At 36.9% G+C, this 72089-nt stretch overlaps 4 protein-coding genes and 2 long non-coding RNA genes across 6 annotated transcripts; 1 reads left to right on the top strand and 5 right to left on the bottom strand.

The window, feature by feature from the left end:
* Positions 1–7307: 7307 nt before the first annotated feature.
* Positions 7308–9181, bottom strand: LOC110778458 (uncharacterized). The gene is made up of 2 exons (XM_022000597.1): positions 8263–9181; positions 7308–7924 (listed from the first exon to the last, which is right to left on the bottom strand). Exons 1-2 carry the CDS (start codon positions 9179–9181, stop codon positions 7308–7310), a joined length of 1536 nt encoding a protein of 511 aa, XP_021856289.1.
* Positions 9182–9295: 114 nt separating this feature from the next.
* LOC110795581 (protein FAR1-RELATED SEQUENCE 5-like) lies at positions 9296–10975 on the bottom strand. The gene is made up of 3 exons (XM_022000598.2): positions 10919–10975; positions 10794–10820; positions 9296–10195 (listed from the first exon to the last, which is right to left on the bottom strand). Exons 1-3 carry the CDS (start codon positions 10973–10975, stop codon positions 9296–9298), a joined length of 984 nt encoding a protein of 327 aa, XP_021856290.2.
* A 3906-nt stretch (positions 10976–14881) lies between these two features.
* On the bottom strand, positions 14882–16678 carry LOC130469411 (uncharacterized). Its single transcript, XR_008929939.1, has 2 exons — positions 16356–16678; positions 14882–15546 (listed from the first exon to the last, which is right to left on the bottom strand). It is a non-coding gene; the product is annotated as an uncharacterized lncRNA (long non-coding RNA).
* A 24971-nt stretch (positions 16679–41649) lies between these two features.
* On the top strand, positions 41650–44322 carry LOC130469412 (uncharacterized). Its single transcript, XR_008929940.1, has 4 exons — positions 41650–42046; positions 42131–42285; positions 44090–44159; positions 44261–44322. It is a non-coding gene; the product is annotated as an uncharacterized lncRNA (long non-coding RNA).
* Positions 44323–67631: 23309 nt separating this feature from the next.
* LOC110795582 (protein FAR1-RELATED SEQUENCE 5-like) lies at positions 67632–69090 on the bottom strand. Its single transcript, XM_056839666.1, has 3 exons — positions 69022–69090; positions 67837–68415; positions 67632–67730 (listed from the first exon to the last, which is right to left on the bottom strand). The coding sequence occupies exons 1-3, from the start codon at positions 69088–69090 to the stop codon at positions 67632–67634; spliced, it is 747 nt and encodes a 248-aa protein (XP_056695644.1).
* Positions 69091–69126: 36 nt separating this feature from the next.
* Positions 69127–69579, bottom strand: LOC110795583 (protein FAR1-RELATED SEQUENCE 5-like). The gene has a single exon (XM_022000601.1). It carries the CDS (start codon positions 69577–69579, stop codon positions 69127–69129), a length of 453 nt encoding a protein of 150 aa, XP_021856293.1.
* Between the last annotated feature and the right edge of the window lie 2510 nt (positions 69580–72089).

The following is a 72089-nucleotide window of genomic DNA, read 5'->3' on the forward strand; positions in this document are numbered from 1 at the left end:
CGAATCTCCAAAAGGACATTATTTCGAGCAAACAAACATTATGTTCTCAAAAATTCGTGGTAGAAACAATACCCTTGTGTCTCATTTGAATAAATCACAATGAAACATATATCTAGACTTGGGCCTTAGTTTGTTGAATAACAAACACTAAGCTCCCACTGAGTTTAGCAACTCTTTAGATATATATTTTATGAAAAGTTATTCTGAAATTACTTTTCAAAAGCTTTGACGAATTTGGTTTAGTTTGGTGGTAGTTGAGCATTTTGTTTTAGAAATTATAGGAAAAGTCTTTATGATTCATCATTAATCGAATCAAGTACTAATTGACTTCGATTATTCCAACTAAGATATGCCATATCTTATGGACCTAGATTATGAAATTACAACACACAATCATTGATGATCATATTTGGTCTCAAGTAATCATCAACATGATCTAACCTAGATCTTTATGATTTCTTGCCAAGTGGATTTTATACTTCTGAATCTTTGAACTAGCCAAACAGATTCAACTTATATCACATTTGAGTAAATAAACCTATATTCACTCAAATCCATGTGAAATAATAAAGTCATAAAATCTTTCTTTAGCTTTGAACTCTATTGTCTAGGCGTTCTAACAATAGTTCATATCTTTTGTTACTTTCAACAAGTAAGACTAGTTGTCTTAAAATGATCTAGAAATCAATCAACTTTCAAAAGTCCATCAAAATAGAGCTTATGAATGTTAACTTGTTGATATGGTCTAAGCAACAATGCCAAAGATTAGTGGAACTCAAATCAAGGGGTTGATTTCAACCTAGTAAAGTTCTTTAAAGAGTTGTTTGTTTTAATCAAGCATATTGACTCATTCCGTAAATGACCATTTCATTCAAATAAACAAACAAACAAGCATTGTTTTTGTTCTTCTGAATGTGAGTCTTTCTGTGTTTGAAGCAGAAATTTAGGTATGCTGATTATGGAACAAAATAGCCATTAAGTTCCAGCCTTTGAAAGGACTTAAAAAAAAACTAGATGACTCTACAACTAATGTAGCATTGCCATGCTTCATTTCCCACTTGTAGGTCATTAGTGTATCCTAGCTTCCATTGTTTGAGTTATTACCGAAGTAAGAACCTCAAGCGGTATATGATACCAAGGAAGTTTGATTGCTAGGTCACTTCTCTTTAAACATAAATTTATAGGTAGAAACGGAATCGTAAATTCCTTTCATTTGTTCCTCGTTTTCCTATTTCTTGTACCCTTTCTTATAGACTTAAGAATTGAATTCTTTAGTGTTGACTTTTATACTTTGTTAGACATGTCCAATGTCACCAACAAGGTTCTTTACCATTTTAATTTATGTTGAATATTTTGTTTCAACTAGATGATCTTACCAGAAGCTTCTAAAGTTCTCTAAGCATCGATCTATTCGAATGTCTAGGGACTAGACTCATTCGAGAATTAAATGGACAAAGATATTAGGTTGTTAACCATTGGTAAAGCTGAGCGTATTAAACTCAATGCTTTATGATCTCAAAACTACAGTGTATTTTGAATTCACAAGCACCAATTGGTTTGCCATTCGACTTTGATGTTCGAAAACAACCATAAAAGTCGCTATAAGAAACGTACATTTTTAAATTGCTCACTTTCTCTCTTTTCCGTGAATCGTTCTTGGATTCACTACCAATCGAGGAAATTTACTGTTACCTTTCTAAAAGGATTTACCGCAGTGCAAGATTTTTAATTATAAACAATAATTAAAACATACATTGAAGCATGCAAAGTCTAAACATTTATCATGAATAATAACTTGAAATTAAAGCAACCATGCAATTCAAACAAGTTATTAGCATTTTATTCGATTTTATTGTTCCGGCAGGTGTGAATAAAATGATTCCAAGATCCTAAAATCATTGAAGAACTAAGCACAGTTTGTCGACTTAATCCTAAAACATCTTAGGTAAGCAAAAACCTTTTGCTAATAGTCTAGAAACTACTCTTGGTTGATAGGTACGTCTAAGAACTTATTAGGTAAACCTATCGATTTTGCCACGACATAAAAGGACTCCTTACTTATATCGTTGAGTTTCACCAAAACTAACATGTACTCACAATTATTTGTGTACCTTGCCCCTTTAGGACCAATAAGTAACACCTCGCTGAGCGAAAACTATTACTAGATTGATGTAAAGGATATCCAAGCAAGTGTATATTTTGGCATGGCACCTTTTAACTCAATTTTTTAAGTTTGGCACTTAAGGCTCTTACTATGTTGGTTAGATTTTAAGTGAACTAAAATCCTTAATCATGCAACATAATCAAGCCACAATCTTATGCATAATTAAGACATATTTAAAGCAATAAATAACTTAAAGCATGCATAAGATAAATGTGATCTAGTATGGCCCGACTTCATCTTGAAGCTTTGACTTCAAAGTCCGTCTTGAAAATCTCCGTGGGAGGCACCATTTTCTTCAAATAGGATAAGCTATAACTAATTACAACTATTTGATGGTGCGCAGACCATATTTGAATTGAAAAATAACTTTGGTACTTTAGACCAATTACATTCAAATTAATGGTACGCAGACCATATTTTCTATCCTATTTGGGCCATACTAGTCACTTCATAACCTGCAAAACAGTACATATACAATATATACCATTCACCCATTCATTATCATGAATGGCCCACATAGCTGGTTAGTAAAACACATTATGCATCACGTAAACATTTGCAGCAATTAATCAAGGGCACCAATAATCTACCAATTATTCAGTCCTTATTAATTCTAATCAAGTTGTTTTAACCTTAAGGATTTGTAGACCTAATCAAGAGTTTTATGACTAAAAGGGCTCCCACTTAAACCAATAAATTCATATGCTTTACTAATTTTAAACATAAAAATGTATTTCAAGTCTAACCGGAAACATACAAATTTAATTAAAATTTAAAGCTCATATAAATTTATAATTGAATCCAAAAAGTTTAATTTAATTTCAGTCGTATTTAAAATAATTCATGATTTTAATTTTAGTAAAATAATTAGAATAAATAAAATTTATTATAATTACAATATTCAAAATTAAAATCCAAGAAAATAATTTAAATTATTAATTTTAAAATTAATTAAAATTACGTAAACTGAAAAATTTCAAATTAAACATTCAAAACGATCTAATCGCAACGCAAACACCCTACGCATTGCACGCCCATGGGCCGCACGCACACAGCCATCGCTGGCCATGTGCGCGCAGCCCATGCGCTCGTCGCATAGCTGCTGCATCTACCATCGCAAGCCATCGCACGCTGTGGTGCTTGCTGCGCGCGCGCCAGCGCTCGACGCACGCGAGCCATCGCTCGCTGTGCGCGCTCTCCAGCGCACGCTGCGCGCGCTCCATCGCTCGCTGAGCGCGCGAGCCATCGCTCGCTTTGCGCGAGCAATTGCGCGCGTTCAACGCTGGGCGCAGCGCTCGTGGCACGCGAGCTTGCGCTCGCTGCGCGCGCTTGCGCGAGGCAGTGCGCGTTGTGGCGCAGCTCGCTTGCTGCCCACACGCGACTGCCTTGGCTTGCCTTTCGCCCATGCCCATTTGTTCATAGCTCGTGGCCCACGACACAAGGCAGGGCTGCTGCCTTGTGCTCGTGCACCATGCCTTTCTCATTGCATTCGTGCCGCACGGGCGACGAGCTCCCTTGCTCGTCGTCGCATGCCCGCACTATACAACACCCCTTAAGGGTAACACGAAGCGTCCATTGCTTTGTGCGTGCAAGTTATATGAACGAATCGCATGGGCTTTACAATTTTTATGGTGGTTTTTAATCATAGGTTTCTAATTAAATTATAATTAATTATGAAAATCAAATTAATTCTAAATTATTCTAATTTTCAACAAATTAATCATAATTACAAATTAGATTGCATAATTAACAAGGCTAGGCATTCAAACTTGTTAAACATATACAGTAGGTCAATAAAAAATTCAAGATTTATCAACAAGAATCGCAAATATTTAATTTAACATCTTAAATTTACGAAATTTTGCATTCGAAAAACTAAAACCTTCGAAAAGTCATAGTTAGGCTTCGAATTTGAGAATTCTGGGTTCGGCAGAAAAATACTTTTTTGTCAAAATTTTAGAATGCCTTTTACATGCGGAATTGACACAAAAATCACTCGATTTGGATGAGTAACGAAGAAACTGCCGAAAAACTGCGTACGTATAATTAAATAAACGCAATTTGCAATTAATTAACAATTACGAAAATTAATCACCCCTTTTAATTCTTGCAAATTTGTAATATTTAACGATGTTCATGCAATTTAGATTATGAAAATAATAAGGGGCTCGTGATACCACTGTTAGGTTATGATACATATGATATTACATAAATCATGCGGAAACAACCATTAACCCAGGAATACATATTATTTACACATAATCATATAGCATAATTTAGATGCATACTCTTTGTTGCGTGCCTTCCCTAGCTGCGCCCGAACCGAACAAGAACAAGTCTTTAGGACTCCAAGTGTCGTCCCTCCGTAGATAGTCCACAGTACGTCCGGATCCGCCTTAAGATTGACCAACTAGAATCGCCCTTAAGGTACTAGAATTTTCGGCACTTTTGAGCAAGATGTGTGACTGAATTTTTCTCTCAAAAACTCACTTTGAATACTTGAAAACTCGTTATAAATTGTGAACCCAGGCCACATATTTATAGGGGTATGGAAAGAGAATTGGAATCCTATTAGGATACGAATTAATTAAATTAGAATTATAATAAAACTCTTATTTAATTAATTTATCAAATAGAATTAGGAATTTAATCATTAACCGAACTCTGCACGTTTTAGGTTTCGTATGCGAACACAAACACTTACGCGAGCATGACCCGCAAGCGTGCAGGCCATGCCCGCGCACAGCCCACACGGCCGCACGGCCCACGCGAGCTACAAGCCCACGCTAGCTGCAGCAATGCTCGCAGCCCACTGCTTGTAGCTGCGCGCGCTGCGCGCGCTGTGCGCGCTGCCACGGCCTGCTGGGCCTGGCCTTGCGCTGGGCCTGGCGTGGCCTTGGCTGTTCGTGTGGCGCGCTTGGCTTGCTGGGCGATGGCCTGGCTTCGTGATGGGCCCTCGTCCGGCAGGCCTCGTCCGATGCTTATTCGTACGATACGCTTCCGATTATATTCCCGATTCCGGAATATATTTCCGATACGAACAATATTTAATATTTTCGATTCCGGAATTAATTTCCGTTTCGAACAAATATTTAATATTTCCGATTCTGACAATATTTCCGTTTCCGGCAATATTTCCGTTTCCGGCAATATTTCCGATTCCGGCAATATTTCCATTTCCGATAATATTTCCCGATACGTACCATGTTTCCGTTTCCGGCAACATCTACGACTTGGATAATATTTATATTTCCGATACGATCCATATTTCCGTTTCTGGCAATATCATCGTTTCCGGAGTATTCATTTCTTGCCTGTGACGATCTCAGCTCCCACTGAAACCAAGATCCGTCGATTCCGAATATCCATAGATGGAGTATCTAATGCCATTAAATACTTGATCCGTTTACGTACTATTTGTGTGACCCTACGGGTTCAGTCAAGAGTAAGCTGTGGATTAATATCATTAATTCCACTTGAACTGAAGCGGCCTCTAGCTAGGCATTCAGCTCACTTGATCTCACTGAATTATTAACTTGTTAATTAATACTGAACCGCATTTATTAGACTTAACATAGAATGCATACTTGGACCAAGGGCATTATTTCCTTCATGAGCTACTTGGAGTTAGTGTGGAAGATATGAAGTCTCAGTCTCACTGGCGTGGTGGAGGTGTTGCCATTGATTCCATAGTCGATTGTTGTCGTGATAGTCAGCGCTCCGCTGAGACGAGTGTGGTTGGTTGGATGTTGTTGATGCTTGGTACATCATTGTTTGTTGACAAGAGTGGTAGTAGACTGAGACCAGCGAGCATACTTGAGCTTAAGGATGGTGGTGTAGAGAGTATTGCTGAGTATTCGTGGGGTTCCGCGACCCTATGCTATCTTTATCGCCAGCTTGGGGTGGCTAGTCGCGATAGAGCTCAGGGCATCGCCGGATGTTTGACGCTTCTGCAAGCATGGATATATGAGTATTTCCCTAATTTTCGGCCACACACTTCTCGACTTACATGTGAGCCTGGTAGAGCTCGTGCCGTCATGTAGAGCATCAGAAATGAGGGCAAGAGTTTAGTTCGATTACAGTCCTTTCGTAGGTCCATAGATCGGTTGACATCTGCAGAGGTAAATAATGTATTTTCATATGTATTACATTTGCAACTAATTGCAATATAACTTCTGGTTTTGATTTTCAATTAATATTGTAACTATAGGTGACTTGGTTGCCTTACGGTCCTGATCCGGCATCGACTGTTCCGAGGACTACATTTTGTGGTTGGCTTCGATATCGTGATATTATTGAGCCATATACGCCGGACTGTGTTTTACGTCAGTTAGGGTATGTCCAGGTCATTCCATCCCCTATTTTGACACCAGAGTTTGCATATAGGCCGATAGAGAGCCATTTGTATGAGGTTCGCTTTTCCATTGCCTCCGCTGAGTCGGCTTGGCAGATGTTCCCTAGAGGATTCAGGCTATTTTTAGCCGAGTTTCAGATAGTGGAGTTTGATCCATCCACATGTTCCTCTGACTACCTTCCTTGGTTAGTTCGGTATTCGCATCCTCATGTAGCTAACGTGGATCATGCAGGTGCATTTCCGGATCGGACAAATGCACCATATGTGAGTGTCTTTATATTTATTTAAGTATTTGAACACATATATAGGAAAGTTTTTATGTTATTTGATATTGCACTAACATATTATTTGATATTGCAGTGGGTGGAGAGGCTATTTAGGGCTATACAGCCTTTGTTGGATGCTAGAGACATCATGCCGTCTGAGGAGTCTAGAGCAGCTGTGGATGATGTTGAGCAGATCATCTATGATTGGAACATGTTTGCCAAATGATGTATTTCATGTTTAGTTACTTTTTCTTATTTGGACTTTTAGATGTTCGATTATGTTATTTTCATTTGGATTATGTGTAGTTACTTTTTCTTATGTGGACTTTGATTTCATGTTTAGACACTTAGATATTATTCGTTTATGTTTTTTTTTCATTTGGATTTTTATATATTGTGTGTGGGCTTTGATTCATGTTTAGACACTTTGATTTCACTTGGATATTATTCGTAGCAATATACGCAATTAAAAAAAGAAAAAGAGTTGATGATATAACACTCAATAAAAGTACAATGTCTTCAATTACACCAAAGTCTCCAAATGCTGCCATTCTGCTATCCGATGTTGAAATATTTGCTCCCAACCAATGACACTTGGCTCTCGAACCATAAACCACAAGTCGGCTAAAGGAGGAATAGGACAACCAGGTGAAAGATCCAATCGAATGAAATGGTTATACTCTATTAGATGGAGAATAAAAATTTCTCTGCTAGGTTGTGTCACGTTGCACTCAGCATCCCAAGGCAAAACTGTCATACATGGATACAAGGAACCGCCTTGCACTCCTAACAAAATCACCGCACAGTTCCAGAATTGAGCAATAGGGAACAAGTCTTCCATCACTTCCATATAATGATCTGATGTGCAATGCCCTCCGGGCCATTTGATACGTCTCATAGCTTCGTCGACACCACCATGGTGAATATGTTGATACTTCCATCTATTGGCCCCTACCTCATTCGCAATTATCTTCCTCGCCTCCACATATTTATCTTGATCACCTAGGAAAAAATCAGCAAGACAACGAAAACCACAATTTCCATCACCCATTACATCGATCCAATCTTCTACAAAATCCACAATAATTCCCGGGATTCTGTCTAGGTAGCGAAACTCCGATATGTCCCTTTGAGGACCATCTGCAGACACATAAATTAAATAAAATAAAATAAACAAAGAAAAAGTTATAAATAAACATAATAAATAAGAATTAATAAATGTAGTAAATAAAGAATTAATAAACATAATAAATAAACGTAGTAAATAAATAATTAATAAACATAATAAATAAACGTAGTAAATAAAGAATTAATAAACATAGTAAATAAAATAATAATTAAACGTAGTAAATAAAGAATTAATAAACGTAGTAAATAAAATTATAATAAACGTAGTAAATAAAATAATAAATAAACGTAGTAAATAAAATAAACGTAGTAAATAAATTATTAAATAAAGTACTAAATGACAATCATACCACGAGCGCGTCCACGAACACGACCACGACCACGACCACGACCACGACCTCGGCCACGACCTCGGCCATGACCCATGTGTTCCCATGCACTGATATTGCGTCGAGTATTTGGCCTACCTCTTGTTGACATATTAGGTTCGGGTTGAATGTAACCGGCCTTATCTGGGTGTAGATAGTTATGCATCATTCGGGACATGTGGCGTATCACTGCAGGATCGCTAGAAGACACTTCATCGACAAGAGACTGGAAAAACTGAGTATCCTGTGCGCAGGGATTTATGTCGGCCAACTCAATTATGTGATCTCCATCATTGATCTTAAGTGTCCTCCAAAATGAATGAATCTGTTGCCGAGCGAAATATGTGTCTGAGTGAATTGCATCGAAAATTTGGCACGCACAAGGAAGACCATGTGTAGTCCTATACACACATCCACAACGTACATGAACCTCATGACTTAACGCCTTCATCCGTGTTTCCTCCTTCACCAAAAGGTTTAAACAGTAGTGGGACGCATGGCCACTCAAATGCTGGAACGGAAGTCGGGTCCACATCTGACCATGAGTACGCATCGACGCCTCAAGGGTGTTTCTAATCTCTGTGAGTTGTGAGTTGATCGCTGCATTAACCTTCCCCCACACGGTGTCAAAAGACCCATTAGCACATGACAACCAATTCTTCATCATCGAATGTGCACTCTCTACTCTACAATTGTTGATGTTGCCAAAGTGAAGCACATTATTTGTCCATGCTAAGACAAATTTTTCCGCATGGGGTAACCATGTACCATTCAAATACTCAATTACCTTAGGAAAAGCCCGCCAGGAATCCTGCATGTTCAACACAGCTAGATCATACTCAACACTAGTTGGAGCCTCCATTATTCTCTTCCATTTTCCATTCTTGAATCTCTCACCCATGATTTTATTTCCACATATATTCCCCACAGCCGCCTCTACATCCTTATTGATATGCCACGAACAAAGTAAGTGTTTGGAGCGAGGAAAGATTTCGCGAATAGGTCTCATAAGACCTTACTCACGATCTGTCACAATTGCTGTTGGATGTACCTCATTACCAAGCAACAACCTTAGTTTATCTAACACCCACCCGTAGCTTTCAGCAGTCTCGTCCTTCTTGAATGCATATGCAATGAGAAAATTCTTGTTACACGGTGTAACCCCACAAATTTCAAGGAATGGCATCTTGTATATATTCGTCTTGTACGTAGAATCCATGCCAATGACCCATGGATATGTGCGTAACAATTTCACCGATGTAGGGTGTGCCATGAATGCGTGTGTCACGACATGAGCCTCCTCCCTAATGTAGTGCAAGTAATCACTCTCTTTAGCAAGATGAAGAAATTGACTTATACTATCTCTTCCTTCTGCATCATTCCTCCTCATCCGATCTCTAAAATTGTAGATGTGTCTTCTATTGGTGTTCTCCTCAGGGAATTGTTCTTGGACAGCCGCCAATATGACATTTGGCCTTGCTTGAGCGGAAGACATATCACGAACAAGTTGCTTTGCGCCTAGACTAAGGCCGCTCATCTGCCGGTTGCCCTCTCGATATGTAATTAATTCATGGTTGTGAATACCATGTTGTTCAGGACCCAAAACAATATTCCAACCTTCACCATCTTTGCATGGTGCCACCTTAATCAAAAACTTGCAACCACATGCTTGAGTTTTCGTGTTTGGTCGTTCCGCAGTTTCCAAATTTCTTCCTTTGCCTCTATTTCTTTCACCGCGGTTACATCTCAAGTACAATTCTCCTCGTTTCCATGAGGACTTCACAAGCTTAAAATCATTGCTAATAGCAATGTTTCTAGCCCACTCAAAAGCAGCATCATCACTCGAAAATATTTCAGAAGTTACGAATTTTGGATTATAATTAATACCATCGCTTCCAAAATCTAGCAACGGAATCTGCCCATTTAAAAAAAAAAATTATTTAAACAAAGTAATTTTTATAATCAATATATAAGAAAAATACTAATTTTATTTTTATGACACAAACTTATGCAGTTTAAGCTCATACCATGGTAGGGACTTATGCATTTTAAGCTTACACCATGGTGTAGACTTATGCAGTTTAAGCTCCTGCCATGGTATGAGCTTAAAACACATAAGTATATCCCATGGTACAAACTTAAAATGCATAAGTATGTACCATGGTCGGAGCTAGAATTGCATAAGTTTATGAATTGTTTTAAGTACACAAAAATTTTTAAAAAAATCTTGTGAATTAACAGACTTATGTATCGTAAGCCCACACCATGGTGTAGACTTATGCATTGTAAGCCCCTGCCATGGTACGAGCTTAAAAATCATAAGTCTGTACCATGGTACAAACTTAAAATGCATAAGTCACTAATGTTTTTTTCGGAAAAATTTAACCAAATTAAATAACAAATAAAAAACTTAAAATTTAACGAACTTATGAATTTCTAGTTCCATCCATGGTATAGACTTATGAAGTTTTAGCTCCGTCCATGGTTGGAGCTAGAATTGCATAAGTCTGTACCATAGTTGGAGCTAGAATTGCATAAGTCTGTACCATGGTACAGACTTAAAACTCATAAGTCTATACCATGGTCGGAGCTAGAATTGCATAAGTCCATTAAATTTTTTTCCGGAAAAAAAAAATACCTCTTGTGAATTTGAATTTCTTCCGGTAGTCTCGGCCATGTAAAAGTTGTTTCGCATTGTGGTGGTCGGCGTGGTGTTGGAAGTGGGTTCCGGCGGCGGTGCTCCGGGCTGCAGTCACCAGCGGTGGTGCTCCGGCAGGAGATGGTGCTCCGGCGGCGGCGGTGGTGCTCCGGTGGCGGCGCTCCGGCAGCGGTGGTCCGGCGGCGGTGCTCCGGCAGTGATGTGGGGGAAGCGGTAAAAAAAGAAATGGTAATGGTAAATGTTAAAAATAAATGGGTAAATAAAGAGGGTTATATAGGTAAAATATTAGGGCGGTTTTGAGTAATGTGGGGCGGTAAATAGTAAGCCCCTTTTTTTAATAATATAAAAGTTAGAGAAAAGGGGGTAAAAGTTAGAGAAAATTAGGTAAAAGTTATATTGGTATACAATAATTTTATTATACACCTTGTGCTTACAAGACCTTTTAATGAAAATAATATTTCCACTGTGTTTTATGATAATGTTACATGACTAAAATTGCGGAATTATAAGGATCGAGTAAAATGTCTTTACCAAAATGTAAATTCTCAATTTGTGTCACATAGCCATGTAACAATAAAATGGTCATCTTATAAGATACGTTTGTAGTATGGTCGTATGGAGTAATTTGGTACTAGTATCAAAAATCATAGCATGACTTTTATAAAGCATTAGATTTAACAGTGTTTTATCCTAGTAAAGGAACGCATTTTTGTGTTATGCTTTTGCTTAGTATACTTTTATTTATAATAAAATATATTATGAAACTAAATGATGGTAAATAATACAACTAATGTAATAAGTTGATCGATCGGGTTGTGGGTTGGAGGCACCTTTATCCATATCCGACCCATCCGTCACCCGGTCTATCCATCACCCGTCAAGCATCCGCTTATCCGCTTATTTTCGGATTTTTGTCCATATAATCTGAATACAAACATTTGAAAAAGATCTCCTGACTGGTCAGACCACCCACCCAAGGGTGTGTCGCGGGTCAAAAAAATCCGTGGTTTCAATTTTCGGATCATATAAATAACTATTTTTACCCAATTTCGAAACCCTAAATCATTTCCCTCTCCTCAAACTCTCTGCCTCCCTCTCTCTTTTCAAACCCTCTGCGCTTCTCTCTCCTTAAACCCTCTGCGTCTTGAAATTGCGAACGGTGGCGAACCCAAACTCGTCGCCTGCGAATTTCTCTCTCCGCTTGATACTCTTTGGCGCCAGCGGTCGTCGTATGTGAGAATGATTGCCGCCGAAGTTGAAGATCCGGAGATTTGGCTGGCGAACGAGCGAGTAAATGGAAGATCGACAAAGGAAGGAGAGGACGGAGTAGAGCCACATTCACAACCACCTCGTCCGACAAGCAGAATACTGCGTTGGTGGCTCTACTCTCGCGGTGGCTGCGATAGGGTATGCGGTAAATCAGCCTTGAGAATGTTGCTTCCTTGCCGGCGTTGCCATAGGAGGTTAGGATTTTTTATCTTTTTAATTAATTTTGTTGATTTTGCAATTTTAGGTTTTTGATTGATTTATTCGATTTTTGTTTAGTTAATTTTGTTTATTTTGCAATCGCCATAGGAGGTGGCTTTAATGGAGGCGGCATCGGTGATTCGCCTTGTCGCAATAGCCGTCGGAGATGGAGGGGCCGGAGAGCGGAATGGAACGGAAGACTAAACGGTGGAGGGGGCTGAGTACGTGGTGCTTGGCTGCCTCGCTGGTCCCTATGTCGTGGTCCTCGTGGCTACTGTTAATGTTGTTGGTGGTGTTTTATTTTTGTTTTTGTTTAAAATAGTTACATTGTTGTTATATTTAGTTATAAAATGGAATGGTTTAGTTAAATTTGTTGTCAAATATTGTTTTAGTTATACCTTTGTTTTATTTAGTTAAAAAAATAAAACGGTTTAGTTAAATTTTTATTCATTTAAGACGATTATTGTTTTAGTTATAATAAAATTTGTTTTGTTGAGGTTTATTTTCTTTTCGTTAAGAATTATTGCTTTTAAGTTATACTTTTGCTATGTTTAGTTCAGATTTTCTGAATTTCAGTTAAGATTTTTTGAGTTTTAATTTTGGGTTTTTGAGTTTTATTTTTCGAGATTTAGTTATGATTTCAGAACTTTTAGTTAAGAATAATTATATTTTAGTTTAAATTTATTTAAGCCTAAAATTTAATTAGTTAAACAATGTGACTAATTAGTTAAACACGAAAAATCAATTAGTTAAGCAATAAAGCAAATTAGTTAAACAACAGAATTAATTAGTTAAGCACTGGAACTAATTAGTTAAGCAATCGAACCAATTAGTTTTGCAATGAAATGAATTAATTAAAGCAATGGATCTAATTAGTTGAGCAACTAATAGGTGGCCGAAAATAAAGAAAGTATTTGTTAAGCAATGGAACCAATTAGTTAAGCAATTGAACTAATTAGTTAAGAAATGAAACCAATTAGTTAAGCAATTGAAACAATTAGTGAAGCACCTAGAGAACCAATTATGCTTAACTAAAACAAAAATATTATTAAGTAATGCAAATTTAATCGTAACGAAAATAAAATAATTTTTAACTAAGGTTAATTTAAACTAAAAGCAAATTTAATTTTAACTAAAACAATATTATACTTAACTAAATATATAACTAAAACAAAAAATGACTAAACTAAACCTTATATTTCATCACTAATATAATAAAAGTGTAAACAAAACAAAATTATCTTCATTAGCCAGTTAAGCATTGAAACTAATTAGTTAAACACGAAAATCAATTAGTTATGCAATAAAACAAATTAGTTAAACAACGGAATCAATTAGTTAAGCATTAGAACTAATTAGTTAAGCAATCGGACCAATTAGTTAAGCAATGAAATAAATTAATTAAAGCAATGGATCTAATTAGTTAAGCAATGGAACTAATAAGTTACCGAAAATAAAGAAATATTTGTTAAGAAATGGAACCAATTAGTTAATCAATTGAACCAATTAGTTATGAAATGAAACCAATTAGTTAAGACATTGAACCAATTAGTTAAGCACCTAGAGAACCAATTATTCTTAACTAAAATAAAAATATTATTAACTAAAGGGAATTTAAGCGTAACTAAAACGAAATAATTTTTTAGTAATTCCAATTTTATTATAACTAGAAGCAAAATTGATTGTAACTAAAACGATATTATACTTAAACCAAATATAACAAATATATAACTAAAACAAAAAATGACATAACTAAACCATTTTATTTCATTACTAATATAATCAAAGTGTAAATAAAACAAGATTAATTTAATTATTTAAGCATTGAAACTAAGTAGTTAAAATTTTATGAGTTTTAGTTATGATTTTCGGAGTTTTAGTTAATTATAAGTTTGTTTAAAAATCATAACTATTCGACTCATAAGTTTAACTATTGTCTTTATACCTTAACTATTTTGTTAGTTAAGATGCTTAGGTTTAGTTAAAATTTATCGTGTTTTAGTTACGTGTTTCTGAGTATAGTTAAGCATTTGTGAGTTTTAGTTAAGATTTTCTTATGTTTAGTTAAGAATTATCGTGTTTTAGTAAAAAATAATTTCGATTTATTTATGTAATTTTCTGGTTTAGTTACATTCTTTTCATTAAAGTTATTTTTTGTTTTAGATACTCTTTGTTATATTTAGTTAAAAATAATTTCGTTTTAATTAAAGTTAACTTTGTTTAGTTGAGAATAATCCTAAATTTTTATTGCGTGAACTTATTAGCTTTCATTTGAACTTCGGCCCTTCACAAGTTTTTTTATTCCTAAAACTCATCTCTTTAGCTAGCATTGACATCCTCAATTCTCATAGAAGATAGGCAGGGAATGTCCTACGGTATAAAGGCCCATTTCAATCAGCTTTTACTATTAAAATCAACTTGAGTAATAAGTCAGCAACAAAAATATTTTCACTAAATCAATAATTGACATAAATGAAGAAAATATAACTAAATAATCATATTTCATAACTAAATACAACATCAGTTTAACTAAAGCCCCAAATCACGGCTTGAAAACAATAGTTGATATAAAAGAAGATAATACTAAAACATCTTATTTCATAACTAAATACAACATTAGTTCGACTAAAGACCCCAAAAACTTTTACCATCGAAATATTGCCAATGAGGAGTTGATCGTGTTGCCTCTAATTCATAGTTCTCTCGTGTATCTTAGCCAGGTAGTCACCGAATGTTGCACCAGGCTTGACAAAGAAACCACTTGTCAAAGAAATTGTTCCAAAAGTTGTCCCAAGGCTATTGCACTAAGATAGCCCCAAGGAGTGATCAGCTTAGTCGATTCAAACTGAAGATCGATTTCTGGCTTTGGTTGAACCAAACACACCTAACTAGAAGAACAACAAGTAAGCTTCCCCAAGATGGACTAAACTACACAAGTTTAAGTATTCATGACAGGAAATGTGACACAACTCATGCATCAGTTTGCGAAGGATCTCAGTACTCATGTCATTGACAAAACCAGATCAGCTATAGCTGTTAAAAAGCTGCACTCAACGCATCAGAGTGGGTCTTCATGCTGTTGATTCCATAGCAAAGTGCATCGAGAAAATGAGAAATGCAAAAGTTGCAGCCACAACTCACTGAACTGATTACAGGGTAAGATATTAGCCCTGTTCCATTTTTCTGGCAGGTACTTAGAATAATAAATCGATCCGATAAAAGAAAATATGAAGAAAAAAGAAGCAAACACAGTCCATGCCTCAACCATCTTCCTAGCAACAGGGCCATGATAGATTACATTAATAGTGGAATCTTGCCATTTCCATTTAGTACTTAGATTAAGTCATTGATTTCTTGCAGATTCATCAGGATGTGGAAAGCCATGCTAGAATGCCATCATGCACAGTACATAACAATATCATTAGCTTACCATGCCAAGACTACTATGGGGACTTTGGGAGGTGAAACACGCAAGCAAATAATGGCGGAACTTCAGTAGGAATTTGAGTGCTTTGGTCTTAGTTTTGCCGACTGGATGAACTCCCACAAATCTTAACTAAACGAAGCAAATTCTTAACAAAATATGACCATGGATTAACTAATTTAATTCATAACTGAAAACTAAACACAACAAAAAGATAACTAAATATGAGAAATCATTAACTAATTTAATTCATAACTAAGCATGCCACATACTAAAGTACCACAAATCAAAACTAAAATTAACAAGAGATAACTAAATACAACAAAAGTTTAACTAAAGAACCCCAAATCAAAACTTCAATCACAAAACTAAATAAAGAACAATCTCAACCAAATCATTTAAATTCATTGTTTGTTACACAATTCTCCAGCAACAACACAAGCAGATGAAAATATCAATCAATTGCAAGACAACAAACATAAAAACGAATGAATTAACATTAAATTCAGAAAAACCCTAACCCACCGATGGCGACGGCAACAAGAAAACGTGAACCCTAACCTCCGATCAGTCACGACCTACCAAAACCCATCGCCTCCATAGGGGCGTCCATCCGCACCTCCACCACCGCCTCTTGTTGTTAGAAAATCAATAATCGAAGATTCAATTAGGGTTTAGATGAAACTTGAAATTGAAACTAAAAGGAGATCAAAAGGTGTAGAAGGTTGACGTCGGAACCTGGTGGACATGATTGTGGTGGTGGTTGTCTTCGGTGATGATAGATGAAGGCAAGATGAACGAGAGAAAGGAGATAGAGGAGATAGAGGAGAAAGGAGAGGAGAGAGAAGAGAGAAGAGACTGAAGGATGCACGGAGGAAACAAGGAGGAGAAAGAAAAAATGATTTTATATGCGCACGCACGCGTGGGCTAGTGAGTTGGTCGTACCTCCACGCGCCTGTCAGTCCGCCTGACACAAAAGCTGCTGTAATCTGAATTGGGTGGATAGATATCCATCTGGTTCGGTTGAATATGTCAGCTCCAACGACATTACATTAACGTAATACGGAATGAGGGTGTGCAAAAATTAGTCCAGACTGAAAAATGGACCGGGCCGGACCGAAAAAATGGACCGGACTGGACCGGACAGACGCAGACTGGACCGGAGGCAATCAGTCCGGTCTCCGGGTTGAAAAATATCATTTTCCGGTAGGACCAGACCGACTTTTCCTTAGTAAAATATAATATAAACTATTTAAAAATTTAATTTTCTCCTTTTTATATGTTTTAAATATTACTACATTGTGATACATTTTATCTTAGCTTCCAAAAAAGACCATAAACATTTAGTTTTTTTATATATATTTTTTCTTTTTACCATATTTTTTAAAAGAAATAAAAAATATGGGAATTTTGTCAAAAACCACCTTTTAAAATAGAGATTTTGTGAGAAACCACCTTTTAAAAAAAATATTGCGAGAAGAAACCCGATTTATAAAATATTTTGCGAAAGACCACCTTTTAAAAAAAATCTTGCGAGAAGAAACCCGATTCTTAAAATATTTTGCGAAAGACCACCTTTAGTCGGGTTTTGATGGTTGACTCGATAATCAGACGTTGACACCTTTTTCCATGAAATAATTAACTCATCTTCGATCTCCTTCTTTAAATTACTTCATTAGTCGAGCTCTATCGTATATCTATCCAACATCGGATCGGACACAAAAGTCGTTAACCATTAATTACCAAAATTTCATAAAACAAAAAAAAACAAAAGATGAACCAATAATTTTCTTTTATTACCATCCGATTTCCAAAAACAACGATGCTTCCATTGACAATAATCAATGAGGCGGATAGATAAAAAATTACTATTACATGCAAACAATCTATTATTAGTTAATAATTGCAAATTTTATTTTTCACAATTACAAATACTAGTTTACTAAAAACAGTTACAAACCAACAAATTAATTTGCAAAAGAGGAAATTAAAGAAATCCGGCTAAAGATGGTCTCTCGCAAAATCTTTTGTAAATTGGGTTTCTTCTCACAAGTTATTTTTTAAAAGGTGGTTTCTCGCAAAATCTATATTTTAAAAGGAGGTTTCAAACAAAATTCTCTTATAGAAATAGATCTACAAGCGGTCCAAACCGGTCAGGATTTTGACCGACTTTTCCAGTCCGGCTCGGATCCGGTCCAAGCATAATTAGTCCGGTCTACGGATTTTGAATTATCAAAATTCCGATCTGGATCAGTCTAGTCCGGATTTGGAGTGATGAACACCCCTAAGATAGTCAATGATCATGGAAAATATCTAGGGAGGCCCACGGGGTTGGGTAAGTCGAAGGTTCGGGCTTTTGGCTTCTTGAAGGAACGTGTGTGGAAAAGGCTGAAGGGGTGGAAGCAACAACTCTTATCATCGCAGGTTAGGAAATTCTCTTAAAGGAAGTTGTCCAAGCGATTCCCACCTATATAATGAGTTTGTTTCGTATCCGTTTGGGCCTATGCCACGACATCCAAAGCATGATGGCTCGATTTTGGTGGGGTGGTAAGGAAGATTCGAAAAAGATCTCTTGGGTGTCGTGGGAGAAAATGTGCCAAAAGAAGGTGGATGGGGTACCTAAGAAGTGCTGAGTTCAATGAGGATCTCCTAGACAAACAAGCATGGAGAATAATGGAGATGCTCGAGTTACTATCCTCGCGAATTCTCAAAGCTAGGTACTATCCTAGTACCTCTTTCTTAGACTCAAGAGTAGGGTGTAGGCCAAGCTATGTATGGAGGAGTATTTGGGGTAGCAAATGGGTTATAGAGAAGGGGTGTAAATGGGTTATCGGAGATGGTCGAAGGGTAAATGTTTGGACTGATCCGTGGCTAAATAGACCGTCATCTTGTTAGGTTATGATACATATGAATAAACATAAATCATGCGGAAAAACCATAAAGCCAGGAAACATATTATTTACACATAATCATTTAGCATAATCCAGATGCATACACTTTGTAGCGTGCCCTCCCTAGCTGCGCCCGAACCGAACAAGAACAAGTCTTTAGGACTCCAAGTGTCGTCCCTCCGTAGATAGTCCACAGCACGTCCGGATCCGCCTTAAGATTGACCAACTAGAATCGCCCTTAAGGTACTATAAATTTCGGCTAAATAGGGCAGGTGTTTGTGGCTGATTTTTGCTTAAAAATCTTACCTTTGAATACTTCAAAATCGTCTATCAAATATGTGACCCTAGGCCCTTATTTATAGATTTTATGGAAAGGAATTATAATCCTACTAGGATGTTGATTTATTAATTAGAATCCTATTAGAACTCTAAATAATAAATTTAATCTTTTAGGATTAGGATTTAATCAATGCACGAATTCCGATAGGATTAGGATTCGTTATGAACACGAGCGTGCACGACCACGAGCATCGCACAAACCCGCGCAGGCCTTACGGCCCACACGAGCAGGCGCTGCTCGCAACCCACGAGCATCAGCCCGCGCGCGCCCCATGGCCTTGCTGGGCCTGGCGAGGCTCTGGCAGCTTCGTATTGGGTGCTTGGCTTGCTGGGCGCGGGCCTGGCTTCGTGGTGGGCCTTCGTCTAGCAAGCCTCGTCCGATGCTAATTCGTACGATGCGCTTCCGATTAAATTCCCGATTCCGGAATTCATTTCCGATACGAACAATATTTAATATTTCCGATTCCGGAATTAATTTCTGTTTCGAACAAATATTTAATATTTCCGTTTCCGGAATTATTTTCCGATTCCGATAATATTTTCGATTCTGACAATATTTCCGTTTCCGGCAATATTTCATATTCCGGCAATATTTCCATTTCCATTAATATTTTCCGATCCGTACCATGTTTTCGTTTCAGGCAACATCTACGACTTGGATAATATTTATATTTCCGATACGATCCATATTTCCGTTTCCGGCAATATCATCGTTTCCGGAGTATTCATTTCTTGCTTTGTGACGATCTCAGCTCCCACTGAAACTAAGATCCGTCGATTCCGAATATCCATAGATGTAGTATTTAATGCTATTAAATACTTGATCCGTTTACGTACTATTTGTGTGACCCTACGGGTTCAGTCAAGAGTAAGTTGTGGATTAATATTATTAATTCCACTTGAACTGAAGCGGCCTCTAGCTAGGCATTCAGCTCACTTGATCTCACTGAATTATTAACTTGTTAATTAATACTGAACCGCATTTATTAGACTTAACATTGAATGCATACTTGGACCAAGGGCATTATTTCCTTCAGTCTCCCACTTGTCCTTAGGGGCAAGTGTGCATTTCCTAATTCCTTCGTCGCTCGATGCTTGCTCTTGAACATAAGGTAAGAGTTGTCATTAGAAACTGATTTATGGGAGGACAATCCCAATCTTGCGATCTTGAGATTAGACTTCGTTTGATAGGTGATTACCTGAGCGTTGCCTTTATAGCCTCCTTTTACGGTGCGACGGTTGGTCAACGTCAAAGTAACCAGTTCTCAAACAAGTAATCTCAAATCACTCAGGTATTGAGGATTTAGTGTCTAATAATTTTAATGAAATTTACTTATGACAGATTTTCATCTCTTACAGTAAAGTTTCATAGGTCTGTCCGATACTAGTCTTCCCAAAGTAAGTATCTATGCAAATGATTATGACATTGCCATGTCCACATAGTTCAAGAAACAGAACTACTAGTCATCTTGCATTCTAGTCGTCTAACGTTTTCTATGCGTCCATCTTTATAGAAAACTCCGACCAGGGACCATTTTCAACTTTTGACATTCAAGTTCACTTGATAGACATTTCTTAGTCACAGGACTGGTCCTGACAGTCTATCTTGAATATATCGTCAAATTGAAGGGACTCATCATTTAATACTAAAACAAGATTAAATGGAATATGAAAATACATTTCATATATGATAAATGTTCAACCCCAATGTTTTACAACCATGGGCCTCAAACCCATCTTTAAAACACTTCATGGAATTCAAGGCTATGCTTGATTTCCAGTGCTACAACGTGAGTGTTGCTTCTCACTTGTTGCATAGGTTTAGTTATCATGCTTTGCCAATCTTAATATCCTTTTCATCGAATGTTCTTCTAGATATGATGATAAGATCTTTTGAGTATGTTTATTTTGTGATCTAGTCTTTCTTGCTACATTAGTGGTTCTACACATTTTGCAATGAAGAACCATTTAAGTCAACAGACATGTGATCTTCCCAAGTTCAATGAAGAACTCATTAATATAAACAACTCTTTTTTATTGCTTCTTAGGCAATAAGTACTTTTACTTCAACTGTTTAGGTTGCTAGTGATGCTTTGTTTGGATTTACTTATCCAAGCAGTTCACAGATATGTGGAAGACTTTCCAGCTGTATCTTAGAACATAGAAATTAATATTTAATTTCCCACGCAACAACTCATGGTCTCCAATCCATGTTGCCATTTCAAAACACGATGCTCTATAGCTCGTCCTTGCCAATGGTTAACTCCAAAGGGATCTTTCTTGATCTTTACCAGTGTTTATGTGTGTAGCATCAATATTTAGCATATCTTTATTTCCTTGAATCAAGAAATATTCCTATGTACCTTTTCAAGTACCATAAGTTTTCTTTGATCTCAATCTAGTTGATTTTCACTTAGATCAGTAGAGATTGGTATATGTTCGTCATGCCTAAAGCCATACGATACGTTTTTGGCGATCCTCATATTATATCATACATGATAAATTCTTTTGCAGAATAATTCCCAATTGAATTCTATTCATGTGACTTTAGCTCATATAGTTTCAGTAGATACTAAATACAGCTAAATTCTTTGACATATAATATAGGTTAAGAATCTTACTTAGATCCTTTTGTAGGGGAATACAGTTAAACATAATAACATGTGCGGAACAATCCCCAAAGCCAGGAAACATGTATAAAGCACAGATTAAGCAAACTTACATTCGAAGCGTGTTTTCCACAATAATCTGTCAACGAACAAGAAAAAAGAACTCACTTGTCGTTCCTCTACTTGGTTCACCGACACCTCAGATCCGTCTTGATAATCGTAGCTTAGACAATTGATCAAGATACTTTGCTTTTGGGAAGAACTCACTTTGGAGGCACAGAGAGAATTAGGGTTCTCTGTGTCTCTAGGGTTTGAATGCATGAATTGTGTGTGTGTTGTAAACAAGTTTGTAAGGTTATATTATTAACCTTACTAACAAACCAAGCAAGAAGCAAGGCCGGCTAGCAAGCCGTGCACGCCAAGCAACACGGACACACGCCTGCGCCCAGCGACACACTGCCGGCCGAAGCCCACAGCGCGCGCGCCGAGCAGCTGGGCCGTGGGCCTTGGTCGCTCGTCGTGCTGTGCGCTATTGCTTGCTGCTGCGTGCTCGTGCCCAATGGGCTTGCCTTGCTTGCCTTGGCTCGCGAGCTTGCTGGCTCGTTGGGCCTTGCACGCTTACGTGCTTGGCTCGACGGGCCGGCAACTCCGATGCCCTTTGTATTCGCGTTTTAATATATTTCCGATATATTATTTATCGTTTCGTATACGAAGAATCACCGTCGTACGATACGATTTATTCGCGTCGCCCAGTTTACGAATTTTCGCGATACGATATACGATTCCGACAAAGGTCGTATCGTATAATACGTTTCCAACTAATTTCCGAAAAGCTATTAAATGAATTTCCGATTCATTTAATCCGGTGATCTGTTACGTGTCATTGGTGTGACCTTGTAGGTTCAGTCAAGAGTAAGTTGTGAGTTCAATATCCACTAGAACTCACTGATCGGAAGCATTGCTCCAGCTAGCTGTTCCGATCACTTGATCTCACTGAATTAATTGTTCGCAATTAATCTGAACCTTGGTATTAGACTTAATGCACCTTGGGTGAAGGACATATTTCCTTCAATCTCCCACTTGTCATTCAGACAAGTGTGCATCCACATTCCTTTGTCACTTAGTGTTACTTACTGAACATAAGGTAAGATCCAAGCCATCCTTATTAGGTCTAGAAGTGTTTCTCGGATTACAGAGTTCAACTGTCAAACTTTTGCAGAAGGTTAAGCCTAACCATTCTCAGCACGGCCATGCATTTTACAATATCTAACTCTCCGAGAGGCCTTGTTACACAACAACACCATATCCTATCAAAGATAGGAGGACAATCCATTCTTGCAATCTATGAACACTCACTTTGATTCATAGTACGCCCAATAACTGCTTTTATAGCCTCCTTTTACGGTGCGACGTTTAGCTAGTATCAAAGCCAACTAATTCTCAAACGAGCAGACATAATCGCTCATGTTCTGAGGAACGGTTTCTAATCACCATTAATGAGAACTACCTATGACATGACTTTAATCTCTTAAAGAGTTCTCATGGTCAATCCGATACAAGATCCAATAAGTATCTATGCAAAAGATTCTGACATCCAGTCACTCTAGTTCAAGAAACAGAACTAAGTAATCTACTTGCAATCTAATCTTCATTAGTCATTGGTCGTCCACCTTTCAATGACCTGGATTAGGGATCCTTTGTGACTTCAATATTCAAGTTCACTTATGGGTGTTTCTTTGTCAAAGAATCCATCTTGACATCCCATTTGAATGATTTGAATCACATGGACTTATCATTTAATTCTAAACCACAATTAAATGAATATGAAATAAATAAATTTCATAAATATGAAATGGTTAAACCAATTGTTTTAAACATAGATCTAACAGATATTCTAAAACAATACTTAGAAAATCAAAGCCATTCTCCAACATGCTTGATTCCCATGGTTGCTACATGTGCGTTGTGTTTCACTTGTGGCAACGGTTTAGTCAATGGATCCGCGACGTTGTCGTCAGTTCCAACCTTGCAAATCTCGATTTCCTTTCTTTCAACGATCTCTCGAAGTATATGAAATCGCCGCAGTACGTGCTTGGACTTCTGGTGGCTCCTAGGCTCCTTTGCCTGGGCAATGGCTCTGCTATTGTCGCAATACAAATCCACTGGTCCTTTAATGGAGGGGACAACACCAAGTTCTTCGATGAACTTTCGAATCCAAACAGCCTCCTTTGCTGCTTCTGAGGCAGCAATGTACTCGGCTTCAGTTGTAGAATCCGCAATAGTGCTTTGCTTAGCACTTTTCCAGCTTACTGCTCCGCCGTTGAGGCAGAACACAAACCCAGACCGTGATCTGAAATCATCTTTGTCGGTTGGAAAGCTTGCGTCCGTATAGCCCTTAACAATCAACTCATCTGTAGCACCATAAACCAGAAACTGATCCTTAGTCCTTTTCAGGTACTTTAGGATGTTCTTGGCAGCAGTCCAATGCGCCTCACCTGGTTCCGACTGGTACCTGCTCGTTGCACTGAGTGCGAACGAAACATCCGGCCTAGTACAAATCATAGCATACATGATGGATCCAATAGCCGAAGCATATGGAATTCCACTCATCTTTCTACGCTCATCAGATGTTTTGGGACACTGATTCTTGCTTAGATATATGCCATGTGACATGGGTAGATGGCCTCTCTTGGCTTCCATCATATTGAACCTAGCTAGCACTTTGTCAATGTAAGTGCTTTGGCTTAGTCCAATCATCCTCTTAGATCTATCCCTATAGATCTTGATGCCCAATATGTACTGTGCCTCTCCTAAGTCCTTCATTGAGAAACACTTCCCGAGCCAAGTATTTACAGACTCCAACATAGGAATGTCGTTTCCAATAAGCAGTATGTCGTCAACATACAAGACTAGGAATGCAATTTTACTCCCACTGACCTTCTTGTATACACAAGATTCGTCCTGATTCTTGATGAAGCCAAACTTATTGACTGCTTCATCAAATCGTTTATTCCAACTCCTTGATGCCTGCTTCAGTCCGTAGATGGACTTCTTAAGCTTGCATACCTTTCCTTGGTTCTTTTGATCGACAAAACCCTCCGGCTGTGTCATGAACACAGTCTCTTCAAGAACATCGTTCAAGAAGGCAGTTTTGACATCCATTAGCCATATTTCTTAGTCATGAAAAGCGGAAATCGCAAGGATTATCCGAATAGACTTAAGCATCGCGACTAGAGAAAAGGTTTCATCGTAGTCAACGCCGTGAACTTTCCTGAAAACTTTTGCTACCAATCTAGCCTTGTATATGTATACAATTCCATCTTTGTCTTTCTTCAAATTGAAGACCCATTTGCATCCGATAGGTGTGAACCCATCGGGCAAATCAACCAAATCCGAGACTTGATTTTCAGACATGGAGTCTATTTCAGATTGCATGGCCTCTAACCATTTAATGGAGCTTGGGCTCGTCATAGCTTGCTTGTAAGTCAAAGGTTCATCACTATCCAATATGAGAACGTCTAAGTTTTCAGTCAAGAGGACGCCTGTCCATCTGTCCGGCTGAAAAATAGTTCTATTTGACCTATGAGGGGCAACAACGTTTTGAGGAACTACTCCCACTGGCTCTTCTAAAGATCTTGGAGGTTCATCAACTTGAACTGCTTCTAAAGAGTTCTGAGTTCGTTGTTCGTCTCGAATCTCTTCGAGGTCTATTATTCTCCCACTTGTCAATTTGGAAATATGATTTCTTTCCAAAAAGACACCGTCACGAGCAACGATTACCTTGTTGTCTGACTTGTTGTAGAAGTAATACCCCATAGTTTCTTTTGGATACCCAACGAAGAAACATTTGTCAGATTTAGGTTGTAGCTTGTCCAAAATTAATCGCTTGACATATGCTTCGCAACCCCAAATCTTTAGAAAAGACAACTTTGGAAGTTTCCCAGTCCATAATTCGTATGGAGTCTTTTCAACAGCTTTTGACGGAGCACGATTCAGTGTGAGTGCTGCAGTTTGCAACGCATGTCCCCAGAACTGTAAAGGAAGTTCAGCCTGACCCATCATTGACCTGACCATATCGAGTAAGGTCCTATTTCTCTGTTCCGACACTCCATTCCATTGAGGTGTCCCCGGAGCAATCAATTCAGAAAGAATACCGCATTCTTTTAGATGGTCATCAAACTCGTGGCTAAGATATTCACCTCCTCGATCCGATCTTAGAGCTTTGATTTTCTTGCCATGTTGATTCTCTACTTCATTTTGAAATTCTCTGAATTTCTCAAACGATTCAGACTTGTGCTTCATTAAGTAAATATAGCCATATCTACTGAAGTCGTCCGTAAACGTTATGAAATAGCTGAACTCACCTCTAGCTTTCGTACTCATAGGCCCACATACGTCCGTATGTATTAGCCCTAGCAGTTCGCTTGCTCTTTCTCCCACCTTTGAGAAAGGTTGCTTTGTCATTTTGCCAAGTAAACAAGATTCGCATTGATCAATCTTCTCTAAGTCGAATGATTCTAGAATTCCTTTCCGTTGAAGTAATTCCATGCGCTTTATGTTTATATGGCCTAATCGACAATGCCACAGAAATGTGAGATCCGAATCACCAGTTTTAGCCTTATTGGTATTTATTTTATAAATGTGTTTGCTCGTATCTAGCACATAAAAACCGTTTTCTTGTTGTGCTGAACCATAAAACATTCCATTCAAAGAAAAAGAACAACTATTGTCTTTAAATTGAAAACTAAAACCTTTAGAATCCAAACTTGAAACGGAAATGGTGTTTCTAGTGATACTAGGAACATAGTAACAGTTTTCTAGTTCCAAAACAAACCCACTAGGCAAAGAAATAAAATAAGATCCTACGGCTAATGCAGCAATCCGTGCTCCATTTCCCACGCGTAGATCCATCTCGCCTTTATCAAGCCTTCTACTTCTCCTTAGTCCCTGTGAATTGGAACATAAGTGTGAGCCACAACCAGTATCTAATACCCAAGAAGTAGAATTAGCAAGATTACAATGTATAACATACATACCTGAAGTAGAAGCAACGTTCCCGTTCTTCTCATCTTCCTTCTTCTTCAAGCAATCCCTCTTCCAATGCCCCTTCTTCTTGCAGTAGAAGCATTCAGAGTCGGCAGGAGAACGAGTCGCCCTTTTCTGTTTAGCAGAACTGGCGCCGTTGGACTTGGATGAAGGCGAAGCCTTGCCCTTACCCTTCTTGCCCTTATTCTTGCCTGATTTCTTGAAGTTCTTGCCCTTACGCACCATAAGCATATCGTGCTTGTTCTCTTGCTTGAGCGTCTTTTCAGCGGTTTTCAGAATACCGTGAAGCTCAGTAAGAGATTTCTCCATGCTGTTCATGTTGTAATTCAACTTGAACTGATCATTGCCATTATGAAGCGAATGGAGAATGATGTCAATAGCCATTTCATTTGAGACGTCAGAATCTAGAGCTCTCATGTTCTTAAAGAGTCCAATCATTTTAAGAACATGTGGGCTCACTAGTTCTCCTTTCTTGAGCTTAGTCTCAAGGATCAACCTCTGAGTCTCGAATCTTTCGATTCTGGCTTGGTCCTGAAACATGTTCTTCAACTCCGAGATGATTTGGTAAGCATCCGAGTTAATGAACGTTTTCTAAAGTTCAGGACTCATGGATGCAAGCATCACACATTTGACATCCCTGTTGGCCTGAATCCAACGATTAAGGGCACCTTGAGTTACCTCCGGCCCATCCTCTTGCGGTAACTCTTCCTCAAGGACATATTCTTTTTCCTCATGCATAAGAACTATTTGCAAGTTCCTTTTCCAGTTGAGGAAATTGTTGCCATTCAACTTCTCTTTGTCGAGAATTGAACGCAGATTGAAAGTGTTATTGTTCGCGGCCATTTGATTACTACAATCGAAAAGAATTTGCAATAAATAACCATTCATACAATTCAATAACTTTGAAATAAAAGCAAAAAATGCAATCATTAAAGCTATTAAAACATTTCATTCATGCAAAAAGCAAAAACATAGTCCAAAATGAATGAAACGATTCCAAGACCCCAAAAGTCCTAAATCCTTAAGCAGCTTTAGCATGTCTTAAGTAGTTTAAGATTTTAGGTAAGCAAAACCTATTGCTAGTAATCTCCAAATTACTCTTGGTTAATAAATTAATGCCATAATTTATCCCATTGCCACAACTTAATGCCATTGTTGTTTGAGTTGCAACCACAATCAACGTGCTCCTTTAGGACGCCTTACCACCTAAGTCAACTAAAATAGCACCTCGCTTTAGCGTAAACCTACTATCTTAGATCCCTAGATTTTTGTAAGTGTTGATTTGGAAGGCAATTTTTAAACTCAATATTACTTGGACCTAGTTGTTTCTATGTTGGTTCGATAATTTAGTGAACTTAAAACTAATCGATTCATAGGAAACAACCTGTTCATGCAAAGCATACATACAATCATACATTCACGCATAATATATATATTAAATTGCATAAATAAATGGTGATCTAGTATGACCCAAAACATCTTGTCTTGCAGCATCCAATCTTCATCACCTCCTTGTTAGCTTGGCATCGTCTTGAATCTTCGTTCAAATGCTAACTTAAAGTTCTAAACTTAAAAATACTTGAAAATAATAAAATTACATCAAAATTTCCATGGTACGCAGACCATATTTAAAACTTTACATTCAAAGATAAAACGGTACGCAGACCGTATTTAACTATCCTAAATTGGCCATACTAGTCACTTGGAGTACCTGCATTACATAAAATAGATATTCTATGCATTCACCCATTCGTATGCTAAAACGAAGGGCCCATATTAATATGCAAGTATTTACGTGAATTAATTAAAATTCATGTTCACATAAACGCGTCCTAAAAGATTAATCAATTTCCAAATTATTAATCCTTAGACTTTATTCTAATTAAAATAGAATTTAATTAAAATAATGCGACCTACGAAAATAATTTAAAAAAAATAATTATTTCATTCTAATTTCATTTAGTGGCTCCCACTCAAACCAATAATTATTCCGGATAATTAATTATGAAATATTAAATTAAAACTCGCGGCCCGGCCCAAGCAAATAAAATATTAAATTAAATATCCCATTAGCCCAAATTAATGCAAATATACGAAGCCCAACGAATTAAACGATTAAAAAAATCCAATTGCTAAATCGGGCTAGGCTTGCGCCCAGCCCCGCCTCGCGTGAGGCCCAAGAGCACACGAGCAAAGCTCGCGCACCCCCAGCCCCATCGCGCGCGCGCGCACCGCGTCCCCGCAGCATCGCTGCCCCTGCGCTGCGTGTTGTGCATCGTGAGTGATAGACGTCGCAAGGCTTGCGCCTCGCTTCGTCGCAGCCTCGCAAGCTACCTCGCCTGCCCCTTCCTCGCCTAGCGCGCACGAGGCACGCAGCATAGCTGCTGCTGCCCGTGTCGCATGGCTCGGTCGAGCATAATGGCCTCGTGTGGCTCGACGAGCCATACTTCCATCATGCTCATGTTCGTGTTTTTGGTTCGTACAACGGACAAACTTAATTAAAATTAAATTTAATTCACGAACTTGCATTAATTTTATTTTTCAAAAAAAAAGTTACGATTTTTATTTTCGACAAACAACGATTTTTAACGATTTAATAAACTTTAACGACAATCCAATTTCGTAAAATTAATAAATCAAGGGCTAACAATATTCAAACTTTCAAGAACGATAGAATCAACTTTAAAGTTTGAACTTTTAATTAATAAAATCCGAAACTTTATATCGTTCATAAACAATTAAATTTCAGATTATTAATAATTTGGTTTAAGTGCGATTAAAATTAACGAAACCATTCAAAATTTTAATCCAATAATTTTTAAAATTAGCCACTGACCCATGAAATTATACCCCCTTCCCCAATTAACCGAATTATTAAACCAAAATTAATTAAAATTTAATTAGGGTTGCAAATTTTACGAATTGGGGAAAGGCAAAATTAGGGTTTATACTTATCGGAAAAATCTAAATTTTTACCATAGACCAAGCATGTACCCAGAAACATTGTGTCAAAATTTCAAGCAATTCAGAGTAGTTTAGGTCGACCTTTTAATTGAATTACTGTCCGACACTTTTAATTTTTAATGAAAAATTAACAAAAACGCCCAAAAAACGATACTTCGAGGCCTGTTTTCGAAATTCTATTATCATGAGTTTATCTTAGAAAATCGTTTTCCATCTGATTAGTGTTTTAAAAATCATAAAGCGATGATTTTTGATTTCGGACCTGATTATACGCAATTCATCCAATAATTCGTAAAAAATTCCGAAAAATCAATAAAAAATCCAAAATTTTGACAGATGCAAAAACAATAATAATCATGCTAATTCATGCTTTGAATACATAAGGCTCATGATACCACTGTAGGGGAATATAGTTAAACATAATAACATGTGCGGAACAATCCCCAAAGCCAGGAAACATGTATAAAGCACAGATTAAGCAAACTTACATTCGAAGCGTGTTTTCCACAATAATCTATCAACGAACACGAACAAAGAACTCCACTTGTCGTTCCTCTACTTGGTTCACCGACACGTCAGATCCGTCTTGATAATCGTAGCTTAGACAATTGATAAAGAAACTTTGCTTTTGGGAAGAACTCACTTTGGAGGCACAGAGAAAATTAGGGTTCTCTGTGTCTCTAGGGTTTGAGTGTATGAATTGTGTGTGTGTTGGAAACAAGGTTCTAAGGTTATATTATTAACCTTACTAACCGAGCAAGCAAGAAGCAAGGCCGGCTAGCAAGCCGTGCACGCTAAGCAACACGGACACACGCCCGCGCCCAACGACACACTGCAGGCCGAAGCCCACAGCGCGCGCGCCGAGCAGCTGGGCCGTGGGCCTTGATCGCTCGTCGTGCTGTGCGCTATTGCTTGCTGCTGTGTGCTCGCGCCCAATGGGCTTGCCTTGCTTGCCTTGGCTCGCGAGCTTGCTGGCTCGTTTGGCCTTGCACGCTTACGTGCTTGGCTCGACGGGCCGGCAACTCCGATGCCCTTCGTATTCGATTTTTAATATATTTCCGATATATTATTTATCATTTCGTATACGACGAATCACCGTCGTACGATACGATTTATTCGCGTCGCCCAGCTTACGAATATTCGCTATACGATATACGATTCCGACAAAGGTCGTATCGTATAATACGTTTCCAACTAATTCCCGAAAAGCTATTAAATGAATTTCCGATTCATTTAATCCGGTGATCTGTTACGTGTCATTGGTGTGACCTTGTAGGTTTAGTCAAGAGTAAGTTGTGAGTTCAATATCCATTAGAACTCACTGATCGGAAGCATTGCTCCAGCTAGCTGTTCCGATCACTTGATCTCACTGAATTAATTGTTTGCAATTAATCTGAACCTTGGTATTAGACTTAATGCACCTTGGGTGAAGGACATATTTCCTTCACCTTTGATGTTTAACTTAGTAAATGCTTATACATAGTTAAAACATCTTTTACTTAGATTTATTCATATGGGTCGAATATCTCCAATGGAGTCTTTCGTGTTTGATTTAGTAAATGCCATTACTTAATCTAGAACAATGTTATAAGATCTTTGTGAATGGATCTTAATACCCAGTATGCCCTAAGTTTCGCCTTGGTCCGTTATTGATGAATAATTTTCAAATCTAAGTCATTAGCATTTGAATGTTATTTCACAGAGAGATATGTGTGTGATACACATAGGACCAATTAAGTTATACGTACTCCCACTAAACTTCTTATATATCTATAAGAATGTTTGTATATTTTATGAAACTAAAGTACTTATTAGCTTCACTAAAATACAATTTCAATTCCCAATTGCTTGCTTAAATCTGTACTTAGATTTCATAAGCTAGCTTTCCTTTTCAAGCATTTATTTGGATCCACAAATCCTATGACATGCCATGTACATAGTTTCTTCCAACATTTGACTGAGGAAGATGTTTTGTCATCCAATTGCCGTATGTACCAATATGCAATCATTGCTTGAGTTATAGACTTGAGCATTACGATTATGCATGAGGTTTCAACACAATCCACGCCGTGAATTTGCTTGTAACCTTTAGCAACTAATCTAGCTTTGTGTGTGAACACAATTCCATGTTTGATTGTTTTTATCTTTAAAACCACCTTGCAACCAATAGGTGTGAAACTATTCTTGGAAAATGACAAAATTTCAATTTTGTCATCAAAACATTGATTATGTTTTATGGCCTCTAACCATTTAAAACATTTGAGTCTATATATGGCCTCTAACCATTTTAGGGAATCTGGGTTTCGTCATAGCTTTCTTACAAGTCACAAACTTATTAATCTACATGATAATAGTTTGACTGCAAGTTGTAGGTTTCTTCACTATCTAATAGAAGAATCGCATAGCTTCAGTGTCCTGAACTCCATGTTCTTCACTATCTAATAGAAGAATCTCATAGTTTCAGTGACTTGAACTCTATGCCTACTAGGGTATAGAACATCAAACGATAGAATATCAACAGACACTTGAAAGTTCTTTGAATATTCTGTTCTCCTTGAAGCACTTGTAAAGTCTTCTAAGAGATGTCTATTCTTTAAAGCCACTTCTAAAGTCCTTAAGAAAGTGTTCGGATTTTCTGAAGAACTTCGAAAAGCCTCCGGAATGTCCGTTTATGTTTGTTGTTCGCCTCGAAGACTTTCGAGGTCTATTTTCTCCCACTTGTCATTTTGGATACGAATCTCCAAAAGGACATTATTTCGAGCAAACAAACATTATGTTCTCAAAAATTTGTGGTAGGAACAATACCTTTGTGTCTCATTTGAATAAATCACAATGAAACATATATTTATACTTGGGCCTTAGTTTGTTGAATAACAAACACTAAGCTTCCACTGAGTTTAGCAACTCTCTAGATATATATTATCGAAAAGATATTCTGAAATTACTTTTCAATAGCTTTGACGAATTTGGTTTAGTTTGGTGGTAGTTGAGCATTTTTGTTTTAAAAATTATAGGAAAAGTCTTTATGATTCGTCATTGATCGAATCAAGTACTAATCGACTTCGATCATTCCAACTTAGGTATGTCATATCTTATGGAGCTAGATTGTGAATTTTACTACACACAATCATTGATGATCATTCTTGACTTAAGTAATCATCAACATGATCTAACCTAGATCTTTATGATTTCTTGCCAAGTGGGATTTATACTTCTGAATCTTTGAACTAGTCAAACAGATTCAAACTTATATCACATTGAGTAAATAAACCTATATTCACTCAAATCTGTGTGAAATAATAAAGTCATAAAACCTTTCTTTAGCTTTGAACTCTATCGTCTAGGCGTTCTAACAATAGTTCTTATCTTTTGTTACTTTCAACAAGTAAGACTAGCTTGTCTTGAATTGATCTAGAAATCAACCAACTTTCAAAAGTCCATCAAAATAGAGCTTTTGAATGTTAACTTGTTGACATGGTCTAAGCAACAATGCCAACGATTAGTGGAACTCAAATCAAGGGGTTGATTTGAACCTAGTAAAGTTTTATTGTTAAAGAGTTGTTTGTTTTAATCAAGCATATTGACTCAAGCCGTAAATGACCATTTCATTCAAATAAACAAACAAACAAGCATTGTTTTCGTTCTTCTGAATGTGAGTCTTTCTGTGTTTGAAGCAGAAATTTAGGTATGTTGATTATGGAACAAAATAGCCATTAAGTTCCAGCCTTTGAAAGGACTTAAAACAAACTAGATGACCCTACAACTAATGTAGCATTGCCATGCTTCATTTCCCACTTGTAGGCCATTAGTGTAGCCTAGCTTCCATTATTTGAGTTATTACCGAAGTAAGAACCTCAAGCGGTATATGATACCAAGGAAGTTCGATTGCTAGGTTACTTTTCTTTAAACATAAACTTATAGGTAGAAACGGAATCGTAGATTCCTTTCGTTTGCTCCTTGTTTTCCTATTTCTTGTACCCTTTCTTATAGTCTTAAGAATTGACTTCTAGTGTTGACTTTTATACTTTGTTAGACATGTCCAATGTCACTCCAACAAGGTTCTTACCATTTATGTTGAACATTTTTGTTTCAACTAGATGATCTTACCAGAAGCTTCTAAAGTTCTCTAAGCATCGATCTATTCGAATGTCTAGGGTCTAGACTCATTCGAGAATTAAATGGAAAAAGATTTATGGTTGTTAACCATTGGTAAAGCTGAGCGTTTTAAACTCAATGCTTTATGATCTCAAAACTACAGTGTATTTTGAATTCACAAGCACCAATTGGTTTGCCATTCGATTTTGATTTTCGAAAACAACCATAAAAATCGATATAAGAAACGTACATTTTAAATTGCTCACTTTCTCTCATTTCCGTGAATCGTTCTTGGATTCACTTCCAATCGAGGAAATTTACTGTTACCTTTCTAAAAGGATTTACTGCAGTGCAAGATATTTAATTATAAACAATAATTAAAACATATATTGAAGCATGCAAAGTCTAAACATTTATCATGAATAATAACTTGAAGATTAAAGCAATCATGCAATTCAAACAAGTTATTAGCATTTTATTCGAATTTATTGTTCCGGCAGGTTTGAATAAAATGATTCCAAGATCCTAAAAACCATTGAAGAATTAAGCACATTATGTATTTAGACTCAATTCTAAAATCTTTTAGGTAAGCAAAAGCCTTTTGCTAATAGTCTAGAAACTACTCTTGGTTAATAGGTACGTCTAAGAGCTTATTAGGTAAACCTATCGATTTTTCCACGACATAAAAGGACTCCTTACTTATATCGTTGAGTTTCACCAAAACTAACATGTACTCACAATTATTTGTGTACCTTACCCCTTTAGTATCGATAAGTAACACCTCGCTATGGCGGAAACCTATTACTAAGATCGATGTAAAGGATATCCAAGTAAGTGTTATTTTGGCATGGCACCTTTTAACTCAATTTTTAAGTTTGGAACTTAAGGCTCTTACTATGTTGGTTAGATTTTAAGTGAACTAAAATCCTTAATCATGCAACATAATCAAGCCACAATTTCATGCATATTTAAGATAATTGTGATCTAGTATGGCCCGACTTCATCTTGAAGCTTCAACTTCAAAGTCTGTCTTGAAAATGGATTGGAAACTCCGTCTTGAATTTCACCGTGGGAGGCGCCATTTTCTTCAAATAGGATAAGCTATAATTAAACTAATTACAACTATTTGATGGTACGCAGACCATATTTGAATTGAAAAACAAATTTGGTGCTTTAGACCAATTACATTCAAATTAATGGTACGCAGATCATATTTTCTATCATATTTGGGCCATAATAGTCACTTCATAACCTGCAAAACAGTACATATACAATATGTACCATTCACCCATTCATTATCATGAATGGCCCACATAATTGGTTAGTGAAAACACATTGTATGCATCACATAAATATTTGCAGCAATTAATTAAGGGGACCAATAATCTACCAATTATTCAGTCCTTATTAATTCTAATCAAGTTGTTTAACCTTAAAGGATTTGTAGACCTAATCAAGAGTTTATGACTAAAATTGCTCCCACTTAATCCAATAAATTCATATGCTTTAATAATTTTAAACATAAAAATGTATTTCTAGTCTAACCGGAAACATACAAATTTAATTAAAATTTAAAGCTCATATAAAAATATAATTGAATCCATTTTATTTAATTTATTTTTCAGTTGAATTAAATGAATTTAAATTCATTCAAGGTTTAATTTTAGTAAAATAATTAGTATAAATAAAAATTTATAATAATTATAATATTCAAAATTAAAATCCGAGAAAATAATTTAAATTATTAATTTTAAAATTAATTAAAATTATTTTCGAACTGAAAATTTCAAATTAAAATTCTAAACGACTCAATCGTAACACGACGAGCACTTGGGCTTGCGCCTAAGCCTCATCGTGTGCACGACTGGTCGCTGCACAAGGCACGCATAGCTCCTCGCAACACGCAACCACAGGCCACACACACACGCAGCCATCGCTGGCCACGCTGCGCGAAGCCTCGTGCTGTGTCGCGTCTGTTGCTGCTTTCCCTCGCAAGGCACCGCTCGCTTGCACGCGAGCCATCGCTCGCTGCGCGAGCTTTGCTTGCATGCGCGAGGCAGTGCACGCTGTGGCACAGCTCGCTTGCTGCCCACACGCGACTGCTCGCTTGCCTTGCCCTCTCCCACGCCCATCGCATAGCACACACGGCCAGCACCTTTGCTTCGCGCGCGCGCCATGCTATGCTACTCGCTGCATTCGTACCGCACGGGCGACGAGCTCCCTTGCTCGTCGTCGCGTGCCCGCACTATCAACACCCCTTAAGGGTAACACGTAGCTTCCATTGCTTTGTGCGTGCAACATTCATGAGGGTTTTCATAAAAATTTAAAATTTTTAATTTAAAATTAAAGACAAATTAATAAATCATATTAATTTCATTATATTAGGGCTAAAAATCGAAAATTTATTAGTCAATTAATTTCCGATTAACATGGATTCAAATCTAGGTCATAAAAATTTAAAATTTAACATAAATTAACAATTTTTATGGTGGATTTTAATCATGGATACCTAATTAAATTATTAATTAATTATGAAAAACAAATCAATTCTAAATTATTCGAATTTCAACAAACTAATCATAATTACAAATTAGGTTGTATAATTAACAAGTCTAGGCATTCATAATTGTTAAACATATACTGTAGGTCAATTAAAAACTCAATATTTATCAACAAGAATCGCAAATATTCAATTTAACATCTTAAATTTACAAATTTTGCGTTCGAAAAACTAAAACCTCAGAAAAGTCAAAATTTTAGAATGCCTTTTACATGCGGAATTGACCCAAAAATCACTCGATTTGGATGAGTAACGAATATTCTGCCGAAAAGCTGCGTACATATAATTAAATAAACGCAGTTGGCAATTAATTACGAAAATTAATCACCCCTTTAATTATTTGCAAATTTGTAAAATTTAACCATGTCCATGCTATTTAGATTATGAAAATAATAAGAGGCTCGTGATACCATTGTTAGGTTATGATACATATGAATAAACATAAATCATGCGGAAAAACAATAAAGCCAAGAAACATATTATTTACACATAATCATTTAGCATAATTCAGATGCATACACTTTGTAGCGTGCCCTCCCTAGCTGCGCCCGAACCGAACAAGAACAAGTCTTTAGGACTCCAAGTGTCGTCCTTCCGTAGATAGTCCACAGCACGTCCGGATCCGCCTTAAGATTGACCAACTAGAATCTCCCTTAAGGTACTATAAATTTCGGCTAAATAGGGCAAGTGTTTGTGGCTGATTTTTGCTTAAAAATCTTACATTTGAATACTTCAAAATCGTCTATCAAATATGTGACCCTAAGCCCTTATTTATAGAGTTTATGGAAAGGAATTATAATCCTACTCGGATGTGGATTTATTAATTAGAATCCTATTAGAACTCTAAATAATAAATTTAATCTTTTAGGATTAGGATTTAATCAATGCACGAATTCCGATAGGATTAGGATTTGTTATGAACACGAGCGTGCACGACCACGAGCATCGCACAAACCCGCGCAGGCCTTACGGCCCACACGAGCAGGCGTTGCTCGCAGCCCACGAGCATCAGCTCGCGCGCGCCCCATGGCCTTGCTGGGCCTGGCCTTGTGCTGGGCCTGGCGAGGCTCTAGCAGCTTCGTGTTGGGTGCTTGGCTTGCTGGGCGCGGGCCTGGCTTCGTGCTGGGCCTTCGTCTAGCAAGCCTCGTCCGATGCTAATTCGTACGATGCGCTTCCGATTAAATTCCCGATTCCGGAATTCATTTCCGATACGAACAATATTTAATATTTCCGATTCCGGAATTAATTTCCGTTTCGAACAAATATTTAATATTTCCGTTTCCGGAATTATTTTCCGGTTCCGATAATATTTCCGATTCTGACAATATTTCCGTTTCCGGCAATATTTCCGATTCCGGCAATATTTCCATTTCCATTAATATTTTCCGATCCGTACCATGTTTCCGTTTCCGGCAACATCTACGATTTGGATAATATTTATATTTCCGATACGATCCATATTTCCGTTTCCGGCAATATCATCGTTTCCGGAGTATTCATTTCTTGCTTTGTGACGATCTCAGCTCCCACTGAAACCAAGATCCGTCGATTCCGAATATCCATAGATGGAGTATTTAATGCTACTAAATACTTGATCCGTTTACGTACTATTTGTGTGACCCTACGGGTTCAGTCAAGAGTAAGCTGTGGATTAATATTATTAATTCCACTTGAACTGAAGCGGCCTCTAGCTAGGCATTCAGCTCACTTGATCTCACTGAATTATTAACTTGTTAATTAATACTGAACTGCATTTATTAGACTTAATATTATATGCATACTTGGACCAAGGGCATTATTTCCTTCACATCTTACCGAGTTATCTCAACAAGGAAACAGGGTTGTGTGGTTGAATTTGTGGGGGACTTGATCGACCATTCGAGTGGATAATGGAGGGAGGAGCTTGTTAATGAATGCTTCTTGCTCTTCGAAGCAAAAGAAGTGTTGGTTATGCCTCTTGCATCGCTGGCACTGGAGGAAGAATTGGTTTGAAGTTATGATAAGTCGGGAACATACTCGGTGAAAACAGGACACAACTTCATCAAATTCTACAAAGGTGTATCGGATGATGGGGTTGGGTCATCGGATAGGACAGCATTATGGAAAATGATTTGGGGCTTGGCTGTCCCTCCAAAGGTAAGGGACTTTTTATGGAGATTATGTAGGGGGGCGTTGCCCACTGTGGAGGGCTTACACAGGAGGATCGAGAGCATATCACCAATGTGTATAGATGTGGGAGGAGGGAAGAATCTAGCCTTCATGCTGTTTGGTCATGCACGCATGTGGGTGGTGTGTGGGAATTAGAGGATATGGAGTGCATGGGCTCCTGTCAGCGGGTGGGGTGCGCAACTGATTGGGTCGGCTGGTGGTTGTTGAATCTGAAGGCGGAAGAGGCGTGTAAGGTAGCTGTGGTAGCGTGGATGTGTTGGAATTAAAGGAATAACGTCTACCATGGCAGGATGGCACGCCTTCCGGAGGAAGTCGTTGCATCAGCTCTTGCCTTCCTGGAAGCGTTTGTGGGGGCAACAAGAGATGGGGATGATGTGTGGAGGAGTAAGACAACGAGTGGGGAGAGGAGGCAAGTAGGGGTATGGAGAAGGGAAGGGGCTGTATGGAAACCACCTGATGACGGGAGCATCAAGATCAATGTGACGGGGCGAGTTATGAGGGTGTGGGTGTAGGAATGGGGGTGGTAATGCGTGACTTTAATGGAGATGTAGTGCGGGCTGCTTGTCAACAAATAGGCCACACATGGGAGCTTGCGGTCACGGAAGCCAAAGCGATTGTATTGGGCCTAAAACTAGCAGCGCAGGGCAATATAAGGCGACTGATATGCAAAAACGTTTAATTACATCGCTGCATTTGCATCGCCAATCTAAACATGTGACGCAAATGACAAATTTTAGCATAAAATTTAGTCATTTGCGTCGCGGCTTTATTAAACAGCGAGGCAAATGACTCTAAAATGCTCCCAGAGTCATTTGCGTCGCAGATTAGTAAAACAGCGACGCAATTTAATCAATCAAGTGCGTCGCAGTTTTATTAATCTGCGATGCAAATGACTCTGAGAACATCTTAGAGTCATTTGCCTCGTAGTTTAATAAAGCTGCGACGCACAGGTGTTTGTGAATTTAATTTTTTCTCAAATTCGCGCTCACCTTTTAATTATTTTCTTCAATATTCTGACTTGCTCCAAATGACCTAAATCTATCGAAACCAGTTAAGCCCAAAACTTCCGTTCTCACCGGCTTCACCCTTCCGTTTACCAGCTTCACTGCCGTCGTCTTCCCTCCTTCTGCATCGTTCTCTCCTTCCCCTGCGCCGTTCAACTTGTTGTTCGTCCTCCTCTTCAACCTGTTGCTCGTTCTCTTCTTCCCCTGCGTCGTTCAACTCAAACTAATAAGTGTCGTTGCTCCGTGTTAACGCCGCCTTCCACGGCAGCCGCCCACGCCGCCGCCCACGCCGCCGCTCACTCCTCCGCTCCTGGTCACTGTCTTCTCTCCTCTCCTAGGTATATTTAAAGATTGAATTTTAATTTTGATATTAAGATTGAATTTTTGTGGATATTGAATTTTAATTGTTCATTTTAATTTTAATTGTGCATTGTCTCTTGACTGTTAAGGTTTTGAGGTCGTTTGATTTTTGACGGAATAATGCACTGATAATTCTTAGAATTTCTTTGTTTAGAATTTTACTTTTTTGGGATTGGACTGCTATTCTTTAGGTTTTAGGCACGGAATTGCTATTATTTTGTGAGATTTGGATGTATTTGGGAGAAATGTGTTATGATTTTGATTGTTGTTTAAATTAATTTTCAGCTTTACCCTTATATCCTTGTAGTATTGGTCTTCTGACTTGTATTGGTCTGGTTTCCTGAAAAAATCAAAATGTTGAGAGTGAAGTGCAATTTCTCTTGCTGCAATATATTTTTTATATCATCAAATGTATGGATAATATTAATGCAATTTGCCAAATTCTGTTGCTCTCATTTTTGTACTCCATGTTTTAATTGGGAACTTGTGAAGAAACCCTTTCGTTGGCAACTTGGCATTATTTTATTTATTTTTCTTTCAGGTAAAGAGCTTCACTATTATTTTCTGTTATGTTAAATACTAGATGTTGTTAAGGTCCCGTAAGGATTTTCATGTTGTTTCCACAGAAGCTGTTTGGTAATATGTGCTTGAATATTACGTATACTACCTCCGTAGATGCTGAAGATAACATACAAGAGTTGTTTGTGTTAGGTGTAGAAGCAATCCCGGATTGACAGAGGTTTCCTCTAGTTCTGTTGGCTTCTCCTTTTGTGTTCTTGTTTTATTTATTTTCTTCAAATTTTGTGAAGACTTAACAAAAGATAGTTGTCGAACACTTGCATATCATTGCATTGAACATGATCGAACACTGTAATTTTCAATTGCTGTTGGTAATTAGATCACGAAACTGGTGATTTGGCAATTAGACATGTAACCAATGTATAAATTTCGTAGTTATGAAGTGGACTCGGAGCAGTTGTCTTGGCATATGCTCTTTTTGGTGATTAAATTTTCTACACGACCTTTCTTTCTGTGGCAATTTGGAATTACTTATTAGTTACAATCGTTGTCAGAAACTCTGTGGAGTTGGATGTTTTAATAGTGATTTATCGCTTTTTAAATTGGAGTTCACTCTTTGAATAATCTATAATATATAGACAGGGCAGTGATGTGTCTGTGAAGGATCTTGACTCCCTTTTGTCTCTACTTGAGGAAAAGAAGAGAAAGATGGCCGGAGCAAGAAGAAGCTAGGGTTTGAAGCCAGTAAACTCGCTAAGAATACAAGGAAATGGTTAAGATTGAAGCCAGTAAACTCGCTAAGAAGCATCCACGATGTCTTGCAGATGGAATGAGCTACTAGGACGGTGGTTGACTGGTACTTTCATTCCGGTAGAAATATTAAAAGTACAAGAGGTTGTGTCAATGAGATCAATCAGTATATTTCGCAACATAATCAGCTTTTGTTGGATCACATAACTGACCTTACTTTGGAGCTCTCTGATGCCCAGTTTGTGTTCTGTGATGTTTACCAAGGCTTCATGCGTATCTTGTCCAACCTTAAACACTATGGTAAGCACTTTCATTACATTACATTGGTGGAACTGTTTTTAACCTATGATCTTGTAACAATGCTGGTTATAATGTTGTACAATACTTAGTGTTACTTGTGCAGTTATATATGCATAATTATGTCTCTAAGCTGATTCTGTTGTGATGTTGGTAGTGATGGTATGTGAATTTTTGGGTGGTAGGCATCAAGGAAACAAGAGGAGCATGTTGTGGAATAGGGTGGCATGGAGCAGCATCGGGGTGCGACACCATGGAGATGGTTTGCAACCAAAGTACAACTCATGTAATCCTTCTGAGGCCGTCAATTATCTGTTGGCCGACTCTGCCTGGTTCGGTCATCCATTGGGTGACATCTTTCATCCCTTGAGCGTCCGAGCACTGGTGAACATAGCTTCAGCAGCAGCAGCAGCAGCAGGTGTTCTGGCAACAACAGTTATCGATTACAAGCTAGAAGCAGCAGCAGCAGTTCTGGCAGAAGTAGAAAGCAGCAATTCTGGCAGCAGCTGCAGTTGAAACAAGAACAAAACCAAGCCAGCCTAAAGAGTGTTTATTTTCACCAGTTGCTGGACTTTCTTGAAGTTCTCTGCCTTAACTGTGACTATCACCGTTGGTAATGCATCCCATCTTTGTATTGAAAGTCATATCTTGATTTGTCATAGATTTGATTTCTAACATCTTCCATTTTTATATCCAGGATAGAGATCTTCTGTCATGATATCAGTGTGCATATTCCTCATCATATCTCTCCTAAAATTCTAAGTCACGCACACAATCAAAATATCTACAACTATGGCGAAACCAAGAAACAAAAGCAGATCCACAGTCACTTTAATCTGGTCTTCTCATCTGGTAAGCTTCACTTCATCCCTTTTTCTTATTTTGATTTTCGTAATTTGTGCACAATTGTCAAATTAGAATCTGGATTTAATATTGATTGATTGGGTACAATATTCTGATACATAATTTGTATTGTATTGAAATATTTGCTTGAAAACATTCCTTAGGTTCTTTAGTTCAAAGTTTGGTTCGAAAACTTCATTTTTGCCTAAAAATGACCTAGAACGACCCAATTAGCCTTAAATGTGAAATAATAGATTGTAAAGAGCCTTAGAAAGTTATAACTATGCATATGAGACGTGTAATAAGTTTGAAAACATTCCTTAGGTTCTTTATTTCAAAGTTGGGTTCGAAAACATCATTTTTGCCTTAAAATGACCTAGAACGACCCAATTAGCCTTAAATGTGAAATAATAGATTGTAAAGAGCCTTAGAAAGTTATAACTATGCATATGAGACGTGTAATAAGTTTGAAAACATTCCTTAGGTTCTTTAGTTCAAAGTTGGGTTCGAAAACTTCATTTTTGCCTAAACATGACCTAAAACGACCCAATTAGCCTTAAATGTGAAATAATAGATTGTAAAGAGCCTTAGAAAGTGGTAAATATGCATATTAAACGTGTAATAAGTTTGAAAACATTCCTTAGGTTCTTTAGTTCAAAGTTGGGTTCGAAAACTTCATTTTTGCCTAAAAATGACCTAGAACGACCCAATTAGCCTTAAATGTGAAATAATAGATTGTAAAGAGCCTTCTAAAGTTGTAAATAAGCATATGAAACGTAGAATAAGTTTGAAAACATTCCTTAGGTTCTTTAGTTCAAAGTTGGGTTCGAAAACATCATTTTTGCCTAAAAATGACCTAGAACGACCCAACTAGCCTTAAATGTGAAATAATAGATTGTAAAGAGCCATAGAAAGTTATAACTATGTATATGAGACGTGTAATAAATTTGAAAACATTCCTTAGGTTCTTTGGTTCAAAGTTGGGTTCGAAAACATCATTTTTGCCTAAAAATGACCTAGAACGACCCAATTAGCCTTAAATCTGAAATAATAGATTGTAAAGAGCCTTAGAAAGTTGTAAATATGCATATTAAACGTGTAATAAGTTTGAAAACATTTCTTAGGTTCTTTAGTTCAAAGTTGGGTTCGAAAACTTCATTTTTGCCCAAATATGTCCTAGAACGACCCAATTAGCCTTAAATGTGAAATAATAGATTGTAAAGAGCCTTAGAAAGTTGTAAATAAGCATATTAAACGTAAAATAAGTTTGAAAACATTCCTTAGGTTCTTTAGTTCAAAGTTGGGTTCGAAAACTTCATTTTTGCCTAAAAATGACCTAGAACGACCCAATTAGCCTTAAATGTGAAATAATAGATTGTAAAGAGCCTTAGAAAGTTATAACTATGCAAATGAGACGTGTAATAAGTTTGAAAACATTCCTTAGGTTCTTTGGTTCAAAGTTGGGTTCGAAAACATCATTTTTGCCTAAAAATGACCTAGAACGACCCAATTAGCCTTAAATGTGAAATAATAGATTGTAAAGAGCCTTAGAAAGTTATAACTATGCATATGAGACGTGTAATAAGTTTGAAAACATTCCTTAGGTTCATTAGTTCAAAGTTGGGTTCGAAAATATCATTTTTGCCTAAAAATGACCTAGAACGACTCAATTAGCCTTAAATGTGGCTACTACGTATATAATTGCATTTACATGTGTAAACAAAGTATATAATTGCACTTACATGTAAAATATTCTTTGCATTTACATGTGTAAACAAAGTATATATAATTGCATATTTTATCGAATGTGTAGTGCTTTTCGGAGTTACAAGAGACTAGGTGGACAATCTAAGGGAACTAAATTAACATGGATTCCAGCACATGTATAATTAGTTTATTATTTACCTAAGAAGCAAGTTTTTCAAAATTATAACATACAATGTGATAGAAATTTTACTTGTGTTATTTATTTTAATGCATTTAGTGTGCTCAACAACCGGGATCACTAGATTGTGGCTACTACGTCATGCGTTTTATGTACGACATAATAATGAATCATGGTAATAGTCAAGATCTTACTAAGTTATGTTCTCATAAACTACGTACTTTATATAATAAATTGAAGTACACAAAACTATTATATTGATCGATCGTTGATAAATTGAATTATTTACACTTTTTTAGGATTTTTCAAGAACATTGCCTTATTCATCGGAGGAGATTAATGAGGTGAAAGATTTTTGGGCAGATTACTTCATGAACAATGTCGAATTTTTAGCTTAATTTGTAATATGAACTTGATCTCTAGCTAGCTACGTACCTTTGTTGTAATAATTTTATGTTTGTTGTAACATGTTGGTTGATCTATGACTAATTTAATTGCCTTTTATTGGGAACGTTAATTACGTTGTAAACTTTTGTGACAGCTATTATTTATAAATGTATTCCCGGTATTGGGAATGAAGCGTCTAATTTCAAAGACGATCATGTCGGAATTTCCAACAAAAATATTAAAAAACGAATTTTTTTTTTAAAAAAAATAAGTCATTTGACACGCACGTTAGCTTAATGTGCGAGGCAAATGACTTAATTTTTTGGCGCTAAAATTGTCATTTGCGTCGCACATTAAGCAAATGTGCGTGGCAAAAGACTTTTTTTTTGGCGCCTGAAAGTCATTTGCGTCGCACATTAAGCTAATGTGCGTGGCAAATGACTTTTTTTTTGGCGCCTAAAAGTCATTTGCGTCGCACATTTAGCTAATGTGCGTGGCAAATGACTTTTCAACATGGTGCCTGAAAAGTCATTTGCCACGCACATTTGCTTATTGTGCGACGCAAATAAGGGTCATTTGCGTCGCACATTTAGCTAATGTGCGTGGCAAATGACTTTTCAACATGGTGCCTGAAAAGTCATTTGCCACGCACATTTGCTTATTGTGCGACGCAAATAAGGGTCATTTGCGTCGCACAAATGTGCGACGCAAATGACTAAAAGTCATTTGCGTCGAGAGCTTTTGCCACGCACGATGTGCGACGCAAATGTGCTTAAAAGTGCGATGCAAATGACCCTTTTTCCACTAGTGGATTGTGGAGTGTGACAACAAGCAAGTGGTGGACTTGGTCAATGGTAATGGAAGTAATGGCATTGCTCTAGGTATGATTATTAGGGAGATAGAAATTCTAGCTAGTTCTTTCGAGAGTGTTTCTTTCATCCATATATATAGAGATGCTAATCTAGCGGCGCATACGATGGCTCACGTTAGCCCACTCGAGTTGTCAACAAGGGTGTGGGTAAGGGGTTGTCCGAGCGTATTAGAGGATGTAATTGCTACTGATTTTTGTCTAAATAATAATAATCCGTAACGGTACCGCCCGTTTTCCCTCAAATAAAAAAATAAAAATAAATTACGGAGTAGTAGTTTTTCATTTTCCAAGAAAATGCTTGCCAAAGATGGTCCTTGAAATCGGCCTTCCATCAGTAATACTCGTATCATGCGCTCTTACAACACATTAAGGTCCGCCACCTTTTTAGTACGGAGATCTTGAACTATTAATTAAAAATAGTAGTAGTAGCCCAGTGGGCTATAGCGGGCCAAGAAATTGGTATTGCGATTTACGCATTTACAGGCCCATAATTAACTGAACCGGTGTGCTGAGAGTTCGACCCACACGCTAAGTGGACCGGTTTTCTGCTGGCCAATCCTTAATCTTCTAATTAGTAATCTTCAGTTAATCAGGACTAATACTACTAACTACTAGCTACTTGTATAACTTTCTTTCAGTAGCTCAAAACCATCTCAATTTGCTGAAACACAATAACAAAAATTGGAACATGGCTAAATGTTACGTATTACTACCTCCGTTTCAAAAAAATCTTTACAGTTACTATTTGCACGGACTCCAATGCAATATTTAACTACTAATATATCCAATTTCGTATGTGAGAAAATTATAAAAATTTGATATTCTGAAAATACATCCCGACACCAATCTAACAAGATCTTACAAGTAACGTTTTGATGTATATAATGGTGAAAATTTACGGTCAAAGTTTTTATACTTTGGACACATTTTCCAAAGCGTAAATAACTTTCTGAAACGGAGGAAGTACATACTTTGAGGTCGGTAACACTGGACTCTTGACCTCAACATTTTTTCATCCAAGCTAACTTAGGTTTTGTTTGGTAACCCATTTCATACAATTTAAGTTATTAGGTGCCTAAATTTTTTGAACGTTGTTTGTTACTACCTCTGTTTCAGAAAGCTCTTTACAGTTACTATTTGCATAAATATTAAGATAAAAGTAGGAAAGTTGGTTGAATATAATAAAATATGGATAAAGTAAGAGAAATATGTAAAAAGGTGGGTGGGTGTAAGAAAAAAAAATGAATAAAGTAAGAGAAAGCAAATAGAAAATGGTAAATATTATGTGGTAAGAAGGGTAAGGTAGTAAATTTTTATGTCAAAAAATTGAACAAATTAAAGTATAAAGAACATTATGAAGCGTACTAAAACGGAAAGCATAAAGATCTTTTTGAGACGAAGGTAGTACTTTAGAGGTGCTTGGCATGGAGCATAATCAAAATTCCAGGTGCTAAATTGGACCGAAATTCATACGCTATTCCAAATCCATCTAATTCAAAACTTACTTTTGGAGGGTTACATCCTTATGGTAGGTCTTGGTCCTTGTACTAACCAAACTCTTGATTTTGTAGAAAAAATCCATCAGAGGTGAGACCCTAAAACAATATATCTTCAATGTCAATATTAGGAATTGAAATGATTGCATCTAATAAATGAAAAATAATTATATCTTTTGCGATATCCAATTGCTTTTCCATTGTAATAAAACCGCTAATTTTTAGATGATTTATCTAGTGATTTTTAGATATTTACACTATACTAAATCGGGTCCATGCTATGGACCAGGGTATTATTGTATTTGTGGTTTCGTGTGTGAGAAGTTGCGTGTTGCTGAAATGTAACTGTGAGGGGTCGAAAAAGCACGAGGCTAATGCGTGACCTCGTCCCTCGTGGGTGCGACGCTTCTTTTTGTCAAATCAAGTGTAATTGGATTTCCTGTGAGTTTACACCCAATTGACTAGTAATATATATGAGTCGCCATTTAGTTTTTAACGACAATGAGAAAAACTGACAAAACCCGGTTATCGTGACATAAAGGGAGTGCAATTATGTTTGATCACGACGGCCGTAGGTTCCCTTGTCATCCCTAGTGGTGGGGATCGCTCAACGTACACCCGCAGGGTAGAGATTGAGGGTTCGGGAGACTGTAACTACCGAGAGGAGTACTCGCTCTTTGATAACTCCAGAGGCAGGATATCCTTACTAGCTCAGCATAAGGAATTGAAGGGACATGCGTTAACTATTAAACTAATTTGAGTTGATTTTAACAATATGCAACATATAGTACTAGATCGAGTGCGATTATCTGATTTAGATTGTTTTAAGGGACCTAGCATGATAATCCAATTTCCCAAAAATATCATATTTATTAGGCGTGATCGAACAATCAGATTTAGTTAGTTAACAGTTCATAAAAGGGCAAGGAAAGCAATTAAACCATGGAAAAGGGACACATTACGACGCACCCTTGAGAGGTGCGTCACGGTTCTCAGAAAACTAACCACTTTGACTTTGCTATTTCTCCTTTTATTTAACGAATCTCAAATTATGGGACGGGATACGTTCTGTTCGATTTATGGATCGATTGCGACAGAACGCGTGATCAGTTTTGCAGCGTGAGGCTTAGGTTTAGGGGTTCAGAGTCAATACTCAGAATAATAATTGTGTGTTGTGTGTCCTTTTCACGTCGAACTTAAGGCCCTATTTATAGAAAAGAGTTCGTGGAAAGATGGATTTGTAGAGCTCTAATCCACGAGGAATTAGGAAAGAATACGTCCCAGGTAATTTCAGTGCCCAGGCCTGGGCGCCGAAGATTTCGGCGCCCAGAACCAGGCGTTGAAAATAGGATATGGGCTGTTTTCTTAGTCAGATTCGGATTCCTAGAATCCGGAGTATTTGAGATTTAATTGAGTCTTTTACTGCGTATTAACCTTGTGACGGGATGCGTCTAGGCTCGTTACGAACTCTAGGCTCGTTAGGATTTTAATTAATACGTGACTCTTATTTTCGAATCATATTAGGAATAGGATTCTCTCATAATCTCTATCTCATTTAGGATTTATGTTGGAGTACAACACCTAATTCTGACAGGTTTCTATCTTTTATGACTTGCCACTTTTAACAACTACCCATTACGGTATTTACTATTTTTAGCAGGTTTCCATAAATAGCAGGTTTCTATAAATAGCAGGTTTCAGGTGAAATGAAAAGGGGAATTGAGATTCGTTATTTTATAGGAGATGCGTTGTCAAGTGGAGATTTATGCTTTCATCATTTAACCTTTCCCTTTCGGGAATGGGGACAAAAGTAGGTGTCTACAGTTAGCCCCCACTTTGACTGAGTCTTGGAGTAAGACGATGGTCAAAGTATTAGACGGAGTGCGTCGCACAAGCCATGGTGACCTGTTTTGGCGAGGGTCTCACGAGCCCCCGAGTGATAACATTTGACTTAAGGGTCATCACTTGAAGTGTCGACATATCCCTCACGTGTCATTGGGATTTGTCAACGGATAGTATAGAAACTTCCTCACTTTGTCATTGGAAGGATCTAAAGGTGCGTAGAAACTCCCTCACTTTGTCATTAGGAGTAGCTACAGAGTTTTTCGAAATCAAAGCTATAAAGTGTAATTGGGCCTGGCCAAGCCCAATCACGAGGTAAAAATATTTTTAAAGATTCTCATTTTCAGGGTTAGCTAAACGAGAAAACCCCCTTGTTTTTATGGGACGTAAAACGAAGGAAAATCCAACACATCATTCTTTTTTGGAAAAAACGGAAAACCATCTTTAAGAAAAGGAAAGCTACTCACATCGTTCTTTTTTGGAAAAAACGGAAAACCAATCTTTGAAAAAAAAAGGGAAAGCTACTCACATCGTTCTTTTTTGGAAAAAACGGAAAACCAAAAGCTACTCACATCGTTCTTTTTTGGAAAAACGGAAAACCAAAAAAAGTTATCGCTGCAGCGACTAAGGACCTGCGCGGTTAGTGACGCAAACCCCGCCGGTTAAAGATGGCGAGCCTGTCCGCTAAGGGTGGACACCCCGTCCGATAGAAGTGGACGAATCTATTTTGAAATTTGTTTTTATTTTTTGAAAATAAGGACCTACGTGGTTTGCGCCGTAGACCCCGCCGGCTGAAGATGGCGAGCCTGTTTCATTTTTTTTTGAAGATTCTATTTTTCGAAAACTGAGGATCTGCGCGGCTAGTGACGCGGACCCCGCCCGCTGAGGGTGGGCGAACCCTGTCCGCTGAGGGTGGACGACCCTGAATTCGTTTTTTTTGTTTTGGAACTAGCGTGGTTCGTGATGTGATCTCGCCAACTGAGATGGGCAAGTTTCCTATTTTTTCATCGTAATTTCTTTTTTGAGAATTTCTTTTGTTCCTTCTTGCAAGAGCGAATTCTTTCGAGGGATGCTCGAATTTAGTTGTGACCTGAACGTGGGTTGACAACAGGTTTAGACGGACCTTTGTCTTTGCGACCGTCTGCTTTCGTGGTTTTGAGCTAGTCTTTACGGCTCGATTTTTGCCACTGGTTGGCCTTTGATCAGAGGACTATGTACAAGTGTCCATGACGACCCTTTTCTGAGGTCGAACCTGCTCTTTTGAGATCATCCGAACATGGGACGACGTATAGCGCAGTCCGGGAATGTGATTTCGATTGCGCACTTTGGAGTATACTTTTCGCGAGCCCCCAAGCACTTGGGCTTTGTTGGTCATTTTTCGCATACTTCATAACGTCTTTTAATCATGTTTGGGGTCGTGCTCGTATGTGCGAGCGACCTTTCATAGTGGTGTGCTATTTTGGCGAAGTCGTGGGGTGCGACTTCAGTCTTCGGGCGACAAGGTTTAATATCATTCGGTTTAGCTTGGCCCGATTTAATCTTTTGACAGACAAACATTTTTTATTTGAGAAACCAACGACTTAACAACATTTTTTGGTGTTTCGAAGAATGACCTTGATATTTCATATTTGTTTTGAAAAGTGTACATATATGTTTCTTGAGACAAGTCTAAGTTTCGACCAAGTTTTACCATTCATTTTTGCTATTTGGGAGCTTAAAGGTGCTTTTGGGCTTGATCTTAATTGCATTAGGGCCTCGTGTCTAGCAACACGATTTTAAGTCTTTTCCTGTTGCGCGTTTTGTGAAATCTAGGCCTTGGGCTGCATTTTCGGCGCCCAAGGCTGGGCGTTAATTATTTCGGCGCCCAGCTTCAGGCGCTGAAAGTCATTTCCTGGCCAATTTTGAATTTCGGACTTCTTAACGCGTTTCCGAATGGGATCAGGATGTCACTTGATGCGTTGAGCTATATATAGGGGCTAGATACGTCCCTATTTTCCATCACTCTCAATTTCTTTCTTTCTTTGCTGTGTTTTAGTTACTCCTTGCTTTCGTCATGTCGATTCCTACTTTCTCACTCCAACGGGCTGTTAGGCGTTGGCTACGGGCCCTTAATCCTACAGAAAAGGCTTTGTTGAAAGAATACCACTTAGAGGCACTTTTAGGCTTACAACTAATTAACATTGACTATAATTTTCTGCACGCAGCCCTAAGCTTTTGGGATTCCGATCATCATGTTTTTGTCTTTCGGGGCAACGAAATATGTCCTTTGCCAGATGAATTTGCTGCGATCCTTGGTTACCCTACTAATGCTACCCCTGCCACTCCTGGCATTATTGAAGAGAGTAAAACAACCATAGGGGCTTTCGTAGGACTAGATGCTAACATGCTTGCTGAAGTTGTTGTAGGTGATGAGGTTAATTTGGCAAAACTTGTAAAACACCACTTTAGGCCTAGTAAGAATATGACCGAACAGAAATTGAATATTCGAGCCCTTGTATTTTGCTTGTTGAATCATTATTTGCTGTCGAAAAAAAATGGTGAGTTCGGTGACATAAGGTTGATCCCCTTGATTAGCCAGATGGAAAGTTGCTATTCTATTATGCCGTTGGTTGTTTTCGAGACTTTGCTGAGTGCGGATGAGCTCAAGAAGGACGCCAAATCTGAATATTTTAAGGGAAGCCCCCTATTACTGCAGGTAATCGATTTTTTTTCGCGCACGTATACGTTTTTTTTTCGCATATATATTTTTTATTCGTCTTGCCTTGGGGCTGAGTTTCAGCGCCCAGGGCTGGTCGCTAGAATTATCGGCGCCTGGTCCTGGGCGTTGAAACTGCGTCCCAGGAACCGTTTTCTTTTTATTATTATTTTTTTTGATCGCACCCGTTTTTTTTTGCAGATTTGGCTCGTGGAACGGCTTAGGCTCTTGGAAACTCCTGCTGATCCTAAACATTATCGCCCTATAGCCTTGGGTAACCGAAAATATTTGCACCGAGGCCAGAACGAGGCCGAGTGGGCCTCCTTTTTTACTCATGGTATCTGTTCTATTAAGTGGGTGGTACCGTGGTGGGGTTTGACTACTATGACGGGGGTTCTGATGTATCGGTTTATGTTTCCTTGTTGGGGCTATCTCGGCCCACTTATATTTTCCCTTACCGAGTCATGCGTCAATACGGTTTAAGGCAGTCTATCCCCTTTTCTGATACGGTACCACCTAAAGTAGCGGCCTTTTCACAAGCACGGGTTCAAGCGTGGGCTAAGTATTATGATGGTCTCCCGCGTTGTGCCGTAGCTACAAATGGCTTTGTGGGTCTTTCTGAAAACTACAAGTTGTGGATGAGCTCCGATGATAAAGCTGTGAGGACCGAGGCTCGAAATGGGGAGCCGGCTGAGCTTTTGATACCTCGTATTCGTGTTAAGTATGAGGGTCCTGATTCTGCCAAACCTCGTACCCATGGTATTAAGACTGTGAAAGCTCGTCCTGATCGAAAGCGAAAGGAAGTTCCTCCCCGTTCGAGTTCCAGGCCTAAAAAGATGCCTAACATGAAGGGGCCTGCTGTTGTTAAAAGAAATGCAAGCTCTCGCGGAGATCGTCGCCGGAACAATGTATGGGTTAGGAAGGCTCAGCCGCCTGTAGAAACAGTGACTAGTCTAGTTGATGATAATAATCCTTCTCCCACCATTGTCTGTGCCCTTGAGGCTGAGCGGGCTATAACTGAGAATGTTTCTGAAGCCTTGGCATCTTTGGAAGCTAGTGTCCAGGAGCCGGTTCTTATGGAGATTGATATAGGGGCAGCGCAGAAGACTGTGGGGGTGGATCCTGCGAACATTGCCCTCTACAAGACTTTATTTGATGATCCGGAAGAATTAGAGTAGTGTAGTTCTTGCTAGGGTGTAGGTGCCCTTTATTTATTTCAGTTGTGTTTGTTTTTTCATTTCTTAGCACTTTGTTTTCCTTCTTATTATTTTTCAATAAAGGCGTATTTTATTTTTCATTTTCATTTTTTGTTTCTCCTCTTCTTTATATTTTTATATGTCTAACACTTTTTGCACAATTTGTATATATATTTTTTTTATTGGACCGAATCCTTGGTAAGGATTGCCTACGTATCTTGTCAGAATCAGGTCGCGCGTAGTTCTAGCTAGAATAAATTCTAAGATGCCGGATTTTGATAGATATGCCCTGAGGTGGAAGCATATTACTTAACCGGTCAAATGAGTGAAGTATTATCATTATTTTCGTCTGCCGTCTTTTTTTTGCCGTAAGTCGCGTAAAAAATGAAATTCGACTATTTTTTGTATGGCTATATTTTTTGGTGAGCCTATTTGGATACGTGCTGTACCCCCCCAAGTGTTCGTTATTTTTCCGTTATGTGCTGATAAAATGACGAGCACTTCTAAAAAAAATTTTTAGGCAGGCAGAGAGTTTCAATGCCCAGGCTGGGGCGTTAAAGATTTCGGCGCCCAGCCATGGGCGCTGAAAATGATTTCTGGCCGTCGTTTTTGACGCTTTGCTTCACGTGTTCTTGCATTTATTTCTTTTTTTTCGTTTTAGTGCTATGCTTTTTTACTTGTATAAAAATTGATTTTGAGGCTATTTCGGAGGTTTTTTTTTACTGTTAGCGTGAGACGCATTTATGTCCGGATTAATTTTTTCTATTCGTGACTCGAAACGGCTTTGAAAATGGAGTTAGGGTGCGGGAGTTATGAAGATCTTTGTGTAGGCTTTTGGGTGGGTTGAGGTGCGTGTCGTTTTTGAAGGGTATGGCGGGGTTACATTTTATTAATTCCCTTTTTAAGCAACATTTGCATTTGTTTTGGATTTTTGATTTCCTTTGATTTCTTTGGGTTGCATGGGTTGACTTTTATGATGACACTGTTCGACCTTTATGTTTTGGGGATATGAAGGGGATGGTACGGTTTATTTAGTGGATTTCGGGAAGTGGTTCCTATGACACGATTTCAAGACCGAGTGGGCCTCGTTTATTGGGCCTAGAGTGGGCCGCCTCTTTATTTTTGTATTTTGCAAGTACATTTGGTGCTTACTTAGTGTTAGAATAAAATTTTAGGAGAAATATTACGCCTTTATTAATTTGGAAAGTAAGGAAAACACACTGAAATAAACTTGACCTATATTCTAAGGGGTCTTAGGACCATCTAAAGTCTTTATTACTTTTCTACCAATCTAAAGAACTACTAGGCGCTTTTTTTATTAAGGTGCTCTATGTGGCTCAAGCCTTGGGTTTAGTCTCGTAAAACTTTGGTCCTTCACCGGTACTAATCTTGAATTCTATTCCTTTTGCATTGACCCACTGATATGTCTTCACCCATCCGTTCTCGATCCCTTCTAGTGTTGATGCAGGAGCGATTAACCGGGTTGGATCGAAACTTTCATCTTGTAAATCTAGGGTAGTCATCACAGTCTCGTCCTCCATAGGCCTCGATTCGTTAAACAATGTCCATAGAGCCTGGTCGTCCAATATTTCAGTTGTTTTAGTCTTGGTGAGGTGGGGTGCCTCATCCAAGGTGTGGCAGTCATGGAAGATTTCAAATCCTGGTTTTAGCAAGCCATCCTGAACAAAGGGTTCAGGGAAATCACAGCATGGGTGGCCTTCTCCTTCCCGAACGAACATCCCGTTAAGGGTTCTTTGATACGGGGGAAGGAGGGTGGTTTGTTTGGCCTTGTTAAGGCGTAGCCCAGACAGGCGGTCAGCAATATCTTCCTCCGTTGGTTCATAGCCTAAGCCAAAGGGAGTAGATTCGTTGGGTAAAGGATGGAATGTGCATTCCTTCTTCCTTATGCCCAATGGGGTTCCAGGGAAATAACCTTGAGCTAACAGCATTCTAGGGATGACTCGGGATGCGTGCGGGTCTAGGAATGCTGGATCATAATCTTCGATGAACTGGATTGCTTCTTCCATTTGAAACCAGTAAAGGTCGTCTGCAGTTTCGGCCGTTCCAACCATAGAACAACTGACGTCGAGAGGAGGGGCGCGGATTTCTAGTATTACCCTGTTATGGTTAAGTTTAACCATTTGGTGCAAGGTAGAAGCCACACCTCCTAAGTCATGGAGCCAAGGTCGCCCCAAGAGGAGGTTGAAAGTGGGCTTGATGTCGATTATTTGAAACTCCGTGGTGCGTGCCACAGGCCCGGTTTGTATGGTAAGGTTGTTTTTTCCCAATACAGGCCTTCGGGAGTTATCATAAGCTCGTACCCCTTGCGTGGAGGTTTGGAAGTCATCGTTTCCTAGCCCCAAGTAATGGGCGGTTCGCAATGGGCAAACATTAACCGCTGAACCGTTATCTACGAGCGCTAGGGGGATGTTTTGTCCTTTGCATCCAACTACTAGATAGAGGGCTTTATTGTGAGCACTCCCCTCTTTGGGAAAGTCTTTGTCAGTGAAAACTATGGCCTTTTCTCCGGCATCTCTCGTGACATGGCTAACCAATGAGTCAGGTGTGATATCTGTAGGTACTGAGATGAGGTCGAGTGAGCGAATAAGCTTTTCGCGATGTTCCTTTGAAGTACACATGAGATCCCAGATGGTAATTTCGGCTTTAGTTCTTTTTAGTTGTTTCAAGAGAGGATTTTCAATGACTTCCGCGACGGTGGTGTGCCGTCCATTCTTAGGAGTTTGCCTAACTGGGATATCGTCCATAGGAGGTGGGCGAATATCCGGTTGGTATATCCTTCCGGATCGGGTGAGGTTTTCGACCTCGGGCTCCTGAGTGGTGGTGTAAGTGAGAGAATACCCGGGCCAAGTTTCAGTAAAGAGGTCCTGGCCCGACACTTGAGATAGGTAAATATCTTCAGCATCATCATCCCACACACCGCACACTTCTCTCTCGATTCGATCCACAGGGACCACAGCGAGTGGTGCACCTTGTGGTGTAATGTACACCGTAGGGTCAAAGTTCTCATTTTCTGGTTGGTCGAGAGAGATGTGACAAGAGCCGAGTGGGCTCTTGTTGTTGTTGGGTTTGCCAACGTTAGGGAGAGGTATCACTTCATCCTCTATCATGTCCTGGATTGTATTTTTTAGGTTCCAGCAGTTTTCAGTGTCATGTCCATTTCCTTGATGGAATTTGCAATAAGTACCTTCGACCCAATATTTGCTCTTGACAGGAGGGTCATGGGTGGGGCCTATAGGTCTCAACTTTCCTTGATTGGTTAGTCTTTCGAAGGCTTGTACCAAAGTCGACCCGAGTGGGGCAAACATTCGGTCTCGGACCCATCTTCCAGGGCTTCTTCGGGCGGGAGTCTCCTCTACGGCATGGACTTCTTGGGCTTGGGATGTGTTGCCCCTGTTGTAGGTATTGCTTTTGTATGCGGGTTTACTTTGTATTGTTTTTGCGAGATCATCCTCGATCTTTATTCCCACATCATAAACTCTTTTGAAAGTGTCCAGTCCCAGGTACCTAAGGTGTTGTCTGTAGGCCGGGTCCAGGTTGTCAATGAATTTTTGGACCAATTCTGTTTCGGGAGGCCTATTGATTAGGTGGGCCGCCTGATCCCTCCATCTAGCAAAGTAGGTTGTGAAACCCTCATTTTTCTTTTGGAAGAGAACTTCCAGCTCGCGCATGGTGACTTGAAAATCCATGTTCGACGAGTATTGCTTGATGAAGACATTGACAAAGTCTTCCCAAGTGGGGAAGAGCTTAGGGTCCTGGTGATAGTACCATTTGAGCGGCACAGGTTCCAAGGACAAAGGAAAGGCAGGTAAATACATGGACTTGTCCACGCCTTTCAAGTTCATGGCATTCACAAAGCTCAATAGATGATCACGGGGATTGTCCGTGGCTTTAAACTTTGGTAAGTCAGATGAACTAAACTTTTCTGGTAGTTTGCCAGGAAAAGGTTCAGGATCGAGGGAGAAGTACTTGCTCCCCATGGTTTGCTGTAGGACCATTTTTTCAATCCTCTTCTCGTTATCGAGGTCATTTTTTGCTTGTGCAGCCGCTGAGGCTTCGTTTTCCATTTTCAGTTGGCCCATGAGTTGGGTCATTTGGGCCATCTGGTCTCGCAATTCTTCGATGGACATGTTTGAGGGTGCGAATCGAGGTTGGGGAAGCGGAGATCCTTGAAATGAGGGATGACGGACGGAGCTTGGAGTCACTAAACCTGGTGTTGGCAATGTATCTTCGAGGCGCACTAACCGTTGATTTCCTGATCGACACCAAGTGGCAGGACCAGTTTTATGCATAAGATAAGCTAATGTTTAGGTCCCAAAGTTTCAAGTATTACTTAGTCTAGACTTCGACTCTCTCTATTGGTTTTTCACTCTTTCTTTTGTTGGTACACTTTTTAGTTCTTTCTTTTGGTCATTCTTTGGATTTTCGAAACACTTGCCCGTGTGACATTCATAATTATTAGTATGTTCGGTTTTGGTGCGAGCATTGGCATCGTAGGAGGCCTAACAACGACGCAAAGAGTTATTCTTTTTTATGAGTCGCTTTTAGAATCGAGTGCTTTTCTTACGCCCTCGTAGCAATTCTTTTTACGAACGGTTTTTTTGTGCTACGTATTTTCCTTTTGCGCGGGCACCGAGGCTGCTGCGCCTGACCAGAAGGCCAAACAACAACTTCAGCGCCCAGCGTCGGGCGTGAGAAATTCTGGCGCCCAGCCAGGGGCGTTGAAAATGCGTCCCTGGCTGGTTCTCGTTTTCTGTTTGCGTCTACTTTTGTTTATGCGACTTCGATTTTGCGTGCTTACCTAATAACGTCCTTTACGCGTTGTGCAGCGTTTGTGGGATTCGTTACAGGCCATCACGAGCGTCGCTTATTTTTGTGGCGATCGTTCGGGTTTGCGGAACACGTATTTCGGTATAACTCTTTGACAAATTGGTTTATGAATGTTTGGGCAATTTTTAAGGTCGTTGGTTTTTCTTGGATAGTTTGTCACACGCAATCATATATTTCGCTACACATAACTAACATTCAATCATGAGGAAATAATAATATGTCATGTAGTTTATGATAGGCTTCTATGGGTAGTTATTTGCGCCTGGCTTGGTACCGCTTCTATCGCAGATCCACCACATGCAGCCGGTCGGTGTAGTGCTTTCAACAGACGAATTTCGTCCCAGAAGGCCAACCCGCAAGTGCAAGCCAAGGGGGCATGCAGGCGAGAGGGACCTAATGAGCGAGCGATTGGGTTCGGGATAGGTGTACTACCTGCACAAGTACCGAGTGGGCAACATGCGCGGCGTGTGCACCCCCCTATTGGCGAAAAAAGGGATCCTTAGTCCGAACTCCCGAGGGAGCCGAGATTCGTTATGCGGTTCTGCCCGTTCACATTAATATGCTGATTTTCAGGTCGTCCTAACTTGATGGGGAAATAAACGCTGGGTAGGATCGTTTCACCCTTCGGCTATTTTGATTACCTACAAGCACGAGTATTTCCTTCACTATCCCCAGCGGAGTCGCCACTGTGAGGGGGTCGAAAAAGCACGAGGCTAATGCGTGACCTCGTCCCTCGTGGGTGTGACGCTTCTTTTTGTCAAATCAAGTGTAATTGGATTTTCTGTGAGTTTACACCCAATTGACTAGTAATATAGGAGTCGCCATTCAGTTTTTAACGACAATGAGAAAAACTGACAAAACCCGGTTATCGTGACATAAAGGGAGTGCAATTATGTTTGACCACGACGGCCGTAGGTTCCCTTGTGATCCCTGGTGGTGGGGATCGCTCAACGTACACCCGCAGGGTAGAGATTGAGGGTTCGGGGGACTGTAACTACCGAGAGGAGTACTCGCTCTTCGATAACTTCAGAGGCAGGATATCCTTACTAGCTCAGCATAAGTAATTGAAGGGACATGCGTTAACTATTAAACTAATCTAAGTTGATTTTAACAATATGCAACATATAGTACTAGATCGAGTGCGATTATCTGATTTAGATTGTTTTAAGGGACCTAGCATGATAATCCAATTTCCCAAAAATATCATATTTATTAGGCGTGATCAAACAATCAGATTTAGTTAGTTTAACAGTTCATAAAAGGGCGAGGAAAGCAATTAAACCATGGAAAAGGGACACATTACGATGCACCCTTGAGAGGTGCGTCACGGTTCTCAGAAAACTAACCACTTTGACTTTTCTATTTCTCCTTTTATTTAACGAATCTCAAATTATGGGACGGGATACGTTCTGTTCGATTTATGGATCGATTGCGACAGAACGCGTGATCAGTTTTGCAGCGTGAGGCTTAGGTTTAGGGGTTCAGAGTCAATACTCAGAATAATAATTGTGTGTTGTGTGTCCTTTTCACGTCGAACTTAAGGCCCTATTTATAGAAAAGAGTTCGTGGAAAGATGGATTTGTAGAGCTCTAATCCACGAGGAATTAGGAAAGAATACGTCCCAGGTAATTTCAGCGCCCAGGCCGGGGCGCCGAAGATTTCGGCGCCCAGAACCATGCGTTGGAAATAGGATCTTGGCTGTTTTCTTAGTCAGATTCGGATTCCTAGAATCCGGAGTATTTGAGATTTAATTGAGTCTTTTAGTGCGTATTAACCTTGTGACGGGATGCGTCTGGGCCCGTTACGAACTCTAGGCTCGTTAGGATTTTAATTAATACGTGACTCTTATTTTCGAATCATATTAGGAATAGGATTCTCTCATAATCTCTATCTCATTTAGGATTTATGTTGGAGTGCAACACCTAATTCTGACAGGTTTCTATCTTTTATGACTTGCCACTTTTAACAACTACCCATTACGGCAGTTACTATTTTTAGCAGGTTTCCATAAATAGCAGGTTTCTATAAATAGCAGGTTTCGGGTGAAATGAAAAGGGGAATTGAGATTCGTTATTTTATAGGAGATGCGTTGTCAAGTGGAGATTTATGCTTTCATCATTGAACCTTTCCCTTTCGGGAATGGGGACAAAAGTAGGTGTCTACAGTAACTGCCACGTGATTTTGTAATTATATATATGTTTTTTTTTTAATTTCCTTTTTCCCGGCTTTTGAACTTCTCTCTGAATTTCTCTCTCCATTTCAAATTTAATTTCAGTGATTATTTTCATCCATTTGCATCAAATTACTCTTCCGATCTTCTTTTTTCTAAAAAATGGTGAAGAAAGCGGCACCGAAGAATCCGTCAGCGAAGAAACCGACAGCGAAGAAACCTGAAATCGACAATTCCGTCGCTGAAATGGCAGTTGAAGCTCCTCGAAGGCGAGGAAGAAGGCCAAATCCTGTTTGTGAAGAAATTCCTGGTAATTTGAACTTATTTTTTTGTTTGATTTTAAATTATTGAAATGTTTGTGGTTTTTGTTGAAATTAGGGTTAGTGTTTCATGAAGTTATTGTTTCAAAGATATAATTACCTTTTATTTTATGTTACGAAGTTTTTAAGTGTTTTTATTAGTGACTGGTATGTTCGTAGTGCTAGTAGTGTTTCAGAGTAATTATATTTTTAAAAGGTTACTATATGTCTAAAACAGTAACTATGTTTTTAAAATAGTTACTGTCTTTTTTAGAAAGTAAATTAACTTTAAAATAGTAACTATGTGTTATAAATAGTTACTATGTTTTTTAGAAAGTAAATATAACTTTAAAACAGTAACTATGTGTTATAAATAGTTACTGTCTTTTTAGAAAGTAAATTAACTTTAAAATAGGAACTATGTGTTATAAATAGTTACTATCTTTTTTAGAAAGTAAATATAACTTTAAAACAGTAACTATGTGTTATAAATAGTTACTATCTTTCTTAAATGTTATTATAAATTTAAACAGTTACTATGTCTAATAAATAGTTACTATCTGATTTAAATGGATACTCTATGTTTATGTATTTATTATATTATTTGAAAAGTTACTATTATGTTTTACAATAGGTACTATAGTATTTTATAACTTATTATTTGTACATTAGTTACTATATGATTTCTAAGGTTACTATATGTTTGTAATAGTTACTATATTATTCAAATGGTTTCTATATGATTTTATTGGTTACTATGTGATTGTAATGGTTACTATATAGTAATATTTTGTTTTATAATTGTTTTGTTTCAGTTGCTAAGGAATCTGTGTCTATAAAAAAGAACAAAAAGGCTGGCAATCCGAAAACAAAAGATATTGAGCTTGTACCTGAAAAAGAACCAATTGAAGAAGAACAACCAAATCAACTAGTTTTACAAAATTCTTCTCTGGTTGACGTTCCACAGCCTGAATCTCATCAACTTCAGTCACAAGTTTTGAAAGAAGTTGGTGCTGATGGCCTGCCTATCGTGTAAGTGTTAATTTAATTTAGTCAATTGTTCTAAATAGTTACTATATGTTCAAAATAGTTACTATGTTCTAAATAGTTACTATATTTTTTAAATAGTTACTATATGTTGTAAACAGTTACTATATGATTCCAAAGGTTACTATATATTTTAAATAGTTACTATTTGTATTAAATAGTTACTATATGATTCCAAAGGTTACTATATGTTTTTAACAGTTACTATATGTTCTAAATAGGTTCTATGTGTACTATGTTTACAATAGTTACTATATGATTCCAAAGGTTACTATATGTTCTAAATAGTGTCTTTATGTTTTAAATAGTTACTATATGTTTTAAACAGTTACTATATGTTTAAATAGTTTCTATGTGTACTATAGTTATTATATTATTTGAAAGGTTACTATATGTTGGTAACAGTTACTATATCTTCTACATAGTTACTATATGTTTTTAATAGTTACTGTATGTTTTAAACAGTTACTATGTGTTCTAAATAGTTACTATATGTTTGAAATACCTGACTTACTTTCATTATTCATTATTTTCAGGTTTAATTTTGATACACAATGTTCAGGAGGATCATAGTGTAAATTAATTAAAGACTTCTCTCCTGAACCAAAGGCAGTTGTTCAAGAGATAGGCTTTGGAGGATTGTTATGCCTTCAATTAAGTCGAAAGAACACTCAAATGATGCATTGGTGCATCAAATGCTTTGATGGAGTGAGTTCTTTGTTCACTATCAGTGATTCCAAGCAGTTTGAAATCACTGATTATGATGTGTACGATTTGTTTATGCCCCCCCTTTCTGAGCTGGAGGTTGAAGGGGTTAAACGCGGGCGCAATTCTACTAATCCTGATTTGGATTTGAAGATCAAGTGGAGAAAAGAGTTTGGATTTGAAGAAGTCAATGCTCAAATTCCTCTGAGGTTGCTTGAGGAAAGGATCAAATTGTTGACAGACGGTGGTGATCTGTTTAAACAATTGTTTGTTTTTGTTGCTTTTTCTACATTTTTGACTCCTACAGCCAATAGGACTGTAGATTTACGATTGGCTAAGGCTTTGGAAGATCCTAAAATGATTCCCAAATACAATTGGTGTAAATACGTTCTTGACGTATTATGTGAAGAAACTGTGAAATTTAAAAATTGTTTATTGAAAGGAAAAGATCAAAAGACATTTGGAGGTTGTGTTGTGTATTTGCAACTTGTGTATTTTCAGAGGATTAAGTTTAGGAATTCCAGTAGTATTCCTGATCAATTACCTCTTATTCAGCATTGGACATCGAAGATGGTAACTGATCAGATTCATGCTGAAAATGCAAATATGAGTGCATTATATGGTTCTGGAATTTTGGAGAAGGAGAAGTATCCAATTTCCAAAAAAAAAAATTTTGTTGATGGTCAAATAGATTTGAGACAAATAAAATCTATTTCCAAAGAAGGTGAACCTGACAGCAGTGGGAGAAGTGCTGAACAGCCCTCTGTTGGCTGTCGACGTCCAAGTCGGCGTCCTAGGATTCTTCAGTTTGAGCTCCCTGAATCTCATCCTAGTGATGAAGAAATTCTCTCCAAAGCCACTGATGTAAGTTTACTTTATGGTTGATATATTTGTCATTATAAACTATAGTTATTTTTTATATCCTATACTTATCTTTTATACAGTATAGTTATCATTATCTTTGTTTTAGTAATTGTAGATATATTATAGTTATCTTTTATATACTATAGTTACCATTTATGTTCTATAGTTATCTTTGATACACTAAGTTATCATTACTTTGTTTTAGTAATTGTATTATATACAATAAATATTATAGTTATCTTTTATATACTATAGTTACTTATTATTTACTATAGTCACCTTTTATATACTATAGTTACCTTTTATTTACTATAGTTATCTTTTATTCACTGTAGTTATCTTTTATATACTATAGTTACCTTTCATATACTATAGTAACCTTTTATATAGTTATATTTATATACTATAGATACCTTTTCTTATAATATTTGTTGTACTTTTAATTAAATTTTCCTAATATGTTCTATATTTAAATTTATGTATTTTGTTTTACAGAAGTTTCATGGTCAGTGGTTGTTGATGAAGAGAGATTTGGATGTCGTTTCAGCCATCCATGCTGACGAGCTGTTCAAAATACAGGCTTCGATTGCAACGCAGAGCCATGGTGATGATATTTTGGAGAATTCCACTTATCAAAAGATGGTTGATGAGTTAGTGGATTTTCATCAATTGGTGAAGAATCTACCAAATGGTTGGGATGCTCTTTTTGATGATAGTAACAATCCTGTTGTTACCGTTGCCCCTCAACCTTCTGCTGTTGTTCCAACTGAGCCTGCAGTTATGTCTACTGCCGCTGTTGTTAATCCAACAACATCTACCGAAGCAGTTGATCATCCAGCTCAAGCTACCTCTCAAATATATGAAGTTCTTGATTCTTTGAATGCCAAAACTAAAAGAACGACGGAGGATGATGATGATGATGAAATGGATGAATGTGAGCGCGTGTGGGCTGCATTTCAAAAATGCATCAGTAACAACAATGTTGTATCCAATGTGGATGTGAGTGTCTATGGCATAGAGGAAAACGTGTTGTTCATGTCTCCGTTTATGATTGCATTTGAAGATTTAATGAGACATCTTCCAGCATTTGTTCAAGAAGTTGTGGATTTTGCTGCTTTGTCTGATGGAGAGGGTATTTTGACTGAGTAAGTTGAAGTTTTTTCATTTCATAATTTATTGTTTTTCTGTATATGTGTTATAGTAACTTTATATTTGATATAGTATCTTTATATTTATTATAGTAACTTTATATTTTGATATAGTATCTTTATATCTGATATAGTTACCTATTATTATATACTATAGTTTCTTTCTATACTTTATAGTTTCCTTTTTATATTTTGTAGTTACCTTTTCTACTTTATAGTTCTCTTTTATATATAGTAGTTACCTTTTATACTCTATAGTTACCATTTGAATACTATAGTTACCTCTGTATTTTATAGTAACTTCATATACTATAGTTATGTTTTGTATACTATAGTTTCTCTATACTTTATAGTTACCTTCTATATACTGCAGTACCCTTTTATTTACTATAGTTTCCTTTTATATTCTATTGTTAATTTTATTTATTATAGTAATCTTTATAATATTTCTGACCTAGTTATTGTTTCTTTTTTATGTTTTTCAGTGATAAAGTTGTTGAATACAATCCGTTTATTGCGGTAGCAAGAGATGACATGTGGACACTTCCTTCTACCTTTGATATTCTTTTGATTCATGTTGAAGCATGGGCTTTCTTATTGAATGAAAATGAAAGGAATTCTGCTGGTTGTCCTCAGAAGCTGTTTTTAGGTGGCACATACTGTGCAAGTTATATTTTTAATAATATAGAATGTTAATAATTTTAATTTTTTTGGCCTTTGTTTAATTTTTCTTCTAATATTCATTTGCAGAAATATGTTGCTGCGTTGATTGAGAAATCAGACGATTCAAAAGTCCTGTCTGAATTGTCTGTTTGTCTTTCTTATGGTGTGAAAGATGTTAATGCAGTTCAATCTTTGAAAGATTGTAATATGGTATGATTTATATTTTCTTTATATAACTATATTATTTTTTATTTTTTGTCTCCTTTTTGTAGTTGTAATCTGTTGTTTTTCTTTTTTATATAGATTTTTGCTCCTGTTCTGATTGAAGATCCGAAGCATTACTACATGTTTGTGGTTAGTATGAAAGACAAAAGTGTCTATTTCATTGATAATATGGTTCTTGAACCCAAAGAGATTGAAGGAAGGAAGAAATCTTTTTCTGTCTTGGTAAGTTTTTTTTATAGCTACCTTATATTTATTGTAGTTACTTTATAAATGTTATAGTTACCCTTATACTAGTCTGAGTTTTTTTAGAGGAACTATATTTTTATAATGGCTACTATTTTTTTTAAACAGTAACTATGTTTTTAAAATAGTTACTATCTTTTTTAGAAAGTAATTTTAACTTTAAAACAGTATAAATAGTTAGTGTCTGATTTAATAGGATACTCTATGTGTACTATAGTTACTATATTATTTGAAAGGTTACTATATGGTGTGCAATAGTTACTATACTCTTTTAGAAATAATTATGTGTACAATATTTACTCTATGATTCCAAAGGTTACTATATGTTGTTAATAGTTACTATATGATTTTAATGGTTACTATATGATTTTAATACTTAATCCAGTCCTTATTGAATACAAATACTTTGTTTTGTACGGTGTTCTCCATTGGAAAAATTATTGAAAGAAATGGATAACATTCATCATGAAGATATTAGACGCTTCACATTTATCCCAGTTGGTGGTAATTTGAAGCGAGGTGCTTTTGACAAAGACTGTTGTGTCTATTTGATGATGTTTATGATGGTCTTTCATGGTGTTGAAACTATACAAGATGGTGTTGGAATTTTTGACTTTGATCCCTTGGCAGATGTAAGTTTCTGTGTTTAAATTAATTAATGGTATTTTTATTTTCTCATCATAGTTATTGTTTTGTTATTATAGTTACTGTTTTTATTCTAATAGTTTTTGTTCAAATATTTGCAGGAAGATTTCAAGAAGTTTCTCAGAACTTGTTTGTGTAGCACCATTGTGTTGTCAAATTTGAATGTTTACAGGGATGAATTTCTAAAACAAATGGTTGCATTTAGGGGAAACAGGAAACAAGATGTTTTGGATGCCTTAATTAAACAAAGGGAAGAGTTGACGCAGAAATACATGAATGACCCTTCAAAAATTGAAATTGTTGCAAAAAATAGTTCAGCAAGGAAATCCAAATATGTTGAAACAGAAGATGAAGCTGACACAGATGTCAATATTGAAGAGAAAGGACGTGGAAAAGGCGGGAGACGCGCTAGAGGAGGCAGACGCGGTAAGGGACGTGGACGAGGTGCTTCACGTGGTTAATAATGATTCTTGGTGAAAAAACAATTTAATTTTTTGTGTTAGTGTGTAGTCAAATTACTGTTTAGAAAGTACAATTAATTCTAATTTTGATATAGTTACTCTCAGTGATTTTTAATTGTTTGATATATGAGAGTAATTATAACTTTTGCAGTATTTGTGTCATATTGTTCAATTTACTAAGTACAAATATAGTTTCTATTTGAATGAAATAGTTACCTTTCTAAAAATATAGTTACTCTTATAAATTTGTAAGTCATATGATTGCACAACGAAAGTTACTATATTGTCAAAATAGTAACTATATTTTATAAACAGTTACTATATGTAAAGAAGGGTGACCACTATATGTGAAGAGTTAGTATATATAAATAGTGAATAATTTGGTGTATAAATCTAAATAGTTACTATCTTACAGATATAGTTATCTTTAATAAGATATAGTTACTCTCTTTTTTTATGGTATTTTATTATTTGATAAACATATAGTTACTATAAGTCATTTTGATTGCATAAAAAACGTTACTATATTTTTTTAGAATAGTAACTTTATTGTATTAAGAGTTACTATATTGTCAAAATAGTAACTACATTTTATAAAGAGATAATTTTCAGAATAGTAACTATATTGTATTAAGAGTTACTATATTGTCAAAATAGTAACTGTATTTTATAAAGAGATAATTTTCAGAATAGTAACTATTGTATTAAGAGTTACTTTATTGTCAAAATAGTAACTAATTTTATAAAGAGTTGTTATATTGTCAAAATAGTAACTATATTGTATTAAGAGTTAATATATTGTTAAAATAGTAACTATATTTTATAAAGAAATACTATATTGTCAAAACTATAATATAAACATTCAAGATATAGTTATTTTGTAAAAATTGTGTGTTTTATAAAGAGTTACTATACGTTCAGTATAGTAACTATGTATTGTAAAGGAGAACTATAGTATAAACACTCAATAAATTTGTTTAAAAGTGTTGAAGTAACTGTATATGATAATAAAACAAGAAAATCACTAAAATAGTTGTTCTTTAGGTGTAAATAGTTGAATATTTGGTGTCTTGGATCCAAATTCTTTGTGTTTCTTTTTTCCTTTCTTTGATGGCTGCTTGTAATTGTCATATTGACCCTTTATTCTCTTCTTACTTTTTCCTTTAGTATTAGCACGATCAGGATCAAGCACCATTGTTATTTCAGAATTAGTTGATTCCCCGTCTTGTGTTTCTCGTTGTGCTTCAGCTTTTGCCTTTTCTTGTTCTGCTATCTTTGCAGCTTCTTCTTTTGCCTTCCTTTCTTCTTCCTTTTTTATGATTTCATCAACTGCTTTATTATCCGTTTTAAACTTCTCCTCGATAAATTTTCTGGCCTTTGCTATCTTATGCCCTTTCAAAATTAAGTTATAGTATCTGTGGTATAAAGTTTAAGTGTTAAGTAAAATATCAACTGTAATTGTAACTATATGAAAATGAACTAATGTATATTGAAAAAATTACCTTCTGATCATATGTAATCTCTAACCAGTAAAATTGTTGATTTCCCCTTTCTCCCTTTTTATCGTATCAACCCTTTCCCATATCTGTTTTTTTGCATATCTAGTCCATCTTGTTGTTATGTAACGATCTGGAATTGTATTGATTGAATGTAAATGCAATATTCTCAAACAATGTTAGCACAACCATCCAGATTCTTCAAAGTTTTTGCATGTGCAAGTGACGGTTGAATCTTCCATTTTGAATTGAACTTCTTGCCTTGATCCTGTTAGATTATTTACATATAATATAATATTATTCAAAAGAACATCTAATCCAAATATTAAATAAAGATTTATAGTTTTTTTACGTGTTATTCCTCCTATCCACACCTCGAAAAATACTGTTCTTCCAACATTTCCCTTGAACTTTGCACTACTTGCCACAGAAAGCTTGAACTCTTCTTCAAAATCACGGAAAAGTGTTATCGTGTATATATTTGCTGCCTGGTTTAATATAGCACTCATACTTAGCTCCGAAGTAGGCATTCCCCTTGTACAGTCAAAGTCGTCTTTTTCTTCGGTTTTTCTCCATCGATTTATTGTAGCTTGAAAAATACTATAGAACTCTGTTAATGTTGTACTTTTATTTGCTTTAAATCCAACAGCATGGTTTGTACTTTCACTTCTTTGTGAAGAAAGTATACCGACAGAAAAAAAATCTTTACTTAAAGCTGTACACCATTTTTCTTTAAGACCATACAATCTGTTGAACCAGTCATCCTTTTCCAACTTAAAAGTGTTGATCATAGATTTCCAAGTTTCTTCAAAATCATTTGGTGTTATACACCCACTTAAACACTTGTAGAATGCATTTTTGAAGTTTTTATTAGACTTCAATAAACCAAACCTATTGTTTGCATTTTTACTCAAGTGCCACAAGCATAACCTGTGTCTTGAAGAAGAAAAAACCTGAAAAACAATAATGAATATCTATAGTTCCACAAAATAGTAACTATATTTTATAAAGAGTTACTATATTGTCAAAATAGTAACTATATTGTATTAAGAGTTACTATATTGTCAAAACAGTTACTAAATTTTATAAAGAGTTACTATAATTTCAGAATAGTAACTATATTGTATTAAGAGTTACTATATTGTCAAAATAGTAACTAAAGTTTATAAAGAGTTACTATATTGTCAAAATAGTAACTATAGTTTATAAAGAGTTATTATAATTTCAGAATAGTAACTATATTGAATTAGATTTACTATATTGTCAAAATAGTAACTATATTTTATAAAGAGTTACTATACTTGATCTCAAATTAAGATATAGTATTTTCTGAAAAAGAAACTATATTACATTAAGAGTTACTATATGTAAAGAAGGGTAACTATAAACAATAAATAGTAATGTTTTTAATTATACTCAGTAACTATATTATATAAGCAGTTACTATTTTCAAAAAAGGGAAACTATAAATTATAAAGAGTAATTATATGTAAAAGTTATAGTAATTACAAACAGTTACTATATGTAATAGACAGTAACTATAATATATGAAGAGGTACCTGTTCTATTCTAGCAGCAATAGCTGCATCTTGATCAGTGAAAATTGATATAGGGTGCTTTCCTCCCATAGCCTTCAGAAAAGTTTCAAACACCCAAACAAAAGATTATGTGGTTTCATCCCCAATGAAAGCACAAGCAGACATTGTATTTTTCCAATGGTTATTGATACCAACAAATGGAGCACATATGAGATTGTACTTATTTGTTCTGAATGTAGTATCAAAAACTAGAACATCTCCATATATTTTGTAATCTTCTCTCATCATAGAATCCCTCCAAAATAGACACTCAACTTTTCCTTCATCATTGAGTCTTACTCGGAAAAAGAACTCAGGATCTATTGATTGTAAGTCATACAGTTTGTTCACTAGTGTTTGTGAATCCTTGCCATCAATTTGCTTCATTTTTAACTTGTAGCAGTAGTTTAGATGATCAATCATCGTATGACCTACACAGTCGTCTCCACCAGTTTTTGTTGACATATATCTATAAGACTCCATTGGTCTTAGACCACATTCTGACATTGCCTCAATAGCTTCTTTTTTGGGCTCTGTCATTTGTCGTTCCGATCGGTGGAGATAATTACTTATTTCTCTTGTCAATGGGTGATTATGTAAACACTACATGCTTTTCTATTTCAAAATCTCCATTTTGGTTCATCTTTGCAAATATTTGAGCTTCACATTTTGTTCTTGTTATCATAACTCTCTTTCTCCTTTCTTTCTTCTTTGCATCTGATTGATCATCTTCATTTTTGAGTTCTTTGTTTTTAGGAGGGTCTCTTATTCCAGCAGCAGATCAGTAGAAGTATTTTCCATTAACAATTGTGGTTCCTTCTTTATATCTATTCTTCCCTTTTCGTACACTAAAACCAATAATAGCAGCATGTTTGCAATATAGATCATAAATCTCATCGGTTGTTTTCCTTGCTTCTCCAATTAAACTGCCATCTAATTCTTTATCAATGTTTTGTTCCTGCTCATTATTTGGATTTTCAAAGATGTTGTGGTTTGTATCAATTGAATGTATTATTGAACCTGTGCATATACCAATATTAGCTTAGTAATTCTTTATAAGTTATAGTTACTGTACAGTTAATATAAGTTCTTTCAAAAATAGTTGTTTCCTTTATGTTACTTTTTATATTTTATAGTTACTCTACAGTTAATATAGTTACTCTTTATATGTTACAGTTACTCTACAATTTATAAAGTTCCTCAGGATCTATTGATTGTAACTAAAGTTACTCTTTATATGTTATAGTTACTCTACCATTAATAAACTTACTCTTTATATGTTATAGTTACTCTACAGTTAATATTGTTACTGAGGATCTTTTTATTTTAAATAAAGTTCTGCTTTATATGTCATAGTTAATATAAGTTACTTTTTATTTAACATAGTTACCTTTTATAATAGTTACTTTACTATAAATATAGTTATTGTTATATGAGATAGTTACCAGGATCTATTGATGGTAAATAAAGTTACTATTTATATGTTATAGTTACTCTACTATTAATAAAGTTCCTCTGGATCTATTGATTGTTATAGTTACTCTACATTTAATATAGTTACTCTTTATATGTTATATATTAATCTATATTTAACATAGTTACTCAGGATCTATTGATTGTAAATAAAGTTCCTATTTATATGTTATAGTTACTATAGTTTATTTCTTATATAGATTATTTCTTTATGTGAAGTTACTCTATAATTAATATAGGTACCTTTTATAAATAATAGGTACTTTACTATAAATAAGTTATCATTATATGTGATAGTTACTCTTCATTTTATATGGTTACTGTTTATATTTTATAGTTACTCACAGTTAATATAAATCCTGTTTATATGTCATAGTTACTCTACAGTATATAGTTACTCTTTATATGTTATAGTTACTCTTCATTTTATATAATTAGTCTCTATATTTTATAGTTACTCTACAGTTACTATAAGTCCTGTCTATATGAGATAGTTACTCTACAGTAAACATAGTTTCTCTTTATAGGTATAGTTACTCTATGATAAATATAATTCCTCTTTATATGTTAGTTACTCTACTGCAATTATAATATGTTAATTATATCAAAATAACAGTTACTATATATTTATTAAGAGATACTATATCATACCTTCTCCAATGCAATGATTTGCAACCATAACTTGCTGAGATGTGCCTTCAACTTCATCTTCAACGTCATATACTTCTCTATGATTCTCTAAATTTTCTAAAATAATAATAATTACTCAATGAGTATGAAAGTTACTATAATTCTTCGTAGTTAGTTATTAGGATTCGAATATTACCGTCATCATTATACAATTTTTCTTCTATTGTGAGATTTAAATTGATATTCAAATCGATTAAATCGTCCTCCATTGTTGAAGCTCGAAGAGAGAGAAGTTGCTTGAGGGGGAGAGAAGCTGCTGCTGGAGGAGAGAGATTTCAATTTTAGGGTTTCGCGCATTCTGTTATTTTGGATCACGTGATTTCAAACGATTCAGCGCTGCAAAATTACTTAATTACCCTGGTCCATGGTAACCTTATGGTGGACCGGGTCCATGCAAGCGGAATTGATTTTTAGATGATTTTTTTAAACTTCTGCAATAAATCACCTTTGTCATCCACAAAGGTTAAGAATGAACTTTCTTGTTTTACATGGAGGAATTCCTAGAAAATTTGATTGCTCAAACTCAAATCAATGTTGATGGAGTGACCTTTCTAAAAGTTCAACACACAAAATAAATAAATATGGCAAAAGTAGATGTCCTTGTGCGATTGTACTTTATTTTGGGCTCAAATCTACAATGTACTCCTTCCATATCTTTGATCTTTCGGTTTCTATAAATATCGTTCTTATTTGATCTTTTTGTTTCTATTTTTGGACATTATTTTTTACCATAAATTTCTCCACCATCCCTTATTTAATTCATTCACACTTTTCCATTCACCCACCTAATCCCACTTTTATGATTTTTATTACTTTAATAAAAATATATTCTCTCTCTTTCATTTCTTTATTACTTTCCTTCATTTCTTTATTACTTTCTCTTACAC

Source organism: Spinacia oleracea, chromosome 3 (assembly GCF_020520425.1).
Source record: "Spinacia oleracea cultivar Varoflay chromosome 3, BTI_SOV_V1, whole genome shotgun sequence".
In the NCBI taxonomy this organism is placed as follows: domain Eukaryota; kingdom Viridiplantae; phylum Streptophyta; class Magnoliopsida; order Caryophyllales; family Amaranthaceae; genus Spinacia; species Spinacia oleracea.

Bases quoted from the DNA above. Each gene is read 5' to 3' on its own strand.
- LOC110795581 (XM_022000598.2), bottom strand. From the start codon at position 10,975: ATGCGAAACAACTTTTACATGGCCGAGACTACCGGAAGAAATTCAAAT. The intron at 10,821-10,918 runs GTATTTTTTTTT...ACCATGGTACAG, and splicing joins GAAATTCAAATTCACAAGAG to ACTTATGCAATTCTAGCTCC. The intron at 10,196-10,793 runs GTACAGACTTAT...TTAAATGGGCAG, and splicing joins CAATTCTAGCTCCAACTATG to ATTCCGTTGCTAGATTTTGG.
- LOC110778458 (XM_022000597.1), bottom strand. From the start codon at position 9,181: ATGGGTGAGAGATTCAAGAATGGAAAATGGAAGAGAATAATGGAGGCT. The intron at 7,925-8,262 runs GTATGATTGTCA...ATGTGTCTGCAG, and splicing joins TGTTCGTGGACGCGCTCGTG to ATGGTCCTCAAAGGGACATA.
- LOC110795582 (XM_056839666.1), bottom strand. From the start codon at position 69,090: ATGGGAGGAAAGCACCCTATATCAATTTTCACTGATCAAGATGCAGCT. The intron at 68,416-69,021 runs GTACCTCTTCAT...ATTGTTTTTCAG, and splicing joins TTGCTGCTAGAATAGAACAG to GTTTTTTCTTCTTCAAGACA. The intron at 67,731-67,836 runs GTGTGGATAGGA...ATAATCTAACAG, and splicing joins GAAGAACAGTATTTTTCGAG to GATCAAGGCAAGAAGTTCAA.
- LOC110795583 (XM_022000601.1), bottom strand. From the start codon at position 69,579: ATGACAGAGCCCAAAAAAGAAGCTATTGAGGCAATGTCAGAATGTGGT.